Source organism: Zingiber officinale, chromosome 8A (genome assembly GCF_018446385.1).
Source record: "Zingiber officinale cultivar Zhangliang chromosome 8A, Zo_v1.1, whole genome shotgun sequence".
NCBI classification, from domain to species: Eukaryota; Viridiplantae; Streptophyta; class Magnoliopsida; order Zingiberales; family Zingiberaceae; genus Zingiber; species Zingiber officinale.
The window spans coordinates 102,587,889-102,659,977 of NC_056000.1; the positions used below are offsets into that span (position 1 = coordinate 102,587,889).

The 72,089-nt window shown below is 39.9% G+C and overlaps 1 protein-coding gene and 2 long non-coding RNA genes across 4 annotated transcripts; 2 read left to right on the forward strand and 1 right to left on the reverse strand.

Annotated features, from left to right (window-relative positions):
- The first annotated feature begins 22,713 nt into the window (after positions 1–22,713).
- Positions 22,714–24,137, forward strand: LOC122012270. Of its 2 annotated transcripts, XR_006120172.1 has the most exons (4): positions 22,714–22,829; positions 22,909–23,000; positions 23,629–23,735; positions 23,807–24,137. It is a non-coding gene; the product is annotated as an uncharacterized LOC122012270 (long non-coding RNA). The 2 variants fall into 2 exon arrangements; XR_006120171.1 differs by lacking the exon at positions 22,714–22,829 and having other exon boundaries at positions 22,895–23,000.
- LOC122012268 (probable serine/threonine-protein kinase At1g01540) lies at positions 24,004–25,010 on the reverse strand. The gene is made up of 2 exons (XM_042568749.1): positions 24,494–25,010; positions 24,004–24,314 (listed from the first exon to the last, which is right to left on the reverse strand). The coding sequence occupies exons 1-2, from the start codon at positions 24,930–24,932 to the stop codon at positions 24,106–24,108; spliced, it is 648 nt and encodes a 215-aa protein (XP_042424683.1). The 5' UTR covers positions 24,933–25,010; the 3' UTR covers positions 24,004–24,105.
- Positions 25,011–35,886: 10,876 nt separating this feature from the next.
- On the forward strand, positions 35,887–36,594 carry LOC122012271. The gene is made up of 4 exons (XR_006120173.1): positions 35,887–35,962; positions 36,047–36,136; positions 36,327–36,429; positions 36,536–36,594. It is a non-coding gene; the product is annotated as an uncharacterized LOC122012271 (long non-coding RNA).
- The last annotated feature ends 35,495 nt before the right edge of the window (positions 36,595–72,089 follow it).

Below are 72,089 nucleotides of genomic sequence, written 5' to 3' on the forward strand. Positions count from 1 at the left end.
TACTACTTGGGTTATGTGACGTGGTCAGTCTAGTGGGACTAATACATAGACCATGTTCCGAACTATCAATGGTGATTTTTTGGTTAATTAAGAACCACGATGTGTTACTAGGTGTCACTCATGATTGATTCATAATTAATAGTTAATTATGAACAACCAACATAAACATCAGACCTATTAGATCACATGCACTATAATTAAAAAAAAAGTTTGAGAATTAAATTTTTAGATTGAGAGAGACTAACTCTAGTAGGACCAGATGAGACATAAATATAGAAGATGTTTGATAGAATGGAAGTGATGTTGGGCCACACCTCTTGTAGGAATGGTTGGATCCCTTTTGGTTTAATTATAAATCAAAGTTGGTTTGGTTTATTAATGAATCAAAAGTGTTTTGGTTTTAAACCAAATTCATTTTATTTTGAACCAAGCTTAATGATAATGGATTGGATTACTATTGGGTATTAGGTTTTGGAGATGACTTACTCCCTATATCATTATGAAGATGTATATATTGTTGGTGCAGCTAGACTGGCAAGAGGGGGGTGAATTGCCTATATAAAAATAAAACTGAACCCCTTCTCGATCTTTCAACTCAGATTAGTAGCACACTTATAAAAAGAAAATTGAATAATTAATAAAATAAAAGAGATTAAAAAATTACTTGGTTACAATGTAGGTAGTTGTTAATCCAAGGTAAAAGAGCACTAAAAAGATTTCCTTCATATAGGCGGAGAAGCCTATTATACTCGTTGAATGCTCAGAAATGTGTTAGAAAATGAATACAAGAGTTGTTGAATAATTCCTAGGTCCAGGGGTCTTTTTATAGCCCTTGGAGAATGTTATCCATAGCTTGAAGGCGTCTTCAAAGAGATCCAAGGTGCCTTCCATCAGACAGAGTTTATCCGCCGAGGATAAAACTTTATCCTCGGCTAACGGCTAGTGAAGGCACTACCATAGGCTGGAGACACCTTTGCATTATTCATCGAATGTGTCTTCCATAAGGTAGAAGGCAGATCAGCTCCCATACGCTGATCTCTTCTTGGGCGATGCTCTAGCTACTCAGAGTTATGCTCATCCAAATTCAATTCCGATCTTCTCCTCGAGTAGACTTCCTCCCTGGCTTCTAATCCCTTGAACGCTACACACGTCCTTCTCGTTCACCGGTGTACTCTTCCGCAACATCTTATCCCTCGGATGCACCAAGTCTATCGGCTCCTTTTTACGTGTCATCCTTCTTGCTAACTACATCTTCTTCTCGACTTCTTGTGTTCCTAAGCTCCTAGACACTGTGACACAAGGGTCAAATATACAGGACGTAACTTAACTTGATTGACCACATCAAAACTACATGGGATACATACAATCTCCCCCTTTTTATGTGCATCAGCCCAAATTAAAGTTAGGGATAAACAAAAAGTAATGATTATGTAAAGAATTAAAAAAGTTGCAATCAGAATAAAATATTACAATGCAATGAATAATGCAAGTTAATTAAATTGTAAAATTCCTAAAAATAGAAAAAATGTCCTTACTCCCCAATTAACTTGAACATATTTCTCTCCCTTTGATCACAACAAAAAAACAAGGGAAAAGTAAAATAAACTATTAGAAAAAAATTGAAATATTTTTCGAGAGGTACACAAGTTAATATTTTTCAGAAATAATTTTTAAAATTATTCTATTTTTATTAATTAATCTTCTATTTTGATAAAAAATAATTTAGAAATTAATTATCTATTTCAAAAAATCTTGAAAATTTTTGTCAAACTTAAACAAAATATTCTTTATCAGTATAAGAATTTTGACAGAGAAAAAATAGTTTAGCGAACAGAAATGATTTATTTTATCCAAACAACCAATTTTACGAAGATAAATCTTAACAATATATTTTAAATCTAAAAATTCTTCTAAAATATTTTGGATATAAAAAACAAATTGTTAAATACTAGAAAAATTAAAGTTCCCGAATATCTATTTACCCAAATTTTTAATATTAAAAATTGATTTTTTAGAAAATAATTCATAATAATTCAAATAAAATCTAAAAAAAGGTCAATTTTTTTATTATAAGAGAAAACATTATGTTTTATCATATAATGATAAAATTTTTGAAAAATTAGTCTAAAGAGTATTTTTAATTTTCAAAATATCATTTTTTTAAAAAAATCATAGAAAATATTTTTATGGAAAAGAAAATTTCAAAAATTTTCTATTACTAGAGATCATTAGATAGCATAGAAAAAAAATTCCAACTTAAAATATGAACAGTATATATTTAAATAATTTGTTTAAACACAGTGGAAGATAAAATATATTGAAATTTAAAGCATGCATAAGATTAACTTTAAATTATACTATGCATAATTTGAGAATCCAATATAAATTATTTTCTACTGTATTAATCAAAAATTTTGTTGGAACATAATGTTTAGGGATTTTTCTAATTTGACCCCTATAATTCCTGATATACCAATTTAGCCATTTGTAATTTATAAAATTTAAATTTCATACATCTTTCAGAGTTGAACATGCATAGTCATTTTTAAGGATTATATTTGTTCTTTTAATTTATTATTCTCATTTTTGTGTTTATCAAATAATTCTAGTGAATATGCATTAACTAATTTTCTTTTTAAATCCACATTTTCCTTCTTTAAATTATTATTTTTAGATTTTAGTTTACATAAAGATCTGATCATTAAGGTTATTCTAGAATACAGTTGATCAGGAGGTAAGATGCATACCTCACTTTCCATATCATGTTCAAAGTCCGATGCTCCCCCTTCGCTGTTGCTTCTTTAGATGTAGTTTCCCTTTCATCGATGCTCTCCTCTTGGGGACTCACCATGAGTACTAGTCCGGTATACTCTTCTAATTTGGACTCCGATGATGACTCGTCTCACCTTGCCTTCAGATTTTTGTGCTTCGATTTGGTTGGCCCTTTGTTCTTCTCCTTATTCTTCAATTTTGGACAGTCATCCTTGATGTACCCTTCTTCTTAACAATTGTACCACCTTACTTTCTATTTTTCGAGAATAAATTTCTTGGCATGTGACTTTTTTAATTTATTAGTTTTAAAAAACTTAGTAAATTTTCTTACCATGAAGGCTACTTCGTCTTTGTCAATCGATGAGTCTGAATCTGGTCCGCTCTTCTAGGCTTGCAGTGCTAGGTTCTGACTTGGTCCCTTTCTTTGTCCTACAAACTAAGACTTGTGTAATTTGAAAGAATAAAAAAGGTTTTCTAGTGTACTTACTTTGAGGTCTTTGGAGATATAGTATGAATCTACTATTAATATCCATTCTAATATTTTCGGGAATGCATTTAAAGCATACCTTTACGCGCCCTAATTAGTTATCATTTCTCCAAGGTTTATTAATCCGGTGATTAGCTCCTTGATTCTTCCATGTATATGAGCAACATATTTGTCTTCTTCCATTTGGAGGTTCATGATTTGGTTCCAGAGTAGGTCCCGTCATGCGAGCTTTGATTCGGGTGTTCCTTTGTGTAGGTCTAGGAACTTCTCCCAAAGATCTTTTGTTGATTTGTAGGTTCCGTTTCAACTTACTTCCTAGGGTGAAAGTACGCTTAGTAGGTGGAACTCAGTTCATCCGTTCACCATGAAGTCGGCTTATTCTTTCTTGGTCCACTGATATTCCTCCTTTTCAGCTCCTTATTTATCTTTGGGGGTTACAAAATCATATTTGATTATTAACAATAATTCAAAATCACTTTTAAAGAATACATCCATGTCTTTCTTCCATATAGGGCTGTAAATAAACCAAGCGTTCGTAAACAAACTTGGTGTTCGGCTTAGTAAGAGCTTGTTTATGTTCGTTCAATATACATAGGATTAATTAAACAAATAAGCTTGAACAGCTCATTAAGCTAAAGAAACAAGCTTGAACACATATGTGTTCAGCTCGTTAACGTTTGTGAACAACGTTAATGAACAATATTCGTGAACAACGTTCGTGAACAATGTTCAAGAACCATATTTATTAATAAAACTCTTTTCAATATCCTAAATAAATAATTAAATAAAATAAAATAAATAAATAAATTTAAATTATCAATTTTAATAATCAATCAAACAATTAAAAGTTTCAAACAATCAAACAAGCTTGAATTGAGAGCTTGATAACATCTAAACGAACCAAGCTCAAGCCAAGCTCAAACTAAGCTCAAGCCAAGCTTGAACCAAGCTCAAGCCAAGCTTGAATTGACAGCTTGATAACATCTAAACGAACCAAGCTCAAGCTCAAGCTCATAAAAAATAAATCAAGCCAAGCTTGAACACTCATTTCAAAAACTTGGTTCATTTTAAGCTCGGCTCGGCTCGGTTATTTTATCAAACAAGCTTGAACACCCCAAAGCTCGGCTCGGCTCGACTTGTTTACAGCCCTACTTCCATATCACGAACTCCCCTGCAAACTTAAGCGGATAAATGATAGGTCCAGCCATCGTCTTTATACTTCAGTCGGGTGGTTAGTACTTCTGAAGTGGTTCTTCTCTAATACCACTTGTTGATCAGTGGGGCCGACAAGAGGAGGGTGAATTGCCTGTACAAAAATAAAAATAAATCTTTCAACTCAGATTAGTAGCACACTTATAAAAAAGAAATTGAACAATTAATAAAAAATAAAGAGACTAAGAAATTACTTGGTTACAACATAGATGGTTGCTAATCCAAAGTAAAAAAATGTTAAAAAGATCTCCTTCATGTAGGTGAAGAAGCTTGTTACACTCGTTGAACGCTAAGAAATGTGTCAGGGAATGAATACAAGAGTTATTGAATATTTCTTAGGTACAGGGGTCTTTTTAGTTTTTATAGCCCCTGAAAAATATTATCTGCAACTTGAAAGCACCTTCAAAGAGATCCAAGGCACCTTCCATCAGATAGAGTTTATCCGCCGAGAATAAAACTTTATCCTCGGATAATGACTAGTGAAGGTGACTTCCAACCTATGGAAGGCACCTTCACATTGTTCATCGAAGGTGCCTTCCAAGGCATGAAAGACGCCTTCCATAAAGCAGAAGACAGATCAGCTCCCATACGTTGATCTCTTCTTGGGTGATGCTCTGCTACCTGTAGTTGAGATCACCCAAACTCAACTCTGACCTTCTCCTCAAGTATCCTTCCTTCCCAGCTTCTCGTCCCTTAAATGCCCTACACGTCCTTCTCATCCACCGGTGTACTCTTCCATGACATCTCGTCCCTCTGATGCACCAAGCCCGTCGGCTCCTTTTTCCGTGTCATCTTTCTCGCTAGTTATGTCTTCTACTCGACTTCTTGTGTTCCTAAGCTCTTACACACTTAGACACAAGAATCAAATACACATGACCTAACTTAACTTAATTGACCACATCAAAACTACCACGGGGGTACTTACATATATATACCCCTCTATGAGGAGAGGAGAATAATAATTATTCATTGGAGAAAAACCTAATAGTGATTAGGTTTGTCTCCTTCCTCTCTTCTCTCCCCTTCTTGCCACCGCCTACCTCCGCCTCTTTGTGGTGCTGCCACCACCGGCCACGAGTTGGTGCCAGCCTTCTAGCCACCAACTGTCGATCGGCTACTCTACCACTAGTCATCGTCCATAGGACACAAGAGCTCCAAACAACAGCTTGTGCTGCTAGACAGCAAGCAAACCTATTGTCTTTGTTTGTCACTGACTTCTTCCCTGGTCCAGCCATCCATGCTACCTCCAGTCGACGTCCAATAGCCAGACAACAACAAAAGGCCACTGGATAGTAGCCTTTTTGCCGCCAGAGAGTAGTCTCTCTGGTTGTTCCTCTCCCTCGCTTTGTGCACCAAGTTACCCACACCGTCGAGCACAAAGTCGAGCCAGGAAACTCTCTCAAATCGCATAATCACTTTGTTTTGCTAGTACTAAATCGGAGATGAAAACTTGTGACTTAATGAAGTCATCTCGAAGATATTTCAACGTGAATATTGATAAAGGCAAACTTAGTTAAGTTTACTAATTGATGTCGTTTCCTCTATACGTCATCCAGTAGGTATAATTTGATTATAAAATTTTGTTTTACGGCTATATATTATTAGGATATGTATCACACATATACCTAATATATATATATATATATATATATAATATATATATATATATATATATATATATATATATATATATATATATATATATATATATATATATATTAATTAGGTATATGTGTGCTACATATCCTAATAATTTAGAAAATTATTACATTTCCACTATGTATTTTCAAAATAAAAATATAAAATATGCATAGAAACACATGACACAGAGGACTAAAAAATTATTGGGTATATATATATATATATATATGTTTTTTTTTTTTTTTGCAGGAAAATAAATACCGGATAATTGGTGCTCAAAATGGAGGACAGAAGGTCAATAAATTCAAAAATCTAGAAATAAATGTATTTCGAGTGTGGTAACATTTTATTCGGTGTTAATTGATTATAAGTTAGTCGAAAAGAACTGGGAATGTGTAGGATTGGACTTTTAGTTTTGCTACTATTTTATGCAATTACTATTATTTTATTTGAAAATGGAACTAGCATGGGATCATCTTAGATTTCATGAACCTACGACCTTTTCATTTCACAAATATTTATAATTAACTGTTTATGCATTGGATGAGTGTGAGATTGTTAGGATCGACCCCAAATTTTAGATGTGGATTAGTGCATCAAATAAACCAAGAGGTATAAAACAAATTAATCACTACAGTGTGAGTACAAGACTTAATGATCAATTGATGATTATTTAATTCATAAAGGAGTTATACATTTATTTAAGATAATATTTTAGATGATTTATTAATTTATAAAATTAGTTTTTCAAATAGTTTTTCGATCGTTAGTTTCAAGCGACTGATAAAATCTTTAACAGTCAAGTATGATCGTAAGCCACTCAAGGGAAAAAAAACTTAATAGTTTAACCCATAAAACTTATTTAATTGACCGAATAACTCTCATGGTCAAAGGTTATCATGTCTCCAAACATAATTGAGTTGATTAATGTAGGACAGAATTACTGTCATATAGCAGGGTTTAAATTTTGATAAAATTAAGGAAAAAAGTTTTTTCTATACTGACCAATTATAATTTTCTGATTTATCTCCTTACAAATAGTGTGGAACTAACCATATTAGATTGTTAGCGGATTCCACTTTTTATTATGATGGTCGCTATTATCAATCTGACTAATGTGATCTTTCTGATTGACCTAATTAATAGATGTTAGGGCGACAATAAAATAAAAATAGATAACTTAGCTGGAAGTATTCGAGTGATCGAAAAATATTTTTCAATCAATCAAACATCCTCATAACCATAAAAAAGTTGATCACGTGACTAGATATTTCATTACAGTCAATCGAACAAAAATTTATAATCGATCAAACATCCTCGGAACCCTTAAAAGCTGGTTGGGTGATCAAACTTTTCGTTATCTAGCCGATTGACCTCGTAAAGTTAAACGAGCTAGTGGCCGGACATTAAGTTGTTCGCGGAAAAACTATCGACCAAAAAGTTTTTCCAATTGACTGAACCCACCCTATAAGAACAGTAGCACGGTAAGATTGACCCATCACCAAAATCAATTCTTCTCTTGTCTTTTCAAACATCCAGTTAAGTCTCTGCAGCCTCAAAAATGCCTCGGTAACGATTCTATCCCTTAACTTCGTCATTTCTTTTAAATGTTTATGCTTATTGCAATATTTCTTTATAGTTCGAATCATCCCAGAACAAGTAGTCCCTAAAACCCTTGTCGGGACCCTAGATTCCCACCCAGGAACTTCGGCAGTCATTTGCATCTATGACCCTTTAGTGTTAAGCATCCAGTACTTGGATAGGCATTTCTTTATTAAATATTGTCCTGACATAATTGCAATAATCAACTATTATTGCCCAATCTAGTCAAATGTACACATCATGTTAATTAAGAACTATGTGGAGAGTTCTGCAATAACCTCTACCCTATTGATGACTTTAATTATAAAACTAAGTAGCATGTCAGGACTTGTTATTCAACGCTGACATAATTCAAAATTACTTACGCACAAGGGTTACTAATAACTCAATCTATTGCTTTTCAAACTACCCTGCAACCTTACTTGAACCATTTTCTAATATCACTGTAGACTTAATGTTTTCTGAATTTTTCCTAGGTCCTCGTCATCATTCCATGAATGCAATCAGCCTTAGTGCACCTGATAATGCATTGTATAAGGTCATCATTTTACCACTAGCTACTAGGGATCGGCTTGCATTTTACCACTAGCTCTTCCATATATAAAAGTATATATGGCCTATTGTCGTATCATTGCTATAGTCTCATTGCATCTTTTAGCATTAACATTTCGGTAGGAAGTGTTAAGATGCTATCATATTCATTTGATAGGATAGAATATAGACAAATGTCCTTAGCTGGAATAACAAAAGGGGACCGAGCCTTAGTACCTACAAACCCAGACGACAACGGGCTGCATAGGCTGAGGAGGAGTTATACTCAAAGGATGATGATATTATGCTGTTAGAGATACCAGCCCTTGAAGATCCTCTTGATTCAGACGATTGAATCACACGATTAGAGCAGACGATGCAGGAGGGTTTCACACAAATCTAGGAGGGCATTCAGTCACTCCAATAGTAGCAACAGCCCGGGACAAAATACAATTTAAAATTTAGAAAAGTCTATAGTAAATGATAAAAATAATTAGTATATGTTATATATAATTTTTAATAATAAAATAAAAATAATTTAAAAAATAAATAGAATACTCAAAGTTAATATTAGTATATTAAAAAAAAAGAAATCTAAAAGTTTCTTACAAGAGATATATAATTAAATATCAAATACAATTCTCTAACTAAAAATTTGACTTTTTTTTAAATTTTTCAAATCTTCAATGATAGATTCTAATCTTGTCTGAAAGTTGAAGAGATAACACGTTGGGTAGGTGATTGCGAGGTTGACTGAACGAAGATTTTAGATGGAAGCAGGGGCTGCAAACGGGAATGAAAATTCTTCCTGCGCATACTCGAGAGAGTAGAAAACGTCAGTGCCAAAAATCAAGGAAACGGTCCCTGACAAAGGCCCTCTGATGCTCAAGTCAATGTGATGTTCGAGCAGGAAATTGAACAGTAAAAATGTAGCAGAGCGTGTTAAGGCGTATCAAAGCGTAAGTGTCTCATAAAGCATCTTAAAGCGTACCTTTTTTTATATACCATGTCTCATAACCTCAGCAATCATGAGGTGATAGAAAATATCGGGTCTTAGAAGTTATCAAGTAAGGGAATATATATTCTAAGAGGTATATAGTCACCGTCCGGGAAATTTTCTATTATCCATGCGCACCCTTTTTGTAACTAACGACATTAATGAGGTGGTTGAAGAAATATACTGTAATAAAGTGTCGGCTAATGGAAAGCGTGGAGTCACCTTCGAGGAATGTTCTATTGAATGCTCATGTAATAACAAAAGAATATTTTCTAACAAGGGGTTGTTATTCTTTGACAAGTTGCTATAATCCTCTGGCAATGTGATCTCCTAAGATATCTCAGCATGATATTTAGCTGACAGGATACATATATAAAAGCAGAATATTGAATATAGTAGGATGAACCCTTAAGATCGCTTGGATATAGATTATGTAATGCTGGAGATCCGATTATGAAATAATGGAGAGCCAAGTCACTTAGGTTCGAACGGTTCTTAAAACTGACCGACCATATGAAGTGATACTTATTTATGAAGAATGGAGAACTGAGCCCCCGAGAAGCCCGACAAGTAATTTTAGCCGATTGTCCTTGTATTGAGAGGTCTGTCCTTGAAGTGGTATAAAAGCTTTGGAAATCTAGTCAAGTTTTTTTTAGATTTGCCCTATATGTTTACTTAGTGAAGATAAGTCAGTTGTTTATCCGACCGCCCATATACAGGAGGACAGGATAATGAACAGTGAAGGCCCCTAGGTTTTGACCAGTTGCTAGATTAGCCTATTGTATACTGTTGGTGCGGTTAGCACTAACGGTCTAACTCAGGTTTTGATGAATGACAAATCAGGTTAAGTTAGGTTCGTCGTTATCTAACACTCTGATCGAGTGTGCAGGATAAGTCCAGCTAGGTCGACGGGCTGACCGGATAGCTGGCGAGAAGTCCAAGCGGGTCGACGGGCTGACCGGACGCTTGGCTAGGTCGGGCTGACCGGATAGCTAGCAAGAAGTCTAGCTAGGTCGACGGCTGACCGGATAGATAGCAAGAAGTCCAGCTAGGTCGACGGTGACCGGATGGTGGCAAGAAGTCGGAAGGGTCGAAGGGGCCGGACGTCTGGTAAGTGAGGTAAGTCACTTGAGGGGAGTGATTGAGGACGCGTTCCCGGGAAGGGAACATTAGGCGTCGATCCGGCTTAGATCCATTTCGGATGTCTAAGTCGAGATCGTGACTAGATTCCGGTCTCGGAAAGACGGAATCTAAGTCATACTAACTTATGCTAATTCATACTATTATAAATGTGCTAATAATCTGTTTTGCAGGATATATATTGTCTCGGACTAACTTTGTTTTGCAGGAAAAAGGAGATTTCTATAACAAGGTGGTCCGGGCGCCCGGAGAGGATCCGGGCGCCCGGAGGTCCGGGCGCCCGGAAGGCAAATTATATCCAGCCGAGTCGTCGCCACATGGAGCATCACGGTTTGTGCAGCTACGTCGCATTCCAGGTGCCCGGAAGGGATCCAGGCGCCCGGAACAGCATATAAAAGAAGCCCCAGGCAGGAGCTTCATCAAGAATTAATCTGAGAACTCTTCTACTGCTGTTCTTGCTACTCGACGTTCAGTGCGACGCCAACAACGCTCCGACAAAGTGCTCCTTCAGTTTTTATTTAATTTCCTTGTCGGTATTGCTTTATTTTCACTAGCATTTCCTGTATTCATTCTGTAATCATATTTCGATTTGTTAGTGATTGCCCAACGAAAGTGGTCAAGGACCACGGGCCTTCGAGTAGGAGTCGTCATAGGCTCCGAACGAAGTAAAAACATCCGTGTCTATTTTATTTTTCCGCTGCGTTTATACTCGATATTTTCGAATCGATATTCACCCCCCCCCCTCTATCGAATCTAACGGTCCTACAAGTGGTATCAGAGCAGGTACCGCTCTGATTTGGTGCAACCACCAATCAGACTGGGGGTGAAATTCTTTCTTTTTCCGGTCTTCAGTTTTACACTCAAAACTCCAAACTAGTTTATAATTTTCTATAATTTTTTTGCTAAATTGGTGCAACACCAATCTAGATTTTTTTATTTTCTCTTCCCGCACTACTAATCCAAGACCAAGTCTTGGGATTTTTTTTGGTTATTTATCTGTGTACAGGATGTCCCAACAAGAAGGCTTCAGCACAGTACGACCTCCACTTTTCGACGGGGACGATTTTCCGTACTGAAAGAAGCGCATGGAGGTCTACCTCAAAACAGACTTCGACCAGTGGATGAGCGTTACGAGGCCCTACAAAATTCCAGCAGACACTTCCGGGAATATACTGGATCCTGAAGACTGGACAGCTGATTTGAAGAAGAAAACATCAACAGAAAATAAAGCAATCAACACTCTACAGTGCGGATTAACAAGAGAAGAACTAAACAGAGTCGGTCCACACAAAAACGCTAAAGAGCTGTGGGACAAATTGATCGAGCTGCACGAGGGAACGAGCGACGCCAAGGTAACCAAACGAGACTTGCTCTTGAATAAAATTTTTAATATAAAAATGCAGGAAGGTGAAACGGCGAATCAGCTCCACGCGAGGATCAAGGATATCCTCAACGGGCTTCATGCGATAGGCCACCAGATGGATAATAGAGACTTAATAAGGTACGCATTAAACGTCTTTCCACGTAATAGTTTGTGGGCATCAATAGTGGATGCCTACAAAATTTCTAAGAATCTTTCTAAATTAAAATTAGATGAGCTTTTCTGTGAATTAGAATTACACGAACAAACTAATGCTGGAGCCGAGAAAGGTGTAGCTTTATTTGCAGGTTCCTCCAAAGAAAAGAAAAGCAAGCCTAAATTTGAAGAAGACTCCAACCAAGACTCCGAAGACGAAGAACGCCTGGTGAACTTGGTAAGAAAAATGTTCACCAGGAGAAAGAGGAGCTTCAGCAAAAAGGATCTTCAAAAGATCAGTTCTCCTTCAGAACAAAAGAACGTGACTTGCTACGGCTGCAATAAAAAGGGATACTACAAGAACGAATGCCCAAAATTGAAGTTCGACAAACCAAAGCCAACCACAAAGAAGGCACTCAAAGCAACGTGGGACGACTCCTCGGACGAATCAGAGGAAGAAGAGCAGAAACATCAGAACCACCTCGCACTGATGGCCCGCGAAGACGAAACAGAAGACGAGTCGGAAGATGAAGACGGATCTGAACCCAAAACAAGCCACGAGTCCATACTCGTTTCCGAAGGCCCGAATGAGGTATATTTTAATTTAAACAAAAAAAATTTTAGAATTATTTCCTGTTTAAATAGTAAATTAACCAAAATAGAAAATGAAAACAAATCACTTCTTGAGGAAAATCAAAACCTCAAGGAACAAATCAAAAATTCAAATCCAACTCAAGATCTAACACTTGAGGAGGAGAATTTATCACTAAAAAATGAGATCAACAGTTTAAAAGGAATGTTAGAAAAATTCACAACAAGATCAAAAAATCTTGACTTAATCCTGAACAATCAAAAAGCATGTTATAATAAAACCGGACTCGGATACAAGTCAAACTCAAATAAAACTTTTAAGTCGTTAATAACTCAATACAAATCAACTAATCAAGCGTGGGTTCCGAAAGCGTGCTTAACCACGCAAGTAGGACTCAATCAATATTATATACCTAAAGAAAAAATACATTATAAACCAAACCAAAATCCAAAATACAAACCTAAATCAAATTCAAAATCTAAACAGTTTAAAAATCAACAAAATTATCACCAAGTTAACCATGACTATAAAAAGAATCGACACAAGCCTAAAATCAAAATTTATTAAAGGCCAATAATTCAGGGGGAGGCTCCAGAATAGCTGGCACCTCCAAAACTAACTTACCCGACAGGGTAACCCAAAATTTACCAACCCAGCAGGGTAATTAGGATTAGTTAAAAAGAGACCAAGTTTAACTTGAATCATGGTACTGGTAAAATTTTTGGATGATAGTACGTTAGGGAAGCTTGGGCATCGCATGTCTAGAAAGATATGGCTTCGATCTGGTGCATTTGGCCAAGTGGAACTGACCGAAGTTACCCTTAAATGAATCCTAACCAGTTAGACCAAGATTGAGTACTAAGTTCCGTGGATAGGACTATTCGGAAAACCTCGAAAGGTTGGTTACTTCTAATGATGTCCATGTGACTCACCAAGCTTAGAAGTTTATCCGAAGAATGCCTATTTGTGGAAACCAAAACTAAATCTGAATCTAACACACGTTAAACCAAAACTCCATAATTAAAAATCCAATTTCATCTCACGAAATCATAGGATTCCCTGATTGAAAATATAGATCGGGTGAGATGAATAAGGCTTCAAAATTTTAATTTTAAACTTAAAAATTAATTTCAAAATTTTTAAACTTAAAAATTAATTTCAAAATTCTAATTTTAAACTTAAAATTACTTTCAAAATTTTAATTTTAAAATTAAAAATTAATTTTTTTAAAAATTTTAATCTTAAAAACTTAAAAATTTTATTTTTAATTAATTTCAAACTTAAATTAATTTTACACTTAAGTAATGCATGCTCAAGAGACTAACTTTAAATCCTACTTACTGTAGGAAACCAAGTGGATTTTGGACAGTGGTTGCTCCAAACATATGACTGGAGATCACACCAAGTTCACTCAACTCACTTACAAAAGCCTAGGAACAGTTGCCTTTGGAAACAACGGCAAACTCAAGGTAATTGGTATAGGTAATATTGAATTAAAATTAGACTTTATAATTACAAATGTTTTACTTGTTGAAAATTTTAAATATAATCTTCTAAGTATAAGTCAATTGTGTGATACTAGGTATAAGGTCAAATTTCTATCTACAGAGTGTTTAATCAAACATCTAGATAATCCTACCATAAGCCTAAAAGGTTTTAGAAAAGACAACATCTATGCCATCAACCTAACCATTTCTTCCATTAAGTGTTATTTAACACAAAAAGAAGAAACTTGGTTATGGCATAGGAGGATGTCTCACACCAACTTTAGAAATATAAGTAAACTAAATGGACTTGTAAAAGGCTTACCAAAGCTACCTAACTTAGATTCAACTATATGTAATGCTTGTCAACAAGGCAAACAAACTAAATCAACCCACAAACAAACAAATCAACCACAAACTAACTCAATCTTAGAACTCCTACATTTAGACCTTTTTGACTCCCATGGAGTCAAATCTATAAATGGAAACTTATATTGCTTAGTAATTATAGACGATTATTCTAGGTTTACTTGGGTAAAATTCTTAAAACATAAAGATGAAACTTTTGAAATTTTTACAAATTTTTGCAAACAGATTGAAAACGAAAAAGATATTAAAATTAAAAGAATTAGGAGTGACAACGGGGGAGAATTTAAAAATCACAACTTTAACAGTTTTTGTCTAGAAAACGGTTACCATCATGAGTTCTCATGCCCTAAAACCCCCCAACAAAATGGAATTGTAGAAAGAAAAAATAGAACCTTACTTGAAGCTTCTAGAACAATGTTAAATGAGTATAACCTACCTAAATACTTTTGGGCAGAAGCCGTTAGTACAGCCTGCTATGTACAGAACAGAACAACAATAAATAAAACTCATAACAAAACATTCTTCGAAATGTTTTATAATAAACAACCTAATATAAAATATTTTAAAGTATTTGGGTGCCCAGTCTTTATCTTAAATACAAGAGAACACTTAGGAAAATTCACCTCTAAAATTGAAAATGGAATTTTTGTAGGATATTCCCTAAATAGTAGAGGCTATAGAATTTACAATAAGGTTACCTTAAAAATTGAAGAAACTACTAATGTAAAATTTGAAGAAACTAAACAAGACATAGAACCTACACAAATACCTAAGTTTGTTCCAGAAACCAACCAAACTCTAAGTCATGAAGAGGAGGAACAACATCAAGAGAGTCAACCCCCTAGAACAATAAGGGTCAACCCAAATCATCCATTTGATCAAATAATCGGTGACCCAGACTTAAGAGTTCAAACCAGATCATCTTTTCGAAACCTAAGTCAAATTTCATTAATTTCAAAAATTGAACCCAAAACTGTGGATGAATCCTTACTAGACCCAGATTGGATTATAGCTATGCAAGAAGAACTAGCCCAATTTGAGCGTAATGAGGTTTGGGACCTAGTCCCACCACCTAAGAATAAGAAAATAATAGAAACAAAATGGGTATTCAGAAACAAACTAAGTGAAACTGGGGAAATTACTAGAAATAAGGCTAGGCTGGTTGCCAAAGGATTTAGTCAAGTTGAAGGACTTGACTATGATGAAACATATGCCCCAGTAGCCAGATTAGAATCCATCAGAATGTTACTAAGTTATGCAGCCCATAAGGGATTCAAACTATACCAAATGGATGTTAAGTCTGCCTTTCTTAATGGACTAATTAAAGAAGAAGTTTATGTAGGTCAGCCTCTTGGGTTTGAAAGTCTAGAACATCCTGATTATGTTTTTAAATTAAAGAAAGCACTATATGGACTTAAACAAGCACCCAGGGCATGGTATGAGAGGCTAACATCTTACTTAACATCTAAAGGATTCAAACAAGGTCAAATTGACCCAACCTTGTTTGTTAAATCATTAAATACAGACATATTTATTGCACAAATATATGTAGATGATATAATATTTGGCTCAACAAATTTAGAATTTTTAGAAGAATTTATTAATCTAATGGAAAAAGAATTTGAAATGAGCTTAGTGGGAAAATTAACCTATTTCTTAGGATTACAAATCAAACAAACAAATGAAGGAAATTATATTTATCAACATAAATACACCAATGAATTACTTAAAAAATTCGGAATGGAAAATACAAAAGAAATAAAGACACCTATGGCAGTAAACACAATCTTAGACAGTGACCCAAATGGAAAACCAATTGATTTAAAACATTATAGAAGTGCAATAGGTAGCCTACTGTACTTAACTGCAAGCCGACCTGATATTTTATTTGCAGTTAGTATGTGTACCAAACCTGTGCTAAGGAATCCCATTTGACACAAGTCAAAAGAATTTTTAGATATCTTAAAGGAACAACAAATGTAGGAATCTGGTATCCTAGGACAAATAATTTTGAACTAATAGGGTATTCTGACTCAGATTATGCTGGATGCAAATTAGACCGCAAAAGCACAAGTGGTGGATGCCAATTATTAGGTTCATCACTTGTTAGCTGGTTTAGTAGAAAGCAACATTGTGTTGCTCTATCTACAACTGAGTCAGAATACATAGCTATAGGCGAATGTGTTGCACAATTATTATGGATGATGCATACTCTAAAAGATTTCAACTTAAATATCACAAATGTAAAAGTATTAATTGACAATATAAGTTCAATTAACTTAACCAAGAATCCTGTGCATCATTCAAAAACCAAACATATTGAAATTAGGCACCACTTCATCAGGGATCATGTTACTAAAGGTGATATTGAACTCAAATACATTGAGTCCAAATCAAATTTAGCTGACATTTTTACAAAACCACTCCCTGAAAGTGAATTTAGCAACTTACGGCGACAATTAGGGATGTGCCTAATAGACTAGGATTTTTTTTAAAACTACTTTTAAAATAATTTTTTTTAACTTATAAGTTAAAACTGTATGTTTTCAAAACTTTCCATTTTTAGATTTTCAAAAACAGCTTTGGCCTTAGACTAGTTTCGAATCCATAGAAAGCATGTACCCATAGGTCTAGTTTTTGAGCATCTCACCAACACCTTAGGTTTACCTTGCTTGTGTTTGACAAACATAGAAAAGGGTGAGATGCATAGGCCAATTGTTTGGACTTAAGATGCTTATTTCAGTGCATCAGCATAAGTCTGGACGTTAAATACAACTCAGATATTAATCAGATTAAGTTGATCAGTCAAGTCAACTTAATCTGACTAACCAAGTGAAAGCTACTATCTTCTGATAGTCAGTTAGTACCTAATTGGTTAGATAGCTGGTTAAATTTAAGTATCAAGTTCAGGGGGAGAGTTAACTAAAATTTGTGTGTTTGAAAATGTTTTATGTTTACAAAAAGTTAAACTTAACTAAGTATTTGAAAAACTTGGAAGATTAATTCCACCTAATTTCCAAACCTGATTTTAAAAGTTGACTATTAAACTTTACAAATTTAGCTTTTATCAAATTAGCCTTAAAAAATTTTTTGGCAAAATTTAATCTCACTTAATTTTTGCTTTGTTTTGAAAAAGTGAAAAGTAAAAGTAAATGTTACTTAAACCAAAAAATTTTTGTTGAAAAGTTGAAAAACCTGATTTAAAAATTTTTTTTACTTGGATTTTTTCTTGAATTTTTGAACGGAACTCAGATATTTTTCAAGATCAGCTGTTTTACAGTAACTCTACACTATGTGTACCCTTGTTTTTTTTGATGAATGCCAAAGGGGGAGGGTTAGGTGGTTAAGTTAGAGCAACTAAATGCAAACTTGAAAAACTAACTTAAAAACCTCGAAAATCATGCTTGATTTTTGATATATTTATCACTAACTTAACCAGGTTGTCATTCCATCAAAAAGGGGGAGATTGTTGGTGCGGTTAGCACTAACGGTCTAACTCAGGTTTTGATGAATGACAAATCAGGTTAAGTTAGGTTCGTCGTTATCTAACACTCTGATCGAGTGTGCAGGATAAGTCCAGCTAGGTCGACGGGCTGACCGGATAGCTGGCGAGAAGTCCAAGCGGGTCGACGGGCTGACCGGATGCTTGGCGAGAAGTCTAGCTAGGTCGACGGGCTGACCGGATAGCTAGCAAGAAGTCTAGCTAGGTCGACAGGCTGACCGGATAGCTAGCAAGAAGTCCAGCTAGGTCGACGGGCTGACCGGATAGCTGGCAAGAAGTCCAGACGGGTCGAAGGGCTGACCGGACGTCTGGCAGGTAAGTGAGGTAAGTCACTGGAGGGGAGTGACTGCGAGGACGCGTTCCCGGGAAGGGAACATTAGGCGTCGATCCGGCTTAGATCCATTTCGGATGTCTAAGTCGAGATCGTGACTAGATTCCGGTCTCGGAAAGACGGAATCTAAGTCATACTAACTTATGCTAATTCATACTATTATAAATGTGCTAATAATCTATTTTGTAGGATATATATTGCCTCGGACTAACTTTGTTTTGCAGGAAAAAGGAGATTTCTGGAACAAGGTGGTCCGGGCGCCCGGAAGGCAAATTATATCCAGCCGAGTCGTCGCCACGTGGAGCATCACGGTTTGTGCAGCTACGTCGCATTCCAAGCGCCCGGAATGGATCCAGGCGCCCGGAACAGCACATAAAAGAAGCCCCAGGCAGGAGCTTCATCAAGAATTAATCTGAGAACTCTTCTACTGCTGGTCTTGCTGCTCGACGTTCAGTGCGACGCCAACAACGCTCCGACAAAGTGCTCCTTCAGTTTTTATTTAATTTCCTTGTCGGTATTGCTTTATTTTCACTAGCATTTCCTGTATTCATTCTGTAATCATATTTCAATTTGTTAGTGATTGCCCAACGAAAGTGGTCAAGGACCACGGGCCTTCGAGTAGGAGTCGTCACAGGCTCCGAACGAAGTAAAAAACATTTGTGTCTATTTTACTTTTCCGCTGCGTTTATACTCTAAGTTTTCGAATCGATATTCACCCCCCCCCCCCCCTCTATCGAATCTAACGGTCCTACATATACTAGGCACATATAGCAGGATGCTAGGTCCCCGTGTTTTTCTCGAATATTACACCCGGTCGGCCTTGTGGTCGGTCAGGATTCTCTTGAACCCGGACGGATGATGGCTGGTCGGGTATATACTAGGCGCTTTATTACAAGCGGGAGGTGCTAAGCCCCTTTGGTCCGACCGGCCTGTTGGCCGAGCATCCTTGTGCCGAGAGTCTTAGTGCTGGGTAAGAAACTAAGCTTTATTGCGAGTGACGCCCTAATGGTTACCTCACTTTGACTTAAACTGCCACCTTACCTTACTTTGACTACCACATCATACCTGGGTTTGTTCATAACTGTCTATATCACTAGCCTCTCATTCAAGTATAGTCAAAGAAAGCTTAGCAACTGACTAAATGGACCCAATTCTTGTGTCTGCTGATCATCGCCTTTATTGGTCCAACTGAGTGAATATATCTCTAACTTGGTTTCTAAGCTAGGTTCCCACTTGCTATTTATTCAACACTTAGTCATATCTTTTGAAGGAATGAATAATCGATATATGTAATGGTGTACCACTGATACGTGGAAAGGCACTTTTCAATGTCATGATTCGACTGTCTCACTCATTATAAATGTCTATTTATGGATAAGTGTCACGTGTTCTACTAACACATTCTTTGAAACGACAGTTAACACACATTTTTTCATATGGACCAATGACAGCCTCTCCCTTATGAATCAATGGTCACCAATGAACATACTGTTTTAATCGGACAACTGTGGTGGGGCCTTATCTTATGGCTCATGTTTAAAAACCCTAATTGATGAATATGCCAGTCACTTTGCACTTCATCTTATTCTATCTTCTCTCCGACAATTTTCTTCGACCATCTTGCCCTTCTCTCAATTTGAACCAATAAGTTTTTCCATAGACTCTATGGTTTTTCTCTCATTCTCTCATGTCCCAAGAATTTTTTTTCTCCCTAGTACACCACCCGTTCCGACTTCCATAGCATCAATCGATAAGCCATCCGTTTACAATATGAAATCCCCACAACCTATCGTTTCTGCCTTCCAACTTCCTCAGATCATTCTCATCGCTCTCTTTTAGGATGTGTCACCTTCTTTTGGACCAACACAAAGCAGGTTTGTGCTTTCTGATCCCTAGTTTTATTGTTGAGATAAATCATTATTTTAACATTCCCCTCTCCTAGTTTGCTTTGAATGCATTTTGTAACATGTGTCGAATGCTCATTTTGTTTCGCCTCTATGGCATCCCCCAACTCACAATTTTCATCTATTTTTATACCCCAAAAAACTAGAGTTGAGTGTCTTTTTGTTTCAATCCCAACCTAAGGTAGTGTTCTTCAAGGGCATGCCTTTCTCCAACAAGGGTTAGAAAACTTACTTCTTCTTCATTGAATTGCCCGATCTTGCTTTCTAACTGACCGCCTGGTGGTCTGACCTTCCCTTGCTTCCTGACCTTGGGAATTTTAAGGCTAACCCGACCTTTATCACCTTTTTGAAAAAATAAGGGGTGTTCAATTCAAGGCTCCTGAGTTGCTGTATGAGGGCCTCCTCTACTTCTTCAGCTTAAGTCCTATTCGAACGAAGCTTCAATGCTCCTTTGGTAAGTCTTATTGACCTATCCATTAAGTTGGCACTAACTAAAGTATTTCTTGTTTCATGCAATGGAGGCCTTCTTTGAGTCTGTAGCTTCTAAGTGTCTTCTATTATGTGAGGACCAACTACTTCAAATAGAGCAACTGCTACTGGCTGAACGAAATCAATAGTCGGCCAGTCCTTCTGGTGAGGTGTCTGGTAGTCAAGCGGTCGAATAGTGAAACGATCATGCCGAGAGGAGTATTAACTGACCCTCTTCTAGCCTCTGAAGATTCTCTATTTGAGGAGGTGGAGGCACCAATAAAGAGGAGGCGCAAGCGGCGCCGTCTTATTCCTTCCACCCAAATCCTGAGGGGCGAACATCCCCTACAACAGTCTCTTCACCACGCCTCATGCTTGTCCGAGAAGAAACCCCGATGCAATCCTCCGAGCGAACTTTGTCCACTTATCCTTCATTGTCAGCTCCCCTTTTTAGCAATCCAATTCAGAAAGTCACTTCCCAGCTGGTTGGCTCTCCCAGCCATTCGGTTCAACAAACTACTGCTCTCTCAGCTGCCCCTCTTGCTGAAGCTCCTCCAATCACAATTGGGATCGAGCCCAAAAAGTTTTACAAATTTTCTACTATCTATGATCTTCCATCAGCCTCGATGATAGCCTCCCCATCATCTAACCCACCCATCAGTGGTCGCATTTTGTTGAGGGGCTCGCTGATGGAGGGAGGCGGCTATGAATCAGTTGTTTGACTTTGTGCTAGCCCGGATGATGGACAAATATTCATTTGATTTGACTATGGTATGGTTTTCATCCTTCAGTTATCTTTTACTTTGAGTATCTTTGATGATGTTCGTTCTACATCAATGGGCGTTCCAAATGGACATGCTATAAAAATTCATAGTCTTGGCCCAAGAAAATGAGACTATGAGGAAACGCCTAGCGGAGACCGCACTACAACAAAATCGCTCATAGACATCAGTGGAACAACAACGGTTTTAGGCTAAAACCGATGTCTTTGAGTATTTTACATCGGTTTTTCTAAAAATCGGTGTCTATGAGCGCAGATTTTAGCTCATAGACATCGGTGTTTTAGGCGATGTCTATGAGCGCCCCTTTTTTCGTTAATAGACATCGATTTTAACATTGGTTTTTAAAATCCGATGTTAATGAACCCAAATAAAATATTTTAATTTTCCCCACAAGCCAAAATCTGCCTAAGTGTTTTCCCTCCAAACCTAAATCTTTATCCCGCCCCTTCCTCCGCGCGACCATCTCTCTCGCGATAACCTAAACCGAAACCTAAACCTCTGACCATCCGACCATCCGACCATCTCTCTCAGCCTAAACCTAAACCTCCGACCATCTCTCTCAGCCTCATCTCCCTCTTCCCCTTCTTGAATCTCTTCCCCTTCTTGGATCGACGCCCTTCCTCTCCCGATTAGGATCAAAACCACCTGCTTCGATCCTAAGCAAAATCGTAGTTCCATTCTGCCTCCTCGTTCGATCCTCTCTTCCTCCTCCTCCTTCCTCTCTTCGCTCTTCCCGGTTAAGATAGGGGCCGACAAGATCCGAACAGCTAGAGGATGCCCACGACCACCATGGCACGGTTGGTCGGCAACATGAGGGAATCCGAAGGAAGAGAGAACAACACCGAGATCTCTGATCTTGTGTAAAGGGGTCTCCTTCTTCTGAAGCAAAGAGATCGAGTGCAGTACAAGAATAACGAAGTATGTCTGCCTGTTAAAACCCTAAAATTACAGGCATAAAGGCTCTCCGTGCTTCATTTTCTCCTTCTCGGCCTCTTCGCTCGCTGGGTACACCGTCATCTTCAAAACCTCTCGTTTCCTCTTTTCATTCTACTTAATCATCTGATTGCTAAAGGTTGAGGACGGGGTTTGGGGTTAACCTCTCTATAAAGCGCCGAAGCCTTTTCTTTTCCCCCGACTTTCTCCTCTGTTCTTCCTCTGCTTCTCGCGACTTCGGACTTCACGCGACCGAGACCTGCGATTTCTTCTTCTCTCGGTGGCGCCGGCGAAGAGCGGACCTTGGAGCGTTGAGAGGAAGAGAGGTTAGTTACAGCCGAACCTTCTTTCTCCCCGATCCCTTCCTCCCTTCTCTGATCTCGGTGAACAACGGCGACGGATCTCGATCGGTGGATTTCGCCGGCTGTCGGGAGGGAACCAAGGGCATAGGCGTTGGATCAGGCCAGCATCGATTGTTTGGAGGAGGTAACAACCATTGTTCCTTCCCGATCTCTGTCCCTGTTCGTCGGCAAGAACAAGTCGTTGCCCTAACTTCGATCTTGGAGGTAAGGGTTTGGTTTTGGTTGTGAATTCGAACCTTGATCCTTTCTAGTGTTGATTCAGCTGGTTCTTTCTGGGAAGCAGAGACTGGTATTTTGGTCCCGGCCACCACAGCTCTGTTGGATCGATCTCTTCTTCGTAACAGTGATCGTCTCCGGTGATTGAAGGGTGCAGAGGTAATGAGGTCGATCTGTTGTTGTTGTTAACAGGTTGTTTTGATGACTTCTTGTTATTCTTTCTTCTTGATCCGGCTAGTGAAGATGCACTATGTAATGTTCTGTTTGTAGGGGATTGAGGTACGGTTTAGTTCTTGTTCCTTACCCTTGTGCGATCATTAGTTGCAGTAGATGTTACCTAATGAATCCTGTGTGTTTTGAGCTGGATCCACGGCAGAGTCAATAAGAATTTGTTTGTTCTGGTGTTGGAGGTTAAGGGTATGATGTGTTACTAGTTAACAAGGATAAGAGTTGTTATATTGGGTAATTGAATGTTGTAAATAAAGATTAACCTGAATCTGAAATGGTTTCAGTGACATTTAGGTTTCATGTTAGGTGATTATGGAAGATTGTAACCTTGAAGATCTAATGGGAATTTAGATATTGGATGGTTTAGGTTAGAATATAAATTTAATATGGTTATGTTAAAAGAAGGGAGCCGTACCTATGGTTAGCGTTTCTTTTGTATGTTCATTTCCTCCAGGTTTTTGTAATTTAATTTCCACCCTCTAGGGTTTTTTTTTAATTCAGTTTTCGATGCCTAATTCCACCCTGCTTCTTTCTGACATACATTTACACATTGTTTCAGAGGATGCGATGTGCTTATTTTAGATACTGGATTGGGAAGTGCAGAGAATCAAGCAAGGGTCAAGGAGTTGCTTCATGTGGAGGAATCAAAACTAGAGGAGGATGAGGGTAAGTGTTTTTACTCATAATATTATTTTAGTTTCTGTTCAAATCAGTTGGCACTCGATTCTGTGCTTTAGGAAATACCACTCCAGCAGTGAGATGGGTTCGAGATGATAAATATGATTGCATCCGATTAAAGCATTGCAAGGTGAGCTATATTCACTGTGTATCCCCCCTTCAGAGTACATATGTATCTGTATAGTAATTAATTTCAATATAGGCACATCAAATTACCTTAATTGTTTCTGGACATAGACTTAATCCTTTGGATTACTTTATTTTAATTGGTAGAGTATTTGCCACTATAATTTATTGCATCCACAAGGTTTGCTTTGGATAGCCTGCTCAGGTAGAGTATTTGCCACTATAATTTATTTTAATTGGTAGAGTACTCGGGGGCTAAGTAGCCCATGGCAGCACTTGTTTTGAGAGAGGAGAAAATGGCATCGTCTGCTAATAGTTTGTGCAGGGCAGAACTGGAGAGTAGGGGGTTGAAATGGCGGTCAATGAGGACTTTTGTCGATGACATGTTTTGATGGAGCAAGGAGGGCTTGCTAGGTTTGTCGCTGTGGAGATATTCCATACCTATGTAAGAATCAAACAAATTAGGATTCCTCAAGGCAAAGTGCAAATGTAGTTAAATGACAAGATGAAATTCCATCTTAAATGATCAATGTTTGTTGCTGTTGTTGTTACAGTAGTATATTCATTATGATAGCTATCTGAGAAGGAAAATAAATAGTCATATAGGTCAAGTAGAATACCTTTAGCAATGCCTTTGATGATACAAACTCTTACAGACCAATCAAGGACCTTGTGAATCTCATCGCATTTGACATCTAGATATTCCGACAAACTCCCATTTGCAACAAAATCATAAATGAGGAAACACTCTCCTCTTGCTCTTGAATAACAGAAGCCCCTTAATCCAACTAGGTTCTCATGCCTTAGCAATGTCAATGCCTTCAAACCCATGAGAAACTCAGCTTCCTCTGACTTGCAACTAGTCTTGTTGATCCTCTTCACTGCAACCTCCGTTCCATCGCGTAGTATCCCCTTGTATGTTGCCGCAAAGCTGCTTTTCTTGCTAAGTAAATTCACCTCCGAAAAGTACTGAGTAGCACATTCTATCTCCTCCAAGTTAAACCTATAGATCTGAGGAGCCTCTTGAGATGACCCGATACTGCTCCTCTCATCGGTCATTGGATCCCAGCGGTTGGAGTACTCAAGGCTAATGAGTGGAGAAGCAGTTTGATATGAGCACTTAGCAGTTGGATCAGTGCTATTGAGGTCATTTGAACCCCTAAGCAAACCACTACTAAACTTTTATACATTAGTTTATCTTTTTCAATCTTATAAAAGTGCCATAGTCCTGTTAGGGCACATGTTGTCAGCTTTCATCCTATCCCTGAAGCCATAAACTGGAGTCTTGGCAGTCACATAGGCCTGGAGCAAAGCTTCGTATTGCTTCATTCTACCGACATAGCCCATCTCCTTCAGCCTTCGAAAAATCTTTAACAGCTTATTTTCTGCATAAACCTTTAACATAGTGTTGTAGTAGGTTTCTAAATTAAAACTGTCTATAATTTCTAAATTACTTATAAAGCTATATCCTTTTATGTCGACTTATAATTTATTTTATTAAGATTTTTGAACTTACGCATCACCTTCAGATTTAAGTTAGTTACTTTATTTTCATTGTCTTTGAAGGACTACTGTTATTATATATTTTCCTGGTTTCTTGTCATGGTTATTCCTTATCCTCTATCCTTTATGTACTTTCTTTTGCTTTAGATGCTAGAACAAAAAGCAAACTAATGTAACCCAGTGTGTTGATGTAGTTGCTTCAGAAATAAAGCATGGTTAAAGATCCCCAGTAGATGATGCAGTGCTCATTCCTTGCATAAACAAATCCAAACACCAAGCAAGGTATATACAAAAAATACAATGAAGGTCATCTGTAGACACGTTGGAAGGTTTCATACCAAAACATTGTAGTCGTCACCAAAACCTCCAAGGGTCCTTAAATGGGGGAACATAATTTTCCGTAGGAGGGAGGAGACGAAAAGATTCTACCATTTTTTGAAGTACAGGGCCCAACTGCAGAAAAAACCCAACCGTTCAGAATGTTACGCATTTAAAAGAATTTTAGTTCTGAAACTGGAATCATATGATCCTGAAATCAGCAGGGAGATAATAACAAGTTGTTTTTTTCCTTGTTAATAACTTCATTTTAATAATTTTTCCCAAGTCATGCTTTGCTTTACAACCTAACCATCCACAAGCATTGTCAAGCCTTGGCAACATATATATACATGGATTGGTAAGCTTTAGAAATGTTTGATGACAACTGTGCGGATAGTTTATTTTTGTTCCTTAATGAAACTTCTCTTCATGCAGTAATATGATGAGTGTTGCTGCATCATTCTATAAGGCAATTTTAGCAGTTACAACAGGGATATCTGTGCCCTTCAACAACTTGGCTATTATATGTTAGTTAGATCCCTAGAGCCAATCATTTGATGATTGTATGGACTCATGTATATCATATTCTTGTATATTAATAAAGGTATTTGTTTGGTTATTATACTTATTTATATTAGTGCCAAATAGACTAAGTATAATAGCGTCCTTGAGTAGAAGGTTCATACCTATATCAATCGGTTAGTTGAATCGATAGTGAGATGATATAGGGAACACTACTCTAAATCATTCATAGTCGAGTATTAGCATTCAGGGACAATGTTAATACAATAAAACTAGCATGTAGGTCAGCTCGATGACTTGATCTCACAAGTCATGGATATAGAGATATCAAGCTGACACATGGGTATGCATTAGAGAATGTATACTGAATGACCCGCCATGAGAAAGTATCATGGATCGTTATATAAGTGTCATATACTTTCTCATGTGGCTATTAGTATGACTATTAGTCCTTAGACCTGAAGTCACCATGGATCCCTACATAAGGAGTTATGTACTTTGGTTTCGTCAAACGTCACCCGTAACTGGGTGGACTATAAAGGCGATTACTGGGTATATAACGAATTATGTAGAGGGATGTGAGTGATGTAGATGGGATCTATCCCTCCCATATGACGGGAGCGACATCGGTATTCTTGATAGAGTGAGACCACTAAGTGCATGGCCATGCCCAAATGAGTCAACATTAGATGTTGAGCTCATTTGATCGAGTGAGTCTACTTGGAGTTCAAGATTTAGATTGATTAGAGGATGACACGGTCTATGCTTCATATTGATCAATCTAGATGTCTAGGATAGAAGGACACTTGTCATTATTTTGTGAGTAGTCACAATTGGTAGTCACAAGGTGATGTCGGATCTCGACATTCTTGTAACTTGGGTAGTAATGATGTGTTGCTAGATACCGCTCATTACTTATGCTCCTAAATGGGTTTAGGCATTGCCAAGCGTTACAAGAACCTATAGGTCACACACTTAGGACAATTAGATGGAGATTAGGTTCATATGATGAACCAAGAGGATTAGATTCATTTGATGAATCAAATTGGATTAAGAGTAATCCTAATTGGGCTAACTTGAGTTCGACTCAAGTTGATTCATGTATTTAATGAGTCTAATTTAGATTATGACTTATTAAATCAATTTAATTTAATGAATTAGATTCATTATATTAAATTGGCTCGAATCAAATGGTTGGATTAGATCAACCATGGTAGAGATTGAGTCAAGTTTGACTTGACTAGAGAAGGAAGACCAAAGGTCAATTTTGACTTGACCTTTTGCCACCTCATTGGTGAGTTGGCATTAGGTGGACCAATGATGATATTCCACATCATCATGGATGCCACCTCATGGAAGTTACAAAGCCATTTTCTTATTAACTTCACATTAATTGCATTTAATGGGGAGTTACACTAGAAGAAAGTGGCCGGCCACTTTGTGAATGAGTGTGAATTCATTTTTCATTCAAGTGTGGTGAATCTTCCTCCTTCCTCTCAAGCTCTCCCTCTCCCTCTCCTTCTTGCTTGGCCGAATCTCACCAAGGTGCTAGCACACCTTTGTGTGAGGTTTTCTCCACCTACGTGTCCGTGTGGATACTTCTAGAGGACCGGCGCTTGACGGTCTAGAGATCCGGCAACTCCTTGGACGAGCGGGATAAGCGAAAGGCACGCTTCGAAGGTATAACCCTTATCTAGTGTAGATCTAAAGGTTTTACAAACTCGTACAAGAAAAGGTTTTTCGAAAAGTTTTTGTTTACGAATCTTTGCACGGATCTACGGCTTTGGGTGACTCGGGGTTTCCGCGACGCGAAAAAGCGGTTTTCGCGGCCCGAAGAACCCAACAGTGGTATTAGAGCCACGTGCAAAGACTTGTACGAGTTCATTTGTATTTTTATGAAAAATATACCTTCTGTGATTTTCTGTAAAAATTGAGTTTTTAGAGTTTTTATGAGTAATTTTTCCGTAGAAGCGAAGCACAAGTGTCTCGGCACTTGTAGGCTTCGGCTACCGGAAAGTTTTCTTTTAAACGGCTTCGTTTTGCCCCAAATCCGTTTGGGACAGCGGGGTTAGGTGCCATTAGATCGCAAAGGAGCAACTCACGATGGTTGGATCGTGGGTAGGGGTACTGCCCCTAACCCCGCAAGGGGATTTGCTCCGCGATTGCACCCGAAATCGCTAAAAACGAACCCGCCGGGAAGATTTTTCCGAAACGGCAATGTCTCGGCCCAAATCGTTTTGGGACAGCGGGTTTAGGTGCTGTTGGATCGCAAAGGAACCCTTGCGATGGTTAGATCGCGGGTAGGGGCGCTGCCCCTGGGCCCCGCAAGGGGATCCGTTCCGCGATTGCGCCCGAAACCGCTAAACGGGACCGCCGGGAAATTTTACTCGTAAAAATTTTAAAAAATTAATTTTAAAATTATAGAAAATTATGAAAATATATAATTTTGAATTATATATAAATTTTGTGATAGTCATGGCCCAAAACCCAATATGATTGGTTGTGTTGTAATTCATAATACGGCCTGCGTGCCGTTATGTGTTTGCGCGTGCTGTATGTTTTTATTTATTCGCGACCTGCGCGTCGTGCCTTCTCTTATGTTCTTGTTGTAAATTAGATTTAGACTCGAATGTAACTCGAGTTTCAAATTGTAATGTACAAATTGGAGCGGTGGAGGGTCCACACGAGACGGAGTTCCGAGGCGGGCACGAGCAACACAAGGTGGTCAAAGGGAGGAGCTTGGAGAAGCTGTTGACCCTAGGTTGACCATTCGATCTTCTCATTGGCTTGAGAAGATCGTAGTAGGGCCATGACTAAATCACAAATAGATTAATTAATTAATTGTTATGTATTTGATGCATGTTTAATAATTAATTAATTAATTAGTGCCTTAACGATTAGATTAGATCTAAGTCGTGCACATGATGCACCCTTGCGATTAGATTAGATCTAAGTTGTGCACAAGATGCATCCTTCTCGATTAGATTAGATCTAGATCAAACCAACTCTAAAATGTCTAACCGTGCCGTGATACCTATCACTACCTCGATCACATGTATTGTTGAATCTGCCAAAGCAGAGTAATACATATTATCTTGCTAGGGTACGGAGGGACAATCTTGGTCCCGCCTATCAACGCATGGGTGAATACAAACTCAATTAGATTGAGTATTCCTAGTTACTCGGTTGGATCGAGTCAACTATAGGCATTCTTCCAACGGTTGGAAAAGATAGGTCAAAATCACATCTATATTAACTCTCGGGCGTATTAGCCAAAGCTAACTCGAGTTTTAATATAAATGTGGATATTGATTTTATAAACAAGAGTTGCATAGAGATGTAATTGATAATCGTTACCTACCGATCATACTAAGCCTTGGGCGTATTAGCCAAAGCTAACTCAAGGGTTAGTATGATGTGGATCTTGTCCCACAAGAATTATAGAATTCAGTGGGAGCATCATTTAATTAAAGGCCTAGTTAAATGATTTTAAAAGAATATGATATTTATTTCTGCAAATTTTCTGTTGTAGATAACCATGACGTCAAACACGAATTCCTTCTCCCTGCGATCTGTCCTTGAGAAGGACAAGCTAAACGGAGCAAACTTCCTGGACTGGTACAGGAACCTGAGAATAGTTCTCACCCAGGAGCATTACGCTCGAGCAGCCCATTCCGAGGCTCCTCCCGCCAATGCCCCACGAAAGACAAAGATGCTTACAAGAAGCATCAAGATGACGATTAGATGTGTCTTGTCTAATGCTTGCGACCATGAACTCTGAGCTGAAGCAACACGAGTTGATGGGCGCTACGATATGGTTGAGCATCTTCGCCAACTATATCGAGGACAAGTGAGGCATGAGAGATTTGAGATCTCTAAGGCATTGTTTCAGATGTCGACGGGGCTCCCGTAGGTCCTTATGTACTCAAGATGATTTGGTACATAGAGAACCTACAAAGACGGGGTTCCCACTTGGCCAAGAGCTGGCCACTTACAATCCTTGCCGGATAGCTATAGTCAATTCGTTCTGAACTATAACATGAACGAGATTGACAAGCCAACGCCCGAGCTCCTTAGTATGTTACGAATTGCTTAGATTAACCTTAAGAAGGTTAAGCCCATTCGATGGTCCGAAGCACAAGGGCAAGGGCAAGCCCAAAGGTAAGGGAAAGTCCCAAACCAAGGGCAAAGGCAAGGCACTGAAGCCTAAAGGAGGGGTCGCCAAGGATGCTACCTGCTTCCACTGCGGTCAGACCGGAACTGGAAGAGGAACCGCAAGGTATACTTGGAGGATAAGAAGAAGCGAAGTGAGACTTCCACTTGGTATATATGTTATAGAAGTCAATCTATCTATTTCTACATCATGGGTATTAGATATTGGATGTGCTTCTCACATTTGTCCTGATGTGTAGAAATAGTAGAGCATTGCGAAGGGCGAGGTGGACCTACGAGTAGGCAATGGAGCACGGGTTGCTGCTGTTGCTGTAGGAACTTATCAGCTATCTCTGCCCTCTGGGCTTGTACTAGATTTAGATGATTGTTGTTATGTGCCTGCTCTTACTAAGAACATAGTTTCAGTTTCTTGTTTAGACAAGAAAGGATACTCTTTTATAATAAAAGACAAATGTTGTTCTGTATATTTAAAAGATATGTTCTATTGTAGTGCACCTCTAATAAACGGACTCTATATTCTAGACCTTGAGAGCCCTATCTATAACATTAGTACCAAGAGGTTCAAGTCAAATGACATGAACCAAACCTACCTCTGGCATTGTCGCTTAGGTCATATAAATGACAAGCGCTTATCCCAGCTCCATAAGGATGGTTTGCTGGACTCATTTGATTTAGAATCATATGAGATATGCGAGTCATGCCTACGAGGCAAGATGACCAAAACCCCCTTTAGTGGGCATAGCGAGAGAGCAACTGATTTGTTAGGACTCATACATAGTGATGTATGTGGCCCTTTCAATATTGCTGCTAGAGGCGGTTATAGATACTTCATCACATTTACTGATGACTTCAGTAGATATGGTTATGTGTACTTGATGACACATAAGTCTGAATCCTTTGAAAAGTTCAAAGAATTCAAGAATGAAGTACAGAACCAGCTTGGCAAGAGTATTAAGATACTTCGATCAGATCGAGGTGGAGAATACCTTAGCCATGAGTTTCGTGACTACCTAGCTGAGTGTGGGATTCTATCCCAACTCACTCCTCCTGGAACACCACAGTGGAATGGTGTATCCGAAAGGAGGAATCGTACCCTATTAGATATGGTACGATCTATGATGAGTCACACAGATCTTCCGACATATCTATGGGGATATGCTCTAGACACGGCAGCTTTCATACTCAACCGAGTTCCATCAAAGGTCGTGATAAAGACACCATATAGGATATGGACTGGGAGAGATGCCCAGGTGTCATTCATGATGATTTGGGGCTGTGAGGCTTACGTACGACGTCAAGTCTCAGACAAATTAGGACCCAAATCCGACAAGTGCTATTTCATCGGATATCCCAAGGAAACTAAGGGATATTATTTCTACATTCCCAGTCAGCACAAGGTAGTTGTGGCAAAGACTGGGGTCTTTCTAGAAAGGGACTTTGTTTCTAGAAAGACTAGTGGGAGCACGTTCGATCTTGAAGAAGTTCAAGATGCGAACAATAACACTAATGCCTCGATGGAAATTGAACTGGAACCACAAAGTGTTGTGGATGATGTTGTTCCACAAGGAGTTGAGGAACAACAACCGGTTTAAGTAGACATACCTCTTCGCAGGTCTGATAGGGTACGTCGTCAGCCTGAGAGATACTCATTTCTCTTGTCTGACCATGACGACATTGTGCTCATAGAGGATGAGCCTACCACCTATCAAGAAGCTGTGATGAGACCAGATTCCGAGAAATGGCTAGAAGCCATGAGATCCGAGATGAAATCCATGTACACCAACCAAGTATGGACTTTGGTTGATCCACCTGAAGGGGTAAAACCCATTGGGTGCAAGTGGGTCTTTAAGAGAAAGACTGACATGGATGGACCTATCTATAAGGGTCGCTTGGTAGCTAAAGGTTTCAAGCAGATTCATGGTATTGACTATGATGAAACCTTTTCTCCAGTAGCGATGTTTAAGTCCATTCGGATCATGCTTGCTATTGCAGCCTACCATGACTATGAGATATGGCAGATGGATGTCAAAACCGCGTTTCTGAATGGAAACCTACTCGAGGATGTGTACATGACACAACCTGAGGGTTTTATAGATCCACAGGATACTAGTAGAGTATGCAAGCTGCATAGGTCCATTTATGGACTAAAGCAAGCTTCTCGGAGCTGGAATCTTCGTTTTGATGATGCAATCAAACAGTTTGGTTTCATCAAGAACGAAGATGAGCCTTGTGTCTACAAGAAGGTTGTAGGGGACATAGTTGTCTTCCTCATACTGTATGTGGATGACATACTACTCATTGGGAAGGACATCCCTATGCTTCAGTCTGTCAAGACATGGCTAGGGAGTTGCTTCTCAATGAAGGACTTAGGTGAGGCATCTCGTATTTTTGGGATACAGATCTATAGATATAGATCTAAAAGATTGCTTGGCCTAAGTCAGAGTACATATATTGACAAGGTACTCCTTCGGTTTGCCATGCAGAATTCCAAGAAGGGATTTCTGTCGATGTCACATGGCGTGAGTCTTTCGAAGACTCAAGGTCCCTCTTCTAGAAAGGAGAGAGACCGCATGGATCAGATCCCTTATGCCTCAGCCATAGGATCGATCATGTACGCTATGCTGTGTACTCGACCTGATGTCTCGTATGCTTTGAGCATGACGAGCAGATACCAGTCAGATCCAGGTGAAAGTCAGTGGATAGCGGTCAAGAATATTCTTAAGTACTTACGAAGGACTAAAGAATATTTCTTGATATATGGAGGCAATGATGAGCTAACTGTAAAGGGTTACAGTGATGCCAACTTTCAGACCGATCAGGATGATTACCGATCGCAGTCAGGGTTCGTATTTTGCATTAATGGTGGTGCTGTCAGCTGGAAGAGTTCGAAGCAGGATACAGTAGCTGATTCTACAATAGAGCCGTACATCAGAGGCAGCAAAGGAGGCAGTTTGGATCCGCAAGTTCATCACTGAACTTGGGGTGGTTCCTAGCATTGCTGACCCCATTGAGCTCTATTGTGACAACAATGGAGCTATAGCACAGGCAAAGGAACCTCGCTCACACCAGCGGACCAAGCACATACTACGGCGCTTCCATCTCATTCGAGAGATTATCGATAGAGGAGATGTGAAGATTTGTAGAGTACCTACAGAGGCTAACATCGCAGATCCCTTGACCAAGGCTTTGGCACAGAGGAAGCATGATGGTCACACTAGGTCTTTAGGGCTTAGAGCCTATACTGATTGGCACTAGTGCTAGTGGGAGATTGTTAGTTAGAGCCCTAGAGCCAATCATTTGATGATTGTATGGACTCATGTATATCATATTCTTGTATATTAATAAAGGCATTTGTTTGGTTATTATACTTATTTATATTAGTGCCAAATAGACTAAGTATAATAGCGTCCTTGAGTAGAAGGTTCATACCTATATCAATCGATTAGTTGAATCGATAGTGAGATGATATAGGTAACACTACTCTAAATCATTCCTAGTCGAGTATTAGCATTCAGGGACAATGTTAATACAATAAGACTAGCATGTAGGTCAGCTCGATGACTTGATCTCACAAGTCATGGATATAGAGATATCAAGCTGACACATGGGTATGCATTAGAGAATGTATACTGAATGACCCGTCATGAGAAAGTATCATGGATCGTTATATGAGTGTCATATACTTTCTCATGTGGCTATTAGTATGACTATTAGTCCTTAGACCTGAAGTCACCATGGATCCCTACATAAGGAGTTATGTACTTTGGTTTCGTCAAACGTCACCCGTAACTGGGTGGACTATAAAGGCGATTACTGGGTATATAACGAATTATGTAGAGGGATATGAGTGATGTAGATGGGATCTATCCCTCCCATATGACGGGAGCGACATCGGTATTCTTGATAGAGCGAATTATGTAGAGGGAACTAAGTGCATGGCCATGCCCAAATGAGTCAACATTAGATGTTGAGCTCATTTGATCGAGTGAGTCTACTTGGAGTTCAAGATTTAGATTGATTAGAGGATGACACGGTCTATGCTTCATATTGATCAATCTAGATGTCTAGGATAGAAGGACACTTGTCATTATTTTGTGAGTAGTCACAATTGGTAGTCACAAGGTGATGTCGGATCTCGACATTCTTGTAACTTGGGTAGTAATGATGTGTTGCTAGATACCGCTCATTACTTATGCTCCTAAATGGGTTTAGGGCATTGCCAACGTTACAAGAACCTATAGGGTCACACACTTAGGACAATTAGATGGAGATTAAGTTCATATGATGAACCAAGAGGATTAGATTCATTTGATGAATCAAATTGGATTAAGAGTAATCCTAATTGGGCTAACTTGAGTTCGACTCAAGTTGATTCATGTATTTAATGAGTCTAATTTAGATTATGACTTATTAAATCAATTTAATTTAATGAATTAGATTCATTATATTAAATTGGCTCGAATCAAATGGTTGGATTTGATCAACCATGGTAGAGATTGAGTCAAGTTTGACTTGACTAGAGAAGGAAGACCAAAGGTCAATTTTGACTTGACCTTTTGCCACCTCATTGGTGAGTTGGCATTAGGTGGACCAATGATGATATTCCACATCATCATGGATGCCACCTCATGGAAGTTACAAAGCCATTTTCTTATTAACTTCACATTAATTGCATTTAATGGGGAGTTACACTAGAAGAAAGTGGCCGGCCACTTTGTGAATGAGTGTGAATTCATTTTTCATTCAAGTGTGGTGAATCTTCCTCCTTCCTCTCAAGCTCTCCCTCTCCCTCTCCTTCTTGCTTGGCCGAATCTCACCAAGGTGCTAGCACACCTTTGTGTGAGGTTTTCTCCACCTACGTGTCCGTGTGGATACTTCTAGAGGACCGGCGCTTGACGGTCTAGAGATCCGGCAACTCCTTGGACGAGCGGGATAAGCGAAAGGCACGCTTCGAAGGTATAACCCTTATCTAGTGTAGATCTAAAGGTTTTACAAACTCGTACAAGAAAAGGTTTTTCGAAAAGTTTTTGTTTACGAATCTTTGCACGGATCTACGGCTTTGGGTGACTCGGGGTTTCCGCGACACGAAAAAGTGGTTTTCGCGGCCCGAAGAACCCAACATTATATACAGGCAACATGTAGAGTACTATATCTGCCTTTTTCATTGCTAGTTTGAGAGTTACTGCATATTGCCTCATTTAATAGAAGAAAGTCATATAATTTGTCTATCATCTTCTTTGTTGTCTTTGCCCCTAGTTGGAAATTGATAGTTCTCTTGTATTACAATAGGGAAATTATGCAGAAGCGATAGCCTGTAAATTTGATTGGATTATAGTTTTATATTGATTGGATTATTGTTTTAAATTTGATGGAATGCTTGCCTTTATGCACAGAGACTATGCTTTGCATCGGAAGTGAATGGCATCGTTATCCTTCTTCATTTTTTATGCCTTCGTGCATTAAGGAAGCTCAATGGATAAATGAAGGATTTAGGGGTCTTCTCCCATATCCTTTTAATTCAAGTTTGGGAGGCATGACAACTACCCCACCTTATTTCAATGACAAGAACAAGGGTTCTCATGGCCAATATGTGTCTATTAATGGGATTTTCAATGTCTTGCTTACCACGTTAATCCTACTTCTGATTGGATTTGTAGCTTCAAGATATCAAACTCTACACCTTCTATATGGAGCTAGATTTGCAAAAGCCATATCCAACTCGAGGAAGTGACTTATTGACATGGGAGGTAGGTGTACCTCTTTAGTTCCGCTTTTAACCAAATATCCCTATAAAGATTCATTTGTGTGCTCTTAACAGATCTATTCCTACAACGTTGTTATCTAGGATTAGCATTTATTTTATTAAATGTGATTTATGCACCTATAATTATTCTAGTGAAGTTAGCATTCTATTAAACTAGATTATGACCTTTGCAGAGAACTTATTGGTAACCAAGGACTTTGTGAAGATAGCAAATTTTGGCCTTGCTCGTGAAGTTCATTCGAAGCCACCATTCACAGAATAGGTTTCAACACGCTGGTAAGCATGTTTATGACAAGCACTTGTGATCTTTTATTTTTTATTTGATACATGTACACATTTGTTTTAGTTATTTGACATAGGGTGGATTTTTGTGTTTTTACAGTTTACAAATCTCAAGTACTCCAGAGTTGAAATTGATGAAATGCAGTTCGAGTGGGCTGAATGCATGCTAGATTACATTTGAAGTGTGGTTCTACCTTGATGTGTTAAAAAATGTTCTACCTTGATTTTGATATCTATTAGCTAGCTTTTGATGTAAAAAGAATGTTTGGGTATTTTATGGATATTGTTGTAAGAAGATTATTTATATAATTTGTGAATATTTGTGTATTTTATGGATATTATTGAATGAAGAATATTTGTACAATTTGTGAATATTTGTGTATTTTTTTTTGTTATTGTCGGTTTTAAAATCAAATCTGTGCTGTTAAAAAAAATACATATTACATCGGTTTTCCACCGATGTAAAATCGGTGTTATAAAGTAATATTACATCGGTCATTTACCGCTGCCAAAACTGGTGTTATTAACATACAATATTACATCGGTTTTACATCGTGTATGAAACGGTGTCGTTAAGTGATACTACACCGGTTAATAACCGATTCGAAAACCGGTGTCGTTAAGTGATACTACACCGGTTTTAACCCGATGTCTAAAATGACAGAATTTTAACATCGGCTTCATAGACATCGGTCGAGAATCAAATAGACACCGGTGGAAAACCGATGTCTATGAGCGATTTTATTGTAGTGTTGACCCCCAGCATACTCCCGCCCTGTCCCCACAAGAGCATCAAGAGCAACTCAAGCGATTGATCCAACTAGAAAAGGAACTTTAAGTGGCTCAGGCATCGAGGAAAGCTATAGGTGGGAACATCAGAGGCTACCTTGAAAATCATAGAAGATAGGCTCTACTCAGAGATAGCCCGCCGAGTGAACATAGTGGTTGAACTAGACAGGAAGATATTAGAAGTCCAGCATCTCTCTGCCCAGCTAGAGGAAATGAACATTGCACATGCGACGGAGTTGGTGGCCCAAGTTCAATTGGCATCCAAGCGGCAACAAAGCCTAGACGTCCAAAGGGTAGAGCTAGAGTCTCTCCAGGAAAACTTAGAGGCCGACCGTAATGCTTTAATGACCATAAAATCTGAATCAATCGGTCTCTCTTTAGAGCTGACAACAGCTCGGGTGAAGCTAGTGACCTATCAGGCGGGAGAGGACGGGTGGTTTGAGGTGAGAAAGATGGCCCTCTTCCAATCATGTGACTTCATCGTGCCCATCGTCGACTCAATCAACAAAGCTCTCCTCAATGGGGATGATGGTGCAATGACACTGTTGGTGCGGGAATATCCGGCGATCAAACTTGAGTTTTGATTATGGCAAAGGGTTCAAAGTTAAGATTATTTGTGATCTAATGAGTTTGAATGAGATTACAAGAAAGTCATAAGTGTTATTAGGCAAAAGTCCTAACTGCAGTTAGGCTGGTGAAAAATCCTAGGGGGTGGTAACCCTAGGTCCTAGGAGGTGGTAACCCTAGGCAGAAAGTCTCGGCGGGTCGAAGGCTTGGGGCAAAAATCCTAGAGTCGAGGACTCTAGGTTGAAATTTTGGTGTCACGAACCAGGTGGAAGTCTAGGCGGGTCATGGAGCAGACGTCCAACATGAAGACCGGAAGCTTCGGACGCTGAGCAAAAGTCCAGTTGGTCTGGAGGATCAATCTGGCAAAAGGTAACTTCTCTTGAGAGGAGTAGGTGAGGACGCGCTCCCCGAAGAGGGAATAGTAGGCGTCGGTTCGACCTAGAGTTTCGTCGAAACTCAAAGTAAAAATCGGACAGTTAGAGGTTGTCATATTTCAGTTTATATATATTATTTTATGTCTGGACTAACTTTATTTTGCAGAAAATAAGGGGCTAGAAAAAGCTGGTCCGGGCACCCGGAACTGGTCCAGGTGCCTCGAGCTGGTTCAGGCGCTCGGAGTCTGTCCAGACTCCTGGAACTCAAAAGTTATTGTTAAGCTGATGTGGCACATGCAGAGTGGTTGAGCCACATGATCCAGGCACCTAGAGGAGTTTCGGGCGCCCGGAACAGCCTATAAAAGTAGCTTCAACCAAGAGCTTCAGAACAACACAACAAATGACTTTTACTTCTTCGAGCTGCTCAGAAAACGCTTCCACGATGCCCGAAAGCTCCGATGATGATTCTTCTAGAGATTTCCTCATACGAAGTTGTCGGTCTTGTTTTATTTAAAAGTTACTTGTACTACAACTGTAATCATTTTGTATTATTTCGGATTGATTAGTGATTGCCCATCGAAAGTACTCTTATGTGCGAGCCTTGGAGTAGGAGCCGTCACAGGCTCCGAACCAAGTAAAATCTTGGTGTTTGCGTTGTATCTTTTTACTTGTCCGCTGCGTATTTACTTAAAGTTTTATGAAATGAACAAATTAGCTACGAGCGCTATTCACCCCCCCCCCCCCTCTAGTGCTTTTAGATCCTATAAACACAACTTAGGGAAGGGGGCTACTTTGTATCCGAACCCCGAGCTCGCTTCCTCGACTACTAAAGACTAATCAAGGAGTGCCTGCCTGACTTCTTTCTTTATCTGAAGTAGTCCTTTTTATTTTCTTGAAGAGAACTATGTAAATAAGATTCTTTTCGTTGTATATAAGCTTTTCTTATCTACTTATTAATAGTACTTAACTTTTTTATTTGCTATTATCTTTTTATGTAGTTGAGCTTGCCCTGTGTATGCTAAGAGAAGGGTCATCTAAATCTAATTTCATATACCAAGGGACTTAGAAGTCATATCCTTTATGACAAAACTTCAAGTGTCAGACTATGTTTCTAACCGGTCGGACATATTTACTCAGTTGGGTGTATGATAAAGACTGCTCAAACAAGAACAGAATCTCCTTAAGACATACGTGTTGGGTTTGCAAGGTTGCAAACATAGTCCCATATTGGAAACACATGGGAAAGATCATGAGTTTATAAGAGAAAAGATATCTCCATTGGCATGAGGCCTTTTGGGGAGAGCCCAAGAGCAAAACCATGAGGGCTTAGGCCCAAAGTGGACAATATCATGCAATTGTGGAGATATCTAAATTCTTTTCAATCCAACAATTGGTATCAGAGCCCGGACTGCCAGAAGGTTTAACCGCCGACTGTACACAAGAGCTATGGTCTGATTGAGCCATGTGAGTACAATATTGACCTCGAACAAAGAAAATGGGGGCTCTTATGTTCGGATCAAGAGGACCAGACACCAGGCAGGAAGTCCTAGTTGCGACTAGGCATGGAAGTCCTAGTAGGTCGGGTGGACCGAGGGGCAGGAAGACCTGGTGGGTTGAGGATCGGACATGGGAAGCATATGGTCCTTTGTTTGAGGGGGGGATTGTTGGGTTTGCAAGGTTGCAAACATAGTCCCATATTGGAAACACATGGGAAAGATCATGAGTTTATAAGAGAAAAGATATCTCCATTGGCATGAGGCCTTTTGGGGAGAGCCCAAGAGCAAAACCATGAGGGCTTAGGCCCAAAGTGGACAATATCATGCAATTGTGGAGATATCTAAATTATTTTCGATCCAACAATACGAAGCTAAGTCCGTCCGGGTCTAAGATTGACTAGACTCGAAGGCTCGTCCGGCCCTAAGACCAATCGATTGTTTGGTAAAATCCACTTAAGTGCTTGAGACATGAAATCATAAAAACCCGTCCTTGCTTAAGACATAAAGGCTTTAAGCATTGAACACTAGAAACAAGGGTTCATCTCAATGCATGCGACAACATTTTGGAGTGATGATTTACCCATCACATTCATTATAAATGTGCGTTCTTGATTGGTAACACAAGTTCATACACCTTATTCCTATGATGCACCAACCAGTGCACAGTTTTTCAAGTGCCCGTCACTTCATTCTAATTTTAACGACTATGATCGTTAGCCCATCTTTTTGTCCTTGCAATCCAACGATTTGTATTAAAAGGGATTTTCAAGGGTTTCCTAAAAAAAAAGCCTTAAAATCCTAGCATCTTCTTCTTCCTCAGCTAGCCTTCTGCTTTTGCGAATCTCGATGAACTCATTCATTCCTTGTCTACTCACTCTTGATCTTACTCCGCACTTTCTCTCCTTATCTTCTTTCATGGATACCTTTGGTCCGACCTATACCCTCCTTGTCTCCCAATTTCACAGCATAGACCTTGATGATTTGCGGTACAACTACGACATTCCACCTCTTTGCATTTTATGGTGTCGACTGCGCAGATGTGTTCCCATCTTCCTCCTCTAAACTATATAACTTTCTTTAAGGAATAAGTGCAGGTAGGCTTACATTTCTCTATTCCCCCATTCCTTATGGAAGTGAGCTAGTATTTTAGCATTCCCCTTTAGCAGCTAATTCTCAACTCAATTCTCTTGATATACGGGTAGCCATCGTATTTTGTTTATTTGGGGCCTCCTTTCTCCTCATTTGTTTTATTACATTTTCTATCCTCAATAAGTGACAAAGGGAATCTTCTGCTTCACCGCCCGATAGAAAACCGATCTTTTTGAGAGTCTCTCTGCCAAAGGCAATGATTGAAAGAGCACATATTTTTTTATTTGTCTTCCCTCTCCCGTGTCTTGGCCACATGCTTGGCAACATCACCTTCCAACAAAGCCAACCTAGATGAAGTTAACAGGGAACCATCCCTTTGCGGGGCTATATCAAAATTGATCAGGCTAAAGTTTGATGTCTCCATATTGTTCGGATTAATCCTAACCAAATTTGAGTTGGCCTCCTCCTCTGGTAAGAAATATATTCTTTCTCCTTGATTTTGAATAAAAATTTCTCCTCTACTTCTATTGCATTTAATCGATATTATGTGGGCAGCTGAAGCTATCTACAAATCTTTCATTTTCAATAAAACCCTGGTAAACAAATATACTTTAAATCGACTGGGTGAGGCAATCTGGAAGAAGTGTGAGGCCGAATAGCCATCTTCATCCTCCGGTCTCCTTCTACCAACAACGCCCCCTTCTGGGTCTAGTTCTAGTGATTCGAATGTCTCGTTCGCAAAAAGGAGCCACTCAAGTACTTTAGTCTTGTCAGAACAACCAACATCGAACTATGTCACTAACGAGCCCCAAGCTCCCTCCATTCGGGGAAAAGAGACAATGGTCATGGTCCGTCATTGGGCCGAGCCCATTACTCTAAGGCCGCTCGGTCCTTCTTCTATACCTTTATTTTCCCAACAGCCCTGACTGGTCGACACAGCTTCCATGTCTTTATCTCCCATCTGCCTAGCCCTGCCAACAAGTCTTGCTCTGGACGTCCCTCCTCCTTCCAGACCAAGTTCCCCTAAAGAGCTCGATCATCAATTTCATCTTATATTTGGTTTACCATCCCAACAAGGGATAACTTCCACTCTACTCTCTTATGGGGTGGTCAAGTTGAAAAGCCCATTATTTGAAGTATGAAAGAAGAATGTGAGGAGGCGCCCGACGGAGTTCACAGCTTCTGAGCGAGTGAATGAGTATGCTCAGAGTTCTACTACGGTAAGTTTGTAATATTTCCTTTAGTGGGAAAACTCTCTAAACATTCTTCATGCTATTATTTTTAAGTTTTATGCTAATGGACTAATTCTAAGTCATCTAGTGGTGGGCTTAGAGAGAGATAACAAAATCTTAAAAGAACACGTGGAGGAATTGGAACTTTTTACTTCCAACCTGAGCGAGATGGTGGCCCAGTTACAAAAGGAAGTAGATGATCAAGTCAAATTGCTATCAAACCTCGGGCATCGCTCCTTCTTCCAGACCTTAACTTGAACACCATTCTCTAATCTTCTTGTCTAGAAATTATCTTCCATTATCTGAAATGAACTTATATGGAATCCCAAATCGACATATAATGTTTTACTAGAGGAATTTGATGACCATCTGCTCAATTATCTTAGAAGTGGCTAAACTTTCACTCATTTGAAAAAATAATCCACTACCACTAATAAGAATTTCTTCTAAGTGGGTGTCATGGGAAATGACCCCTACAATATCCATGCCCCACTGATCGAATAAGCAAGAAACAATCAAAGTTTTTAATAACTTTTTAGGGCAGTGTGGAATTTTCTAGTATTTTTAACATGACAGGCAAGTTGTTACTAATTTGACAGCGTCAGCCTATAAAGTGGGCTAAAAAGACTCGGTTAGTAATATCTTTCAAGGGAGCGATTGGCTATCCGCATGGCTTCTGCATGAACCTTGATGCACTTCTTGTAGGATGTATGATGTGTGTAAATATTATGATAGTTTATGCATATTTTTACGCACATTCACTTGCTTTATACGTACATATTCTTTGTATGATCGCCTCTTTTATCATGTACTCATCATATATACTATTTTGTACAGATATCTGCTCTTTGTTTAGTTTTGTGTTGACAGAGACAACTTTCGAAGCGAAAACAGCGTTTTTGGACGCACCGGAGCAAGCCAGAGAACACTCCCGTGCAAACCTTACATAGCCGTGTGGCCAAACAGAAGAGGAGAAGTGCACGGTCGTACAACCCTTGCACGGCCGTGCCGCCAACCCAGAGGCGGATCAGAACACGGTCGTGCAACCCTGCACGACCGTGCCCCCCATGACCGAGACCAAGCAGTACACGGTCGTGCAACCCTGCACGGTTGTGTCCCCAGAAGTCGAGTCCCAGCATCACACAGTCGTGCCAATTAGCATGGCTGTGCAGCACATCCAGAGCCAAGAAAGGGCACGACCGTGCCATCCTTGCACGGTCGTGCCGCCGCGCCGCGCCACACCCTAGCCTATAAAAGGGGTTTTAACTCTTTTTCCCTGGGGGGAGAGCCGGGAGGCGAGCCGTCAAGAGGAGAATCATTCTTGTGTTATTCCACGCTGTCCAGAACATCGATCCAACGATCTTTCATCATCACATCAACTCCAAAAGCAAAGGATTGAATCCGAAGATCACTCATCGTTGTTGGATAAGCATACTTCTTCTTTCTCTCTTTGTTTTTGAGGATTGTATGTTTAGATTCACTATTTCTTTGGGTTTTTCTTCGGCGTCTACAGAGTAGAGTCCTTGTTCTAGGATAAGGGAGTAATTGTGGATTGGTATTTATATAAGACTCATACTATGCTTATATTCATTAGATGATTTCACTTGTTTTGTTTCGACTACTCGATCTCTTTGTTGTGTTGATTGATTATGTAGGAATTACCAACCTCGTAGAGGGAATACCTTAGATCGTACACCCGAGGGGCCCTAGTGACAGGAGTAACCTGTTCATGAACATCTAGGGTACTTCCTTGAAAGGAGAGACGACTCCTCCACAAGAAAGTAAGAGACCAAACTAAGCTTCTTAATTCTATCTTTGATAACATCAATTAGAGTCGTGTCTTGTGATCTACCGAGGCACCCTAATGACAGGGGTTAACCGTAACAGGAATTTATAGGGATCGTCTTTGTTTGGTGCTTAAGGATAGTTGTTTTATCTTCCAGCGAAAGCATGCTGATGGACAATGAGTATAGGATAGTATGTGACACATCAATACCACCACAATGAAATCGAACTCCTAGAACTCTTCATTAACCAAGGTTATTTCTTCTCGTTGCTAGTTCTCATTTCCGCTCTCTAACCTCTTTCCTTAGATTACTTACAACTATCGATAGTGTAGCTAATCCTAAGTGTGTCATCACTAGTGCTTATAACCAGTCCTCATGGGATTGATATTCTTTATTACTGACGACGAATCCGTGCACTTGCGGTTCGTAACAAGTTTTTGACGCTGTTGCCGGGGACTGCGTCTATAACATTGGTGATAGTCATACTTTATTAGACTAGACTTTGTTTTTATTTTCCTTTAATTTGCATTTAGAGCTAAATAATTTTATTCTTATTTTTCTTTACTTTCTACAATTTTATTAAAATGCCAAAAATACTATTATTTCATTTCTTCTTCTCTACTATAGTTCATATTTTATTTTTGCATGCGAAGAGTCGTTCGATCAGAGATTGATAAGACTTTCCTGAAAAGAAGAAACCTACAGAAGGCATTTCAAGCAGCACAAGAATCTTTAGAGATGACTGGTAAATTGTTGAAGGATTATGCAGCACCTTATGCACGAGGGGTTCGGTCTAGCATCACTCGACCGCCAATCGAAGCTAACAACTTTGAAATCAAGCCTGCAGTAGTTCACATGATTTAGCAGAATTAATTTGGAGGAGGACCGCACGATGATCCAAACCACCACTTAGAGCTTTTCTACGAGATCTATGGCACCATGAAAGTGAACGGAGTCCCTCCAAAATCAGTAAGGTTATTGCTTTTCGGATTCTCCCTGAAAGACAGAGCCAAGTAGTGGCTAAATTCCCTTTCAGCAAATAGCATTACATCCTGGGAGCAGTGTGAGCAGAAATTCCTAGACAAATTCTATCCACCAAGCAAAACTGCTCATATAAGGAATCTAATTGCAAGCTTCAAAAAGGTAGACTCAGAATCATTATTTAAAGCCTGGACAGATTCAAAAGTATGCTGAGACAGTGCCCCCATCATGGCCTTGAGAAATGGTTGGTTCTACACACCTTCTACAATGGAATCAACTATCACACGAAGGTATCCCTCGATTCTGTAATAGGAGGAGCACTGATGAACAAGAGTCTTGATGAAGCTGAAGAGATCATAGAGAATGTGGCACAGAATTACCATCAGTGGACATCAGAAAGATCTGGTGGTTCTTTCTTAGGGAATCCAATAAAAGCGTCAGGGAAATTCGATGTATATGTAGTCACTCTCATGTCTACAAAGCTAGACGCTCTGACCAAGAAGTTTGAGGCCATGGGGAACAACAACAACACGACCAATGCGATAGTTTGCGTTTGCAAAACTTGTGGGAGTACGGATCATGCTTAAGATAGTTGCCCCCTGGGGCCAATACAAGCATAGATAAACCAACTTGAGTAGTGTGATGCGATAGTCAGCTACAACCAAAGGTAAAACAATCTGTACTCCAACACATACAATCCAAGTTGGAGGAATCACCCAAACTTCTCATACCAGAACAATTAGGAGCAAGGGCCAGCAAAACAAAGCTATCAACTTGGACAACAGAGCTATCAACCTGGGCAGCAGAGCTACTCATCTGGACAATAAACTTTTCAACAACAACCTTCACAATTGTCCAGGATTGAAAAGACGCTTGAAGAAGCCCTCTCAGAGCAAAAAGAGATGAAGAATGAGATCAAGCTGTTAACCAAAAGAATGGAAAATTCTGAGAAGCATCAAAAGATGCAAGACATCCAGATAGCCCAGATAGCCCAATCCATCTCAAGAGCATATGGAACATTTCCAGGGAAACCACATATAAACCCAGTGGGACATTGCAACCGCATTGAGCTTAAGAGCAGACGTACTGTGGGAGACTTCCAAATCATTACTCAGAAGGAACCTGACTCAAAGAAAGAGCCCTCTCCCCTAATGCCCAATCAGACTCAAAACAGGAATGGAGAGGAGGTTACTAAGAAAGGTGAAGGAACACTTCAAGTTCCCCCACAGAGTCAGACGATTCCTTTCCCTCAAAAACTGATAACCTCTCAGAAGGATGAAGAGTTCAACTGATTCCTGAAGAAGATCAAGGAAATTTGCATAGAAGTACCACTGATACATGTACTGCACCAAATGTCGAAGTTCGCAAAGTTCTTGAAGGGTATTGTATCTAACAGAAGGCAGAAGGGGGACTTCAAGATCGTAGCATTAATAGAGAATTGCAGCGCTCTATTTATGGTAAATACTCCACCAAAACTTCAGGATCCAGGAAGTTTCTCCATACCGTGAAAAATTAGTTCTTAACTCATACTGAGAGCTTTCTGCGACTTGGGGGCCAGCGTTAGCCTACTTCCGTACTCTTTATGTAAGAAGCTGGGCCTCCAAAACATTAAACTGACTACTATGGTACTGCAATTAACTGACCATTCATGTAGATATCCAATGGGAATAGTGGAAGACGTGCCAATAGAAGTGAGTGGATGTATCGTTCCCATAGATTTCATTATCTTGGATATGGAGGAAGATCCCAAGATACCGATCATCCTTGGAAGATCATTCTTTGCCACAGCTAAAGTCATCATTGATGTAAAAAATCACAGGTTATCCTTGGAGATCAGCAAAGAAAAGATTGAGTTTGATTTATTTGATTCATCCATCTGCAACCCCTCTTCTCAGAGAAATTCTAGCAAGATCAACATACACAAAGTCGAGGAGTGCAGTTTCCATGAGAGTTCTCCTCTAGCGAGCAATAAGAAATACATTTGTCCTGCACGAGTGAAACTAAAGGCGTAGGCTGGAGCAGTAACCCTAGGAGGAGAGTCATGCTTCCACGGGTTTAGTCCACATTGACTGAAACAGGGTCGAGCTAAAGACCTAAAACGAGTGCTTCTTGGGAGGCAACCCAAGGTTTTTCATTCTAGTTCGTTGTTATAGTTTAGTTGAGCATTTTTTATTTTTTTTATTTTTGGGTATTCATTTTCAGGATGTGTAGAGCCTCCACGAGCTGGTCGTGAGCATTTCATGGACGTGGAGGCGTCAGAAGAACCGAAAGAGCGGAAGGCGAGTCACCATGAGCCTAAAGGAGTCAGTCGTGTGATCCCACATGGCCATGCGAAGCCAGCAGAAGGATGAAGGCCACGACCCGTGCAACCTTGCACGATCGTGTGGCCTATGCAGAGAGAAGAAGGACACATGTCGTGCCACTCGGCATGGCCGTGCGAGACTGCCAGAGAAGGAGGTGACTCAATCCGTGTCAATTGGCACGGTCATGAGACATGACCAGAGAAGAGGGAGGACTGGACCGTGCCAATTGGCACGGCCGTGTGACCTTGGCCGAGGGGAGAAAAGAGGAGGTCGTTCCAATCGGCACGGCCGTGCAGAGCCCCACCTAACCCAACCGTGTCTATAAGACACGGTTGTGCCCCTGCCCGTGTGTGCCACCCACTTCTCCAAAAAAAACCCTATTTCCATCTCCTTCTCTCCCAAGAGCCTTCTCCTCCCTCACTACACTTCATCAAGCCCTAATTTCCCACCTCTAGAGCTCATTTTTGTTTAGATCTACATCTAGATCTAACACTTTTTCAAGCCGTAAATCTGAAAAGGGAGAAGAAACTTCCCTATTTTTCCTTCCTTCTCCTCCTCTTCCATCCTCAAGACCCATCTCCACAAGAAATTCCTCAAAACCTTGCACCATGTCACAAATCTTGAAGAGACTTCGTCGAGGAAGTGGTGGATCTGGCGAAGGAGATGCACCAGGAGGCGACAAAGGCAAAGGGAAAACTTCTACTTCAAAAGGCAAAGGAAAAAGGGTGGGACGCGACGAAGGTAACGAAAACGAGTTCAATATTATTTTTAGAAATCATGAACAAAAAGCTAGATATGATATCCTTGTCGCTAGGAAAATTACATGCACTAAATATATGGATCCCATTACTATGGACATGCTAGGAATTAGGGATGATGTAGATTGGATGATAAGTTCTTTAGATTGGAATGACATTATGTACGCTCATGCACCGACTTACCCCAACCTAGTCCTTGAAATTTTGAGCTCGATTGATGTTAAATTTTCTTCTGAGGATGACTACGTAGGGGTCATAACTTTTAGAATGATGAATAAAAAAATTCGGTGGACTTTTAGTGATTTCAATAATTGTTTTGGTTTACCCATTGGTGGTGCCCGTGGATTTGATGATGAAATAAGATAGAATGAATTTTGGACATCAATAACCAGATCAAATGACCCTTATGAACGCTCTAGAGCCAAGGCATCCCGAATGCAAAACCCGACCTTTAGATACCTTCACTGAGTGATGAGCAAAACGATTTTTGGTTGAGGAGAGAATGATGGGGTGGTTAGAAAGATAGAACTCTATTCTCTTTAGGTGATGTTTAATAAAGTTGATTTTGATTCCGGATTTCATTTTTTGTAAACTTTGTTAAGGGCATCTAAGGCATCTTCGGGGATGATAGTATTTGGTGGATTGATCACCCAAGTAGCATTCAATCTGGGTTGTGAGCTTGATGGATTAGAGGTGATTCATGGTAACAACAAGATTGATATCGATTCTTGTCTTGCTATGAGGATGATTTGTCGGGACGAGAATGAGTTTGCTTTCCCTAAGACCAATGGTTTTCCATTACCTCTTCCTTGCCCCGAGCGCATTTCAGTTCGCGACCCCACAAATTGGGTGATTAGTGATTTACACCCCGAGACTGTACCCTCCATTGTAGAAGAAACCGAGTACCACCATGAGCCCTCGTCATCAGGATTCTCGCAGCCTTCCGGACATCTGGAACCTCCTAGGCACTCTTTTGCATATGACACGGGATCCTTTAGGTTTGATTTTTCTGACTTCTGTGCCTCTTTAGACTCCCTTCATGAGAAGCAAAATACCCAACAATGATTATTGGAGGGTCGCTTCAAGTTATCTGACGACCAGTTTAGGGAGGTACAGGATCATTTTTAGTCCACTAGGGACTTCTATAGTCAGGTGACAGGATTTGTTCAGAACTATGACATTGACTAGGAAAGAATGAGAAATTTTATGGATAATATGGATATCACAAGACAACAAGTAGATACCCTATATCAATATCATCAACACCTTGGACATCTTCCTGGTATGCCTGATTTCCCCCTGACACACATTGGGGACCCCCTTATCCCCCACCCCCGCCACCGTATTGATTTCATCGGGACGATAAAAAGTCTAAGTCTGGGGGGGTGTTGTGTCTGTCTGCACAACCTGAGTCGAGTCAAGTTTTCTTTTCTTTTTGTATTTTATTTTGCTTTGCATATTTTATTTTTATTAGTCTGTTTTGTTTATTTGCATTTTTCTAGTCTCATGTTTTTTATTTGCATCTCATTTGCACTTTGCTTTATTTATTCACATTTCTAGTTTTGAGGCATATTTGAGAATATCAAACCTTCTACTTTTTCTGCTACTTGTCCAATAGCAAAATGACTAGCATTTTCTTAGTTTATATGGTGTCAAGATAGTGTGAGTATGTTTGGTGTATCTCTTTTCTCTATCTCTAGTAGCATGAAATAAGCTAAGTATTGTATGGAGTTTGGTATAAGTTTTGGCCTAACATTAAGGATCTTATTTACACTACACTTAAGTACTTAAACTTGAATAGTAGAAATACTTTTGGAATAGTTATGATTCATCCAAATTGTTTAGTACTTGTGTTCCCATGGTGATTTCTTATTTATATTTTGGTTACTGGATGACCTCGGATCATGGAAGCTCATTTGGAAATATCTAGATCCCAACATATAAATCCCGTATGTGTGATTAGTGCTACACTAAGCACCAAAAAAAATGAATAAGGGATAAAAATTAGTTATCGTGAATGGAAACTAACAATCCACCCCTTTGAGACCGAATTAGGTTACTGGGGAAATGAATGTTATGTTTCTCTTGATTCCGAGAAGTATCCTTTGAGACCTTGTGTAATTTAAGAAAAACGAACCAAGTGTGTGGCAGGTAAGTGCCTATCACCAGGAACATTAGGAACTCAATTATATGACAACTTAACTAGGACAAAGAATTGAAACTTGAAGAGTTTAAGCTACTTATTGCACCGAGCACAAAGGACTTATGCTTAGGCCATACTTAGGTAACTCCATAATCATGCTTATCAATGAAACTAATTAATAGAGTTAGGCGAATGCACTAGGGATTATGAAACTCTGTCATGCTCTCATGAACATGGTTTGTAGTGTTTTGCTTGAGGGCAAGCAAAGGTTCAAGTCTGGGAGTGTGATGTGCGTAAATATTATGATAGTTTATGCATGTTTTTACACACATTCACTTACTTTATACGTACATATTCTTTGTATGATAGCATCTTTTATCATGTACACATCATATATACTCTTTTGTACGGATATCTGCTCTTTGGTTGGTTTTGTATTGAGAGGGGTAACTTTCGGAGTGAAAACAGCGTTTGTCGACGCACCAGAGCGAGCCAGAGAACACGGTCGTGCAAACCTTGCACGCCCGTGTGGCCAAACAGAAGAGGAGAAGTGCACGGTCGTGCAACCCTTGCACCGTCGTGCGGCCAACCGAGAGGCGGATCAGAACATGACCATGTAACCCTGCACGATCGTGCCCCCCATAACCGAGACCAAGCAACACACGGCCGTGCAACCCTACACAGCTGTGTCCCCAGAAGCCGAGTCCCAGCATCACACGAACGTGCCAATTGGCACGGCTGTGCAGCGTATCCAGAGCCAAGAAAGGGTACGGTCGTGCCATCCTTGCACGGTCATGCCGCCGCGCTGCACCCTAGCCAATAAAAGGGGTTTAAACCCTTTTTCCATGGGGGGAGAGCCGAGAGGCAAGCTGTCAAGAGGAAAATAACTCTGGTGTCGTTCCACGCTGTCCAGGACATCGATCCAGTGATCTTTCATCACCACATCAACTCCAGAAGCAAAGGATTGGATCCGAAGATCACTCATCGTCGTTGGATAAGCATACTTCTTCTTTCTCTCTTTGTTTTTGAGGATTATATGTTTAGATTCACTATGTCTTCATGTTTTTCTTCGGCGTCTATGGAGTAGAGTCCTTGTTCTAGGATGAGGGAGTAATTGTGGATTGGTATTGATGTAAGACTCATACTATGCTTATATTCATTGGATGATTTCGCTTGTTTTGTTTCGACTACTCGATCTCTTTGTCATGTTGATTGATTGTGTAGGAATTACCAACCTCGTAGAGGGAATACCTTAGATCGTACACCCGAGGGGCCCTAGTGATAGGGGTAACCCATTCACGGATATCTAGGGTACTTCCTTGAAAGGAGAGGTGACTCCTCCACAAGGAAGTAAGAGACCAAACTAAGCTTCTTAATTCTATCTTTGATAACATCAATTAGAGTTGTGTCCTTATGATCTACCGAGGTGCCCTAATGATAGGGGTTAACTGTAACAGGATTTCATAGGGATCGTCTTTTTTTGGTGCTTAAGGATAGTTGCTTTATCTTCCGGTGAATGCATGCTGATGGATAATGAGTATAGGATAGTATGTGACACATCAATACCACCACAATGAAATCGAACTCCTAGAACTCTTCATTAACCAAGGTTATTTCTTCTCGTTGCTAGTTCTCATTTCTGCTCTCTAACCTCTTTCCTTAGATTACTTACAACCATCAATAGTGCAGCTAATCCTAAGTGTGCCATCACTAGTGCTTATAACCAGTCCTCGTGGGATCGATATTCTTTATTACTGACTGATCCTGTCCGAACGCTGAATCAACGGACGCTGGGCACGTGGCGCTCTCCGAACTACTGACGTGGATCTACGACCGGTCGTATGGACCTCCGGCGAACCTGCAAGGAAGTCGGGCCGGGAAGGGGTTCCCGGCGACGACCCTCCGACGCTCAAGTCAGGCAAGTGGACAACAAAGAAGTGGCTCTCAATATCAGAGAATGCTTACCTCCCGCGAAGTGTGAGGCTCCTTATATAGAGCTGTGAAGGGGCTCATGCACACATACCAAGGCGAATACGTGTCCTCAGCCCATACCTCAGTATGGGCTTGTCAGAAAAGCTTACCTGACACCATACTGCTACAGTCCGAGCATGCCTCTGATGGGACAACGGAACCCTCTATCATAAGATCCTGCGTATGGCCTGATCGTCGAACGTGCCCGCTGTCAGAAGATGTTCCCTTGTCCTTTTCTCCTTTTACGCCATACCGAGCGTCCGGCCGGCCGGCAGTTCTCTCACGTCCAGCCGGTCGTAAGTGTTGGTCCGCTCGGGAGATTCCCGGTCGTGTGCTCTGTGGACTGTTCGCAGTGTTGCTAATTTATGTCTTTGGCCGAATGGGCTACCCGCTCGGCCATACGACCCTGTTCAACATGAGCGTCGGGACCCCGACTCCCCGTCGGGTGCCTTTGCTTTCATCTAGACCCCGGTCGGCCGGTCGGTCAACCCTTATCCGATCGGTCTTTCGACCTTTTGACTTCTACGTGGCGTTGACTTCCTGGAACGGGGGTCCCCTGTTCTTACAACCGGATCACTGACGACGAATCTGTGCACTTGCGGTTCGTAACAATGTACTGCATGCTCTCAAGGCCAATATATTTGAATAGTGGTTAAGAAAAAACCCTCTTGTATAGATGATCCCCAATTAGAGTAAACTGATTGACTCTCTTCTTAATTAGACATGCTTGCTCTCAGTCGGCCAGCAAGACACCCTGCTGGAGAAATAAAATTAATGGTGTTCTCCAATCAGTCTGTAATTCCATCAAGGCTTGTCTTTCAATGTGAGCTACTAGAAGAGTTTGTTTCATGGGCTTATCTAGGACCCATGGAACTATCGCATAAGAATTCCTATCCAACTGCCCTATCGGGTGGATGATCCATCCACATATATCTTCCAAGTTTCTTCGGGTTCAGAATTTTGTATCTTTGTTATAAAATCTGCTAAGGCATGAGTTTTAATGGCAATTCTAGGTTGATACTATATATCATACTCACTAAGTTCCATGGGCCACTTGATCAATTACCCTGAAGCCTTTAGGTTGACAAGTATTCGGCCTAACGTGCTATTAGTAAGTACAATAATTGGATGAGAAAGGAAATAAGGGCGTAACCTTCGGGTGGTCAAAACTAGTCCATACACCAACTTCTCAAGTGTAGTGTAGCGACACTCAGCATCTTTCAATGAATGACTTAAAAAAAATACATAGGTTGTTGATCTTTCTCCCCTTACCTCACCAACATTGACCCGACCGTATGCTCATTGATAAACAAGTAAACCCACAAAGGTTCGCCCATTATTGGTTTAGTAAGTATGTATAGGGTGGACAAATAACTCTTCAATTCTTCAAAGCTTTGTCGTAGTCAGCATCCCATTAGAATTTAGTCATCCGATGAAGATTTTTGAAAAAGGGGTAGGCTTCGATCGACTGATCATGAGATAAAGCGAGATAATGTTGTGATCCGACAGGTCAATCTTTGGGCTTTCTTCAAATTACCCGGGGGAGCCATGTCTTGAAGAACCTGTACTTTGCCTCAGATGACTTTGATTTCTCGCTCAATCACAATATAGCTCAGAAAATGTCCGCTCTTTACTCTGAATAGACATTTGCTAGGGTTGAGCTTCAGTTCATACTGCCTTAAAGTCTGGTAGGTTTCTTCTATATTGGCGCATATATCAACTGCTCGAAGGGACTTAATAAGGATGTTGTCCACATACACTTCCATGTTCCACTCAATTTACCTTCGGAATACTTTATTCATAAGTCATTGGTAAGTTACTCCTACATTTTTTAGTTTGAACGACATGATATTATAAGAGTAGGTTCCTTCAGCAATTATGAAGCTAACTTTTTCCTGGTCATCTTTGGCGAGTTGAGTTGATGGTAGCCCTAGTATGCATCCAGTATGCATATAAGTTCACAACCGAAAGTTGAATCCACCACCTGGTCAATACGCAGCAAAGGATAATAGTTTGAAGTTAATGTTGACTCGCCACTTGTTTCTCAGCTTAGACACCAGGACCATGTTGGCTACCTAGCTCGGAAATTATACTTCACAGATGTAGCTGACCTCCAGTAGCTAGTCCACCTCTGCCCGAATGATTTTATTCTGGTCGGCTCTAAAGTCCTTCTTCTTCTGCTTGACTAGCTAAGCGTCCGAGTAGACATAGAGTGCGTGCTCTATGACTATTGGTGAAACGCCATTGATTTCCTTGGGCATCCAGGTAAAAATGTCATTATTGTACGTGAGGCATGCAACCAGCTCTACTTTAAGGTCTGGAGCCAGATCAATGACTATCTGGGTAGTTTCTTCTGACCGACCTGGCTGAATCTATACCTCCTATTTCTCCTCATAAATAAGTGTAGGAGGTGCTTCATGGATGATGTTGACCTCCATCCGCTGAATCATCTGAGTGATGTTGGCTTCACTTTTTATTATCTCAGCATAACACTTGCATGCTATCAGCTAATTTCCTTTGACTTTCCCAACCTGGTCATCCGCAAGAAATTTTATTTTTTGGCAAAAGGTAGAGATGACTACCCTGAATTCATTAAGGGATGGTCAACCCAAAATGACATTGTATGCCGAGGGCGCATCCATGACTATAAAAGTCAATCGATGCATCCTCATTAGGGGCTCCTCCCCTAAGGATATGACCAACTTTATTTGGCCGAGCGACTGGACTTTGTTGCTTATGAAGCTATACAAGGACGTTATCATGGGCTGAAGATCACTCGGCTCTATCTATAGCTGCTCAAATGTCTGTTTGAAGATAATGATAATAAAAGCACAGTAAATATTATAATTCACTATAACAACCTTAATTATTAAAACATCATCATGGGGTACTTCGACCCCCTCTAAATCTTTAGGCTTGGAGCTTATTTTGGGTCCTTGGGCCTCCTCCTCGCTGCAACCGACCACGTGGATTTCTAATTTGCTAGCATGTGACTTCCTCACTCGGTTGGAGTCCCCGTTGGTCGGGCCTCTGACAATTATACCAAGATCTGCCTAGGTGATATTGTTGCGGTTTTCTTCTTGTCATGTCGGGGGTTGCTCCTGTTGGGCTCGGGTGGGACCTGAACCTAGTCTTCTTATCACTAAGGCATCCTTTGGTGTCGATTAGCACCCTAGTAGTCTCTCCTAGGTGGACTGTTAAGCTATTGATAATGTCGGCGGTTAGTAGATGACGAACGCTAGCGGTAACCTTGGTTAGCAGCCTAGCAATTCCCCTAATTGAAATGATAACAATCCTTGGTGTCATGGGTCATCGAGCAGTGGTATGTATAGAATCTAGTGGAGCCCACCTACCCAGCCTCCACATGTTGCACGGCTAGAGGCTAAGGTTCTGGATGACACGGTTGAAGACCCACTCGGGGTCCTTTGTGCAAAGGTGGAGGTGGCACTCGAGAGCAGAGGCTTAATCAGGCATAGAGACTTCCTTTTTCTGAGCAAATTGTCTCTAGGTAGCCTCCTAATGAGAGAGCAAAAGAAATTATTGTCGGTGAGCCCTTGGAAAAAGGCGCTCACCAAGTGGATAAGGGAACATCTATGGTTACCTGATTAAACTTTTTGATCTAAGCTTAGAGCATTTCCTTGGGCCCCTTCTTGAGCGAGACGAGGCTCAAGGGGGTCTTGTGGTAAAGGTGATTGCTAGCGAAATGGTGAAGGAAAATTTTATGAAAATCTTTAAAATTGTATATGGATTCGGTCGGCAGTCGCTTAAACCACCTTTGTGTTGAGCCAGAGAGTGTAGTGAAGAACACTCAGCATTTTACACCATCCATATATTGGTGAAGGAGGGAGACATCTTCAAACTTCAAGAGATGGTCTTCTGGGTCTGTAGACCTTGCATATTCCCCTATTGCTAGGAGACGATAGTGTTTGGGTAGATTGTCGTCCAACACCACTTGGTAGAATGACAAACTAATCCATTCGAGAGAGTTGTCAGCCATCGAGGCTTTTCCTTTACGTAAGCCTTAAGTAGGCACATCCCCGGAAGATGATCCTAGGAGGCGCTCCTCTTGTCGTATATGCTCAAGCAGTGTGAAAAATAATGCTCGGTGATACGTAGGCGATTGAGATGCAGACGACAAGTGGATTGGTAGAACATAATGCACCCAACCATTGGATTTACTAGAGCACTCTTCTGAAAAGCTGAAATAAAAGTCAAATTAAAATAGTTAAAATATCATATCATTTACATTTTAGCTTAATCAATAAAATAAGAATTTCTCTAAACTAAATCTCTTTTTTAGTTTTTAAGTTCTCCGCACACTCTAAACTTTAATTAAATCCAAAATATATATATTAATGCATTATGATTTTTTTAAAAAGATAATTTTATTATTATATAATATCTTTTTATCCATATTACAAAGAGTAAAATATTATATTTTTTATGTTATAGCATAATTAAGAAATCTAGTATTCTTCTTATTTTATTAAGGACTATTTTAATATTCTTTAAACATTCTAAACTATAATTAAATATGAAAGAATATATACAATTTAATTCTTTTGATAATATTCTAAGCTTTATTTTTTTATTTTCTAATAAGAAATATTAATCATCATTATTAATATCTCTCGTTAATTATATTTAAATGTAATAGGATTCCCTAAAATAATGGATAAGATCAATTAAAGGTGGGACTAAAAGAACTAAACTTAAAGGTCACATTAGACCTGATATGATTCATATCAGGCAAGTATTATGGAGCCCCCAATCTTTGGTGAGCAGCATATGAATTTCACCATAATGATGCATCCGAGAGAAGTGAGGAGCAGCCAAGAGAGTCAGAAGTTGCTGCCAATAATGAGTAGAAAACCTCAAACTCTATGTTCAGAACCAGACCTGATATGAATCATATCAGACCCCACATTGGGCATGATATGAAATTATATCAGGCCCAACATGGGCCTGATATGGAAGTATATCAAGCTCAACATGGGCCTGATATGAATCGTATCAAGCCCACATTGAGATTTTTTAGCTAATTCTTCTAATTAAATTTAACACTTCCCGAGAAGTCAAAATAAGGAATAGATAGCATCATTTGACTCATTGCAGCCTCAGAAATCCACAGGACTATAAAATGAATCTAATCAGACATGTCTAAGTTCATTAGTGGATCTTGATCAAAACTCACTAATGGATCTAGATAGGTCCAATTTGACTAATTTCAGGTTTTGTGGATTTTTGAGGTTGCAAGAAGTCAAATAGTATTATCCATTGCTTATTTCGACTTCTCTGGAAGAGTTAAAATGCTAATTGAACAATCGACTAAAAAATCTCATCACATTGGGTTTGATGTACTTCTATATCAGGCCTAACGTGGGGCCTGATATGAATCATATCAGACCTGATTCTGAACATAGAGTTTGGGGGTTTCCACTCATTATTGGCAGTAACTTTTGACTCTCCTGGCTGCTTCTCACCATATAACTAGAACCAGGTTGATTCCACCAATGGTCGATATTGTGATGCTCCACAACTAGGTGGGGAAGATCCTCCTCCCTGAAGATCCTCCTCCCTTAATAGAGGCTTGTATGTAGAGGCCTCTAAGTGACTGTGAATTCTATTTGAGAATTGAGATTGCAAAGTTGTACTTGTAGGATCGTAAGGAATTTAGATATCTCCACAATGACATGATATTGTCCACTTTGGGTCTAGACCCTCATGGCTTTGCTCTTGGGCTCTCCCCAAAAGACCTCATACCAATGGAGATATCTTTTCTCTTATAAACTCATGATCTTTCCATGTATTTTCAATGTGGGACTATATTTGTGTTGGATATTGGGGCCTTAAATGGACCAAAAACGAGTTTGAGGAAGGAAGTCATCAATTGTTGAAAGTCGTAATTGACTTCAAAATTGAAATCTACGATTCGCGTAGATAGATTTAGACTATTAATTTGCTCAAAACCGATTAAGGGTGAATGAGAAATTAATATTTAAAGTCGACCCAAAATAACATTTATTATTCATTAATCAAGTGCATGGGAGAATAGTCCCACATCGGAAATTCTCGATGTGTATTCTCTACTTATTAATGAAGATGTGTTAATGGAGTTAACACAAAAATAAAAGGACAGGTGCTCCCTTAGCCCAGGGCGAGCAGGTGCTCGCACCTGTGAGCCCGCCACCCGCCACGTGCGCAATGGGCGCTTTGTAGGCACACTTTGCACTATTGAGGAGCTTAAATTTATGCTCCAGGTGACATTGCAGTGCCTACATGGCACTCAGGTGATGTGTCAGGCTTGTACATGACGTGGCAGTACCTATGCGACATCCTCGTGGGCAAAGGGAGATGACTGGACAGTTGACTTAGGGAATGGATGGCTACCGTTGATCAACGTTGATCAAATAGGTATGATGGATCGCTTGTGATGCGATCTAGAGCGTTGGATCGCAAAGAGTAACGATCTGACGGCTTGGGATGAGACTTGATCTGAAGCATATAATCAATAGATCCAGATCCGATGGTCGATGACAATAGGTGGGATCTGAGGGTCACAACTTCTCAGATCTGATGGATGAGATTGAAGTGGGCTTGGTGAAGGGTTACAACCCTTCAGAATGGATGATCTAGATCGATCCAGCCCAAGGAACACATCCACTCACCCAAAGGACACTCAACCTCTTCTTTCAGTATAAATAGAACCCTCCAGATGATGGAATATTCACTCAATCCTCTCTTCTCTTCCTCAAGCATTCATCTCATCTTGTGCATTCAAGAGTCCAAGAAGTCTACTAGAAGGTTCGCTGGTCTCGGAAGTCGGAGTGCTACGATTCCGAGACGTTCGTCGTCGTTGTATCTTGGGAACGAATTGCAACAATCCGTTAAGCACCGTAGCGGAGCAATATCGTTTACGGAGATAGTGTCGAACACTAGCCTCGACGATCAGTTTGCATACTCCAGAAGCTACCCGGGAATAACAGTCGTAAACGATATTTCGTGCAAACTGATATGGCTACCAACGACATTCCGACGGTCGTCCCGACCGTCGTTTCGACCGTCGTTCCGACCGCCATTCCGACAACCATTCCGCACGGAGAAAAGCCGAAGAAATTCACCGGAACCGACTTCAAAAGATGGCAGCAGAAGATGTTGTTTTATCTAACAACGCTAAACCTTGTACGGTTTTTGCACGAAGACACGCCAGCTACTACGGAAGGTAGTAAGGCTGCTAGCGATGCGTGGTCTCACGGAGATTTTCTGTGCCGCAATTATATACTTAACGCCTTGGACAACACGTTATATAATGTATATTGTTCTCTGGAGATGACAAAATCTTTGTGGGAATCCCTTGAGAAGAAATACAAGACCGAAAATGCTGGATTGAAGAAATTCATCGTCGGTCGGTTTCTGGATTTCAAGATGGTGGACTCAAAAAGCGTCTCATCTCAAGTCCAAGATATGCATTTAATACTGCATGATCTGGACGCCGAAGGCATGAAGCTGAACGAGAAATTCGCAGTTGTTGCGGTAATTGAGAAGCTCCCTCCGTCATGGAAGGATTTCAAGAATTACCTAAAGCACAAGCAAAAGGAGATAGGGCTGCAAGACCTGATCCTGAGGCTATGAATAGAGGAGGATAATCGAAAGTTATCTGACTCCAGAGGAACCAAGCAGACTATAGACGAAATGTCCAACATGGTCGAGCCGAACGCTAAAAAGCCGAAGCAGTTCAAAAAGAAGGCTCAAGCAAAGAAGTTCAAAGGCTCCTGCTACAACTGTGGAAAGGCAGGACACCTGCCCAAGGACTGCAGACGCCCAAAGAAGCCAACCAAGGGGCCAAAGGATGCTGCGAATCATGTCGCAACCTCTCTTGAGGACTTGGATCTCACTGTGGTTGTAATTGAAGTCAACTTGGTGGATACCAACCCGAAGCAGTGGTTCATTGATACTGGAGCAACTCGTCATATCTATTCTGATAAGGCGATGTTCTCCAAGTATACTCCGATAAATGGCAGGAAGCTCTATATGGGTAATTCCACGACGTCGCCAATTGTTGGACTCGGAAAGGTTGTTCTGAAGATGACGTCCGGAAAGGAGCTAACACTCATTGATGTACTCCATGTTCCCGACATCAGTAAGAACCTAGTTTCTAGAGCGGCATTGGTCAAGGCCGGATTTAAGCTAGTGTTCCAGTCAGACAACTTTGTACTTACGAAGAATGGTGTCTTCGTAGGAAAGGGGTACCTAGAAAAGGGTCTATTCAAAATGGTTGTAATGCCTGTACTCCGAAATTTTGATGGTAATAAAATAAATGCTTCCAGCTATGTTGTTGAGTGTTTTAATTTATGGCATGATCGACTCGGACATGTGCATAATAATACTCTCAAACGTCTCGTCAAATTAAATTTATTACCAAACGTCAATGTTGACGGAACACACAAATGTGAAGTGTGCGTGGAAGCGAAAATGACGAAACTACCTTTTCATTCGGTGGAAAGGACAACAACTCCTCTAGAGTTGATACATAGTGATCTATGTGACTTGAAATTTGTGCAAACTAGAGGAGGTAAAAAATATTTTATTACTTTTATCGATGACTGCACAAAGTTCTGTTATGTCTTTCTTTTAAGAAGTAAAGACGAAGCCCTAGAGGCGTTCAGAACTTATAAAACAGAAGTTGAAAACCAACTTGACAAACGAATTAAAATAATTCGAAGCGATAGAGGTGGAGAATATGGTGCACCGTTTGATGAATTTTGTACAGAATCTGACATTATCCATCAAACAACGGCGCCTTACTCACCTCAATCAAACGATGTTGCCGAACGTAAAAATCGGACACTAAAAGAAATGATGAATGCCTTGTTGATAAATTCAGGCTTACCTCAAAACTTGTGGGGGGAAGCAATATTATCGGCAAATCACATTCTCAACAGAATCCCTCATAAGAAAAATGATAAAACTCCATATGAACTATGGAAAGGCCGCGAGCCATTGTACAAATACCTGAAAGTGTGGGGGTGCTTGGCAAAGGTCAAAGTACCTAAACCAAACCAAGTAAAGATCGGACCTAAAACGTTCGATGCGGTATTTGTCGGATATGCCCATAATAGTAGTGCATATTGTTTCCTAGTTCACAAATCAGACATTCCTGATATACATGTGGGAACAACCATAGAATCTCAGAATGCGATATTCTTTGAAAACGTATTCCCAAATAAAAAGGGAAACGTTGAAAGTGATAACAACGAAAGTTCAAACAAAAATGACGTTACCGAACTTAGCTATTATAAAAGGACTATTGACGATCAAAGTGAAGAGCCACGTCGTAGCAAACGGGCTAGAGTTGAGAAATCGTTCGGGCCAGATTTCATGACTTTCATGTCAGAAATGGAACCAAGAACATTAAGTGAAGTTCTCTCTAGACCCGATGCTCCAATGTGGAAAGAAGCTGTCAATAGTGAAATTGAGTCTATCATGAATAATCATACATGGGAATTAGTATACCTTCCTTCAGGTAATAAACCATTAGGTTGTAAGTGGATACTAAAACGTAAGTATAAAGCTGATGGATCAATTGACAAGTATAAGGCCAGACTTGTAGCCAAGGGGTACAAGCAAGAGGAAGGCCTTAATTACTTCGATACATACTCACCGGTGACAAGGATTACGTCCATACGAGTGCTAATAGCCATTGCAGCACTGTATGACCTTGAAATACATCAAATGGATGTTAAGACTGCGTTCTTAAATGGTGAGTTGGAAGAAGAAATTTATATGGAGCAACCCGAAGGGTTCATGGCTCCTGGAAATGAGAAAAAGGTGTGTCGACTTGTTAAGTCATTGTACGGACTTAAGCAAGCACCTAAACAATGGCACGAAAAATTTGACAAAGTAATGTTGTCAAACGAATTCAGAATAAATGAATGTGACAAATGCATTTATGTCAAAAACACACCTGAAGGCTATGTAATTGTCTGTCTATACGTAGACGACATGCTAATAATGGGCAGTAATCATGATGTAATCATGACTACAAAGAAAATATTGACCAGAAATTTTGATATGAAAGATATGGGTCAAGCAGATGTTATATTGGAATTAAAATTCTCAGGACATCAGAAGGGATAGTTTTAACACAATCCCATTATGTAGAATCTGTATTGAAAAAATTCAATGCGTACGATCTCTCTACAGTGAAAACACCTATGGATCTAAGTCAACACTTAGCGAAAAACCATAGTGAGACCATATCGCAGTTGAAATATTCCCAGATAATAGGCAGTTTGATGTATCTCACAAACTGCACACGTCCATATATTGCCTGTACGGTCAACAAACTGAGTCGTTTTACGAGTAATCCAAACGACACCCATTGGAAAGCATTGATGCGAGTTCTCAGATATTTGAAATATACTATGAACTATGGATTACATTATGGAAAATATCCCGCTGTGTTGGAAGGATATTGTGATGCTAATTGGATATCAGATACAAAAGACTCCAAATCCACTAGTGGATATGTATTCACGATCGGTGGGGGAGCAGTATCTTGGAAATCCACTAAGCATACTTGCATTGCTCGGTCAACTATGGAATCCGAGTTTATAGCACTAGACAAAGCAGCTGAGGAAGCTGAATGGCTGCGGAATTTCTTGGAAGATATTCCGAGCTGGATGAAACCTGTGCCTGCCATACTAATCCACTGTGATAGTCAATCGGCGATTGGAAGGGCACAGAGTAATATGTATAATGGGAAGTCACGACATATACGTCGTAGACATAATACCATTAGGCAGTTGATCTCGAATGGAGTGATTGCAATCGACTATGTTAAGTCCAAAGATAATTTGGCAGATCCTCTAACGAAGGGGTTGAGTCGAGATCAAGTATACTGCTCATCAAGAGGAATGAGATTAAAAATCTACAACTGAAAACGACTGTAGCGGTAACCCAACCTTGTTGACTGGAGATCCCAAGATCTTGGTTCAATGGGACAACGAAGTTACAGAAGTTGTGGTCCAGCACATTAGATAGTTTATCTCTATCCCAATCCTAGGATGAATTTGTAATGTCCTACCTCATGTAGTGAGGTTAAGCTTATGCTTTTAGTGACTTCTATACCTGATAAGGTGGAGTATGGTAGGATACTCTTGATAGAAGTGTCACCTATGTGAGTGTGAAGACAGGCCGCTTCAATGAAACACTCATGAATCCAAGATGGTATCTATGGCCGAAATGGAACCAACCATGAGAACCTAAAGTAGGTGAGATAGATCTCTGTGTGGGTGTTATTGTCTAAGTATACACCAACAGCTGAGCAGTTCAAGACATCACGTTCACTGCGCAGCCTAGTATACTCGATAGCATTTCACTACGGAAGGTTCAAAGCCACAAGTTACCTCTCCCGATGCAGTGACTTATCGATTGGACTCTTGTAAAGTGTCAGCATGCATACACGCATTGCATTAATTTCCATTCATGTGGAGGATTGTTGGATATTAGGGCCTTAAATGGACCAAAAACGAGTTTGAAGAAGGAAGCCATCAATTGTTGAAAGTCATAATTGACTTCAAAATTGAAATTTACGATTCGCGTAGATAGATTTAGACTATTAATTTGCTCAAAACCGATTAAGGGTGAATGAGAAATTAATGTTTAAAGTCGGCCCAAAATAACATTTATTATTCATTAATAAAGTGCATGGGAGAATAGTCCCACATCGAAAATTCTCGATGTGTATTCTCTATTTATTAATGAAGATGTGTTAATGGAGTTAACACAAAAATAAAAGGACAGGTGCTCTATAACACCCCAAATTTCATGATTTAGAGTTCTAAAAGACCTTATTAAAATCTAGAAATGTTTTAGAAAAATTCTAGAGATTTTTAGAAATTTTTAGAGTATTTTTATGGAATTTTTGGAGTTCGTTTGGTATTTTTACCAAGAGGAAGAAGTTTAAAAAAAAATAAAAGAAAAATAAACTTGTAGAAGCTGGGTTTCAAACCCAGAACCTCCGGCTTGAACCAAAACAGGCCCAACCAATCGAGCTAAGCTCGTTTTGTTAACCATATATGGGAATCAATTGACTTAAGGTATAGTTTTGGAAATAACCCTAGTATAAGAAAAGAAATTTAAGTTATTTTCCGAAAACCTAAAATTTCTCTCAAAACTCTTTTCTCTCACGCGGCGTCGGCGACTTCTCTCTGGCGGAATCGCGACAGCAAGCAACCATGTCTCCGGTGACCGGCGAGCTCCCTCCTCCGCGGATTCTTCACAAGTCCGAGCTTCCCTCGGCAAGGAGAGTGCACGGGCATGAGAAGAGGCCGAAAGATGCAAGTTTCCAAACCCTAGAGCTTGCTTCCTCCTTCGGTTGGGGGCTCATCCGAACCCTAGGTTTTCCTTCGGCTGTAAGTCCAAGAATAAGAGGTGAGTTGCTTCTCACCTGCAGTAGGAGTAGTTCCAAGCTTCGATTTGTTTTCTTTGCTTTCGGATTTGTTTGAAGTTTCCTTGTGTTGAGTCTGCCGTGAGCCCTGGAGAAAGAAAGAGGATGATTAGTTTGGAATCTTGTTGTTGGGGCAAGGTACAAGAGAGAGTTTAGTTTTGTTCTAAAGCTTGTAGGTTGATGTTATAGTTTACTGCAGAATAGTATGCTTTGTTAACAGAACGTGAAGAAAAGCTATGTTCATAAGTTCTTAGTAGCAAATCTTTGTAGCATTGAACATGAAGAAGGATTATTGATTTTGGTCTTTTTTTGAGTATAAGATAATTCCTGGTTGTTAGGTTGCTTGGGAAGTTAGGTCAATGAAACAATGATCTTAATGTTATGTTTATACTTTTCTTGATTTTGGATGAGATAGCTTTGATAGTATCAGAATGAGTGGTGCTACTAAATTGGCATGAATAGAACAGTCTTTGAAATTTGCTGTGTATTAGGATTTGTGCAGTTCTCTGTTCATTCCTTTAAACATGCAGTTCTAAACCCTTTGTTGCCAAGTAAACAGCAATGAACTGATTTAATTCGGAAAGTTTCAGTTGGATCCTTAGTAGCTAATCCATGCACGAAGTTTTGGTTTCTGTGGCTTATTTAGACCCTTGTATTATCAATTATTTAACATGCTATAGACCCTTTTTGTTGTTAGTTCCTTAACATGCAGTTTGGAATCCTTAGTTGTGCAGTTTGATATTTCAGTTTAGATCCAGCAGATTTTTATAAAGCTTAGAATGCAGAATTTGGAGTAGCATGTTATGTAGATTCTTAGTGAAGTTTTGCATTTAGGAGTAGTGCAGATTTTTGCATATTGTAGCATTGCAGATTTTGGTGTGGAGACAGAAGGGGTATAATGGAAAGATTTAGTGAAATTAGTTATGTTTTATAATGCATACTTGTGATAGAGTAGCGAAATGTTCGTGCAAATGACTTGATGCAAATTAAACAGTGTAGTTTTAGATGTAAGGTGCTGGTATGAAGGAGAGAAGGAAATCATGTGGAGATAGAATTATTCAAATAAGCTTTATACGTTAAGTAGCTAGCAAGAATAGTCCATAAGAGATGACACACTACAGTACCTTATCGACTTAAACAGTAAAAGAGTACATAGGTTATGTGTGACCTTAAATAGCTATAATTGGTGTAGAACAACTAAGCATGAACAACCCCTTTGGAGTTGCTATACAATTTTGTTTACTGTTAAATTGCCGAGACAATCCTAGAGCTTGTAGAGCGGAATTTTGTTAGCTTAGCGAGCATAATTTTAAGTGCAGATTTTATTAAGCTTAGTATGCAGATTTTAGATAAACTTAGTATGCAGATTTTAGATAAGTAAAGTATGCAGATTTTGATAGGCTTAATATGCAGATTTTTGTTAGGCTTTGCATGCAGATTTAGTACAGCTTTTTATTAAGTCGAGCGTGGGTGTGTTCTAGTGCACACCAAGTGCTTGATAAAATGCTTAGCTCAATATAATGCTACAGTAGGCATTTTAATAGCTCAGTTAATGCAGTAGAAGCATTTAAAATAACTTATTTAGTCTTGCTTCAGCTTATATGGGACTACGGTCCAATGGGTGGGCTCCCACAGTCGCCTCTAGGTTCAGATAACCTAGTTCTAGGTTCAGATAACCTAATTAAAGCAAAGTAAGAAAATTAGCTATGAAATCAGTATTTTATTTTCAGCAGTGGCACTATACTGGATTAGATATCCATTGGGTTGGGCTCCCACAGTCGTCCCTAGGTTTAGATAACCTAGTAAACCCTACTAGACTCGGAACTTGCAATCCCGGGTTTAGTTAGGGATGCGCGCACAGCAAGTACAGTTGCCGGGCCCATCAGCAGCATGATTACTATTTTGATCTATTATGTAAATAGTTTTCAAAACTTCACAAATTAGTTATGTGAATACAAGTTAGACTCAGTTTAGCATTAATTAGTTCAGCTTATGTATCAGTTCAGTTTCCTATTGATACACAAGATAGTTCTATGATTAGCTTTACATGTTTAGTAGTTTTACATGTTTAGTAGCTTTACATGTTTAGTAGCTTTACATGTTTAGTATGCTTCTGTTATAGTTTCATTCTTATGAGCATGATTAACTATACATGTTTAGTATTTCAGTTAGCATGATTCCTTTGCTATATATGAGCATGAGTAGCTTTACATGTTAGCATTCAGTTTTAGCATGTTTTTATTTATATACATGCATATCGAGTTTTTGTGAGTAGGATAGCGCTCACTAAGCTTTTAGCTTATAGATACTATTTTCCTCCTACTGCAGATAAAGGAAAAAGCTAAAGTATAAGGAAGAAGGCGACAAGGAGGTGCTGTGACGGTGTGTGATGTGTGGACTATGGAGAGATCCAGAATTAGCTGACAAAATTGTCAAGAGTTTTCTTTTAGTTCTCTTTTAATGTTATATTGAAATTGAGTTTATATCCGCATTTGTAGTTTGATACCTCCTATTGTTGGAGTGATATGGTTGTTTGCCATTGCTAGAGTAGTTTCATATTTTTAATGTGCTATTATACTGCGTGGTTGTGAAATTATATGTTCCAGCCGCCTGTGGCTGAGTATACATGTTATGTATCCCAGTTTGGGGTCACCGGTACAGGGGAGACTCTGTCGAAATTTTTCGGTAGAGTTTCTATGTGATTTTTAATCATACCGGTTAAGTAGAGTTAGTAGTCAAGTAGCGTCCACCTTTAGAGAATAGTAGTAGTGTAGAAAGGTGGGTCGTTACATGCTCCCTTAGCCCAGGGCGAGCAGGTGCTTGCACCTGTGAGCCCGCCACCCGCCACGTGCGCAATGGGTGCTTTGTAGGCACACTTTGCACTATTGAGGAGCTTAAATTTATGCTCCAGGTGACATTGCAGTGCCTACATGGCACTCGGGTGACGTGTCAGGCTCGTACCTGACGTGGCAGTACCTATGCGACATCCTCGTGGGCAAAGGGAGATGACTGGACAGTTGACTTAGGGAATGGATGGCTACCATTGATCAACGTTGATCAAATAGGTATGATGGATCGCTTGTGATGCGATCTAGAGCTTTGGATCGCAAAGAGTAATGATCTGACGGTTTGGGATGAGACTTGATCTGAAGCATATAATCAATAGATCCAGATCCGATGGCCGATGACAATAGGCGGGATCTGAGGGTCACAACTCCTCAGATCTGATGGATGAGATTGAAGTGGGCTTGGTGAAGGGTTACAACCCTTCAGAATGGATGATCTAGATCGATCCAGCCCAAGGAACACATCCACTCACCCAAAGGACACTCAACCTCTTCTTTCAGTATAAATAGAACCCTCCAGATGATGGAATATTCACTCAATCCTCTCTTCTCTTCCTCAAGCATTCATCTCATCTTGTGCATTCAAGAGTCCAAGAAGTCTACTAGATGGTTCGCTGGTCTCGGAAGTCGGAGTGCTACGATTCCGAGACGTTCGTCGTCGTTGTATCTTGGGAACGAATTGCAATAATCCGTTAAGCACCGTAGCGGAGCAATATCGTTTACGGAGATAGTATCGAACACTAGCCTCGACGATCAGTTTGCATACTCCAGAAACTACCCGGGAATAATAATTTGTAATCTTGCAACCCCAACAGTACTGTCTTCGATTTCACTTAACTATTTATTCAGGGGTGACCACATAAATTCTGAAGGTTCCGCTATCACTTCCTAGTAAAAGGATGGGAGTCAGTTGAATTAATAGCTAGGTCGAGCGAGACGGTTGTGTAATACTAATCAAGGATATAGGGGTGAGTCCTTCGATTAGGATTTGTTAATGAAAACTAATCAAAGTTGTGACACACTTCCCTTGAGAAGAATCGGTGTGTTTGTTCAGGCTTGTTATTCCATCTCGACCTGAAGCTCCATGGGGATAGGATGAGCTGTCCTGAATGGTATGGGGGTAGTTGATGTGGGTCTGCCTTTTCCTGATTTTGTGAAGATTGGACAAGAATTGTTGACCATATGTGTCGGGTTCCCAATATGGATAGGTGCTTTGCAAAACTACAGAAGAGCACAAACCAAATGTAGGTAAAAAAAAATAAAAAAAAATTATGCATACTAATCGCTCATCTATGCAAAAATAATAGTAATGATTGAAATTGTGATATTAATTTGAAGAAATCACATCATATTATTAAACCTACCTAAAAAAAATCCAAGGTTGACTATTAAAATCCAAACATATCATAAAGGGATGGAATGTGGACTTGATATAGAAGTATATCAGGTTTAACATGAACTTGTATCATATTCAACATTAGGATTTTTTAGCCGATTGTTTCATTAATATTTAACTCCTTTAGAGAAGTCGAAATAAGTAATGGATAGGATTATCTGACTCCTTGCAACCTCAGAAATTCATAGGTTCTAAAATAGGTCAAATCAGACCTATTTAGGTCAATTAGTATATTTTGGTCAAAATCTACTAATGGACATTGACATGTCTAATTGGATCCATTTCTAGTATTGTGGATTTATGAGGCTATAAGGAGTCGAACGATGCTATCCATTACTTATTTTGACTTTTTGGAAAGTATTAAAATTTAATTGGAAGATTCAACTATAAAATCTCAACGTGGGCATGATATGATTCATATCAGACCCACATTAGGCTTGATATGAATCATATCAAGCCCAATATAGCCTTTAAATTTTGGATTGCTATGTACCATTAGAATAGACAAACATAAATGTTCTCCATGTTCATTTCAATTTCATAATCTTATCTCTGCCTTAGATCATCTGATTAAAATGATTATGTACTTGGTTTGCTATGTGAAAGTTGCACTTGTTCTTATGTCTCGTGATTTTAAACCCCCACAAAATAAGCAGGTATTCCATTACAAAAGCCACAATGAAGAGGCAGATTCTTCACATGATTAAGTACAAATATGTCTCGTTCACCATCAGGAAGCAGGTAATCTTAAAACATTCAACTATTGAAATCACTCTCATCTTTAGTTGTCAAATCAATAGTCTTACTTATCTCAGCGTTACACTAGCAAGAAACCGGTTGAAGATGTAGATCTTTGACCTTGATCGAAGAGCTGATGCAGGTTTGTTGTCTCAGGCAAGGCTTAGTGAAAATGATACTTTTGATGTACACTAGTGACAAAAGCTAATTATCATTTTTTCATATAAGCCCAATATGAAAATTTTTAATGATTCTTCCTTATTATATTTTAATATTTTTCATGTTGGTGCAATCGACCTTTAGGATTTTAATGTTTGACAATATACCTAGGTTTGATCAATTTGACCAAGGGTTGATCCAAACAGGATTTGATATTTGGAAGAGAGAAGTCTAGTCAGGACTAGATGGCTAGTAAAGGTAAGTCCTAACCAAAGGATGACATACGAGATGTCTACTGAGTGACTAGTCTTAACTGGAGGTTAGGCAAAGTGAAAGTTCTGGTGAGTGAAGCCAGACCCTAGTGAGTGAAGATAGGTGGTGGAAGTCCTGGTGAGTGAAGTCAGACCCTAGTGAGTGAAACTAGGTGGTGGAAGTTCTAGTGAGTGAAGGTAGGCCCTAGTGAGTGAAGTTAAGTGGTAGAAGTCCTGGTGAGTAAAGTCAGACCCTAGTGAGTGAAGCTAGGTAGTGGAAGTCTTGGTGAGCGAAGCCGAGCCCTAGTGAATGAAGCTAGGTTGTGGAAGTCTTGGTGAGTGAAGTCAGGCAATGGAAGTCCTAGTGAGTGAAGTTGGGCATCCCTAAGGGAAGTAACCCTAGTTTATATGAGACCAACTAGTTTCTGGTCGACCGCGCACGGTCGATCAAACCAGCGAATCTTGAAATCTGTTAACACTGTCTTACTTTACTGTTTTATCTATTGTACTAAATTAGTGTTGCAGGGAAATCCAGCTAGGTCAACGGGCCTATCAGATAGCTGGCATGAAGTCCATATAGGTCGACGGGCTGACCGGATGTCTGGCAAGACGGGCAAGACGGTAAGTTAAGGTAAGCCACTTGAGGAGGGTGACTTTGTGAGGACGTGTTCCCCATTTGAGAGAACACTAGACGTCGATCCAACTTAGATTCATTTGGGAAATCTAAGTTGAGATCTTGATTAGATTATAGTTTCGAGGAGATAGAATCTAATTACTACTCTATTTGTTATATTGTGCTAACTTTGTTTTGAAGGGTAGTATAATATTTATTGCCTCGGACTAATCTTTTTCTTACAAGAAAAAACTTTGTTGGAAAAAGTGGTCCGAGCGCCCAGAATGAAAAAGTCTATCTCGTAGCAAACGTGGAGTGTGCTGATTGGCTAGGTCGACGTCACAGTCCAAGCACCTAGAGCTACCTATATAAGAAGTCTTCCGCCAGAGCATGAAAAATAACTTTCTACTACGATTGTTCTATTGCGCACTACTCTAAAGACACTCCTGCGACGCTGCGAAGCACCTCCGACAACCTGCTGTTGGAATCCCAAAGTGTTTTGATGTGATCAAATAAGTTAAGTTAGGTCCTATTTGGTTTAAACCTGGTGTCTAAGTGTGCAAGAGCTTAGGTGCACAAGAAGTCGAGCGGAAGACGTGGCTAGCGAGAAGGATGGCACGGGGAGAGAGCCGACGAACTCGGTGCGTCCGAGGGACGAGGTGCCGCGGAAGAGTACACCGGTGAACGAGAAGAACGTACACGACATTCGAGGGATGAGAAATCGGGGAGGAAGGCTGCTCAAGGAGAAGGCCGGAACTTGGATTCGGGTGAGCCCTTTTCCAGATGGCCAATATCACCCAAGCAAGTGAAGCCAGAGCGGAAGACCCAGACCAAGGCAAGCTGAACCAGAGCAGAGGTCCTAGATCAAAAAAGTCAATTCTATTGACTTTCTTGGTTCGGGTGCTCAGAACCATTCCGGGCGCCCGGACCAGTCCGGGGCGCTCGGAACCCTTCTGGGTGCCCGAACTTGGATGATTATCCATATCACGATCAATGTGATCTGTGCGAGAAGGGATAAAATTTTATCCCCTCCCAGGTACCTGGAACCCTTCCAGGCGCCCCGACCAAGACTATAAATATAGCCTTGATCCAAGAAGCTGAACAACAACTTGTAATTCACTTGTATTTCATTTCTCTGTGCTATACGTTTCTTCTGTGCTGTTAACGTTGTAAGAGGCTACTCTGCCCTAAGGAGATATTCAGATAGTGCACTACTTTTTCCTTGGATTAGCAATCTTCTTATTGCAAACCAAGTAATTCCTTTGTGGCTGCTTTCTTTTAATTAGTCTCTTTATTTTTAATTACAAGTATTCTTTATTTAGTTGATAGTCTGAGAAAGGGTAGATTTATTTTTTCAGGGCAATTTACCCCCCTCTTGCGGCCTCCAAAGGGACCAATAAGTGGTATCAGAGCAAGGATGCTTCAGAAGGACTAACCGCCGACCGAAGCAAAGCAACCAATGCCCGGACCAAGCATTGTTCCACCAAAATTTGAGGGAGACTTCGCACACTGGAAACATCGTATGGAGGTATTTCTGAAAACCGATTTTGAACTTTATTTAATAATAAAATATGATTTTGTAGCTCCTACGAATCAAAATGGAGAAGAAAAAGAAGAGATTCTTTGGACGAATAAGGAGCAAAATGATTCCGTAGCGAATAACCGAGCGGAGTATCACTTGCTAAGTGTGTTGTCGCCTCAAGAAGTCAG

Coding starts and splice junctions, on each gene's coding strand:
- LOC122012268 (XM_042568749.1), bottom strand. CDS start 24,932: ATGACCGATGAGAGGAGCAGTATCGGGTCATCTCAAGAGGCTCCTCAG. Junction 24,315..24,493: donor CATCAAAGGCATTGCTAAAG/GTATTCTACTTG, acceptor ATTCTTACATAG/GTATGGAATATCTCCACAGC.